Source organism: Alnus glutinosa, chromosome 13 (genome assembly GCF_958979055.1).
Source record: "Alnus glutinosa chromosome 13, dhAlnGlut1.1, whole genome shotgun sequence".
In the NCBI taxonomy this organism is placed as follows: Eukaryota; Viridiplantae; Streptophyta; class Magnoliopsida; order Fagales; family Betulaceae; genus Alnus; species Alnus glutinosa.
In genome coordinates this window covers 21,599,490-21,669,704 of record NC_084898.1, presented here as the reverse complement: position 1 = coordinate 21,669,704, position 70,215 = coordinate 21,599,490, and the positions used below count along the sequence as shown (strand labels likewise).

General features: G+C 36.0%; 7 protein-coding genes across 14 annotated transcripts; 5 read left to right on the top strand and 2 right to left on the bottom strand.

The window, feature by feature from the left end:
* Positions 1-7,884: 7,884 nt before the first annotated feature.
* LOC133853726 (uncharacterized) lies at positions 7,885-10,161 on the top strand. The gene has a single exon (XM_062289748.1). The coding sequence runs from the start codon at positions 7,993-7,995 to the stop codon at positions 9,967-9,969; it is 1,977 nt and encodes a 658-aa protein (XP_062145732.1). The 5' UTR covers positions 7,885-7,992; the 3' UTR covers positions 9,970-10,161.
* A 5,733-nt stretch (positions 10,162-15,894) lies between these two features.
* Positions 15,895-21,700, top strand: LOC133854263 (protein IWS1 homolog 1-like). Its single transcript, XM_062290370.1, has 11 exons — positions 15,895-16,092; positions 16,200-16,683; positions 17,707-17,823; positions 17,956-18,176; positions 18,285-18,414; positions 18,514-18,576; positions 18,669-18,746; positions 19,220-19,311; positions 19,396-19,461; positions 19,568-19,721; positions 21,121-21,700. Exons 1-11 carry the CDS (start codon positions 16,073-16,075, stop codon positions 21,217-21,219), a joined length of 1,524 nt encoding a protein of 507 aa, XP_062146354.1. The 5' UTR covers positions 15,895-16,072; the 3' UTR covers positions 21,220-21,700.
* Positions 21,701-22,668: 968 nt separating this feature from the next.
* On the top strand, positions 22,669-25,439 carry LOC133854398 (protein AE7-like). 4 transcript variants are annotated; one of them, XM_062290594.1, is made up of 6 exons: positions 22,669-22,822; positions 22,969-23,106; positions 23,906-24,009; positions 24,100-24,199; positions 24,786-24,831; positions 25,150-25,439. In XM_062290594.1, exons 2-6 carry the CDS (start codon positions 22,978-22,980, stop codon positions 25,248-25,250), a joined length of 480 nt encoding a protein of 159 aa, XP_062146578.1. In that variant the 5' UTR covers positions 22,669-22,822; positions 22,969-22,977; the 3' UTR covers positions 25,251-25,439. The 4 variants fall into 4 exon arrangements, with proteins under 4 accessions (XP_062146578.1, XP_062146577.1, XP_062146576.1 ...); XM_062290593.1 differs by having other exon boundaries at positions 22,670-22,822; positions 22,972-23,106; XM_062290592.1 differs by having other exon boundaries at positions 22,751-22,884; positions 22,972-23,106.
* A 229-nt stretch (positions 25,440-25,668) lies between these two features.
* LOC133853771 (vacuolar protein sorting-associated protein 25) lies at positions 25,669-33,212 on the bottom strand. 5 transcript variants are annotated; one of them, XM_062289794.1, is made up of 7 exons: positions 33,063-33,212; positions 30,926-31,028; positions 28,584-28,750; positions 26,823-26,876; positions 26,579-26,670; positions 26,404-26,479; positions 25,669-26,078 (listed from the first exon to the last, which is right to left on the bottom strand). In XM_062289794.1, the coding sequence occupies exons 2-7, from the start codon at positions 30,982-30,984 to the stop codon at positions 25,957-25,959; spliced, it is 570 nt and encodes a 189-aa protein (XP_062145778.1). In that variant the 5' UTR covers positions 30,985-31,028; positions 33,063-33,212; the 3' UTR covers positions 25,669-25,956. The 5 variants fall into 5 exon arrangements, with proteins under 5 accessions (XP_062145778.1, XP_062145779.1, XP_062145780.1 ...); XM_062289795.1 differs by having other exon boundaries at positions 26,579-26,667; XM_062289796.1 differs by having other exon boundaries at positions 28,584-28,723.
* A 4,193-nt stretch (positions 33,213-37,405) lies between these two features.
* On the top strand, positions 37,406-47,211 carry LOC133854379 (phosphomevalonate kinase, peroxisomal). Its single transcript, XM_062290564.1, has 11 exons — positions 37,406-37,539; positions 37,658-37,730; positions 38,134-38,284; positions 40,196-40,293; positions 40,671-40,780; positions 40,876-40,928; positions 41,301-41,684; positions 43,189-43,293; positions 44,376-44,603; positions 45,910-46,032; positions 46,689-47,211. Exons 2-11 carry the CDS (start codon positions 37,723-37,725, stop codon positions 46,950-46,952), a joined length of 1,524 nt encoding a protein of 507 aa, XP_062146548.1. The 5' UTR covers positions 37,406-37,539; positions 37,658-37,722; the 3' UTR covers positions 46,953-47,211.
* Positions 47,212-47,350: 139 nt separating this feature from the next.
* Positions 47,351-49,561, bottom strand: LOC133854378 (pentatricopeptide repeat-containing protein At1g31920). Its single transcript, XM_062290563.1, has one exon. It carries the CDS (start codon positions 49,168-49,170, stop codon positions 47,353-47,355), a length of 1,818 nt encoding a protein of 605 aa, XP_062146547.1. The 5' UTR covers positions 49,171-49,561; the 3' UTR covers positions 47,351-47,352.
* A 7,492-nt stretch (positions 49,562-57,053) lies between these two features.
* On the top strand, positions 57,054-67,401 carry LOC133854022 (extra-large guanine nucleotide-binding protein 3). Its single transcript, XM_062290043.1, has 8 exons — positions 57,054-58,592; positions 58,725-58,862; positions 61,663-61,767; positions 61,860-62,039; positions 63,736-63,913; positions 64,815-65,062; positions 66,038-66,210; positions 66,678-67,401. Exons 1-8 carry the CDS (start codon positions 57,636-57,638, stop codon positions 67,270-67,272), a joined length of 2,574 nt encoding a protein of 857 aa, XP_062146027.1. The 5' UTR covers positions 57,054-57,635; the 3' UTR covers positions 67,273-67,401.
* Positions 67,402-70,215: the final 2,814 nt, after the last annotated feature.

Sequence of the window (70,215 nt, the reverse complement as noted above, 5' to 3'; positions counted from 1 at the left end):
AAGTGTAATTTCAGGAGCAATTCACATTTTAATGCATAAAATATGTTAATTGAAATTAATGCATATATATATATATATATATATATATATATATATATATATATATATATATATATATATATATGGTCTAGCCTATATTTTAAGGGACAATTGCACCATTATGGTTTCTTGTGAGAATACCACTCATGCGAAGTCTAAGCATTCTATAGATAGAAGCCTACCTACATGTCATCATTATGGGAAGGTGGGACATATTAGACCAAATTATGGTCAGTTAAAATTCTCAAGAACTTGGAATAAGAAGAATGCTCATAAGAAGGAGAAAGATGTTGAAGAACATTCCAAGACAAAATATGTTCCTCCACATAGGAGACAACCCACTCAAAAGTTTGTCCCCATTTGCCATCACTGTGGATTGAGCGATCACATCCGACCCAAGTGCCCCCATGTACTTGTTCAGAGGTCTAAAGTGAAGAAGAAGTTGCCAAAGAAAGATTCTGTTAGCACCAGACCTCCTAGGAAGCATTAGGCTCAGAGGAAATTATCAAGGTATGCTCCACCAGTGCACAAAACTCTCATATGTCACCAATGTGGAGTTAATAGTCATGTCAGACCCAGGGGTCCTCAGCCTCAGAAATACCCACCTAGAAAGATTGGACCTCATACAAGATATCTTGCTCCAAAGCGTTAGCGACAACAACAGAGGTTTGTTCTTGTAAAACAGGCCTGATTGCCAAAGAAGAACAAATCTCAGCATCATGAAGAAAAGCCGCAAAAGCCTAAAAATGATCCATCCTATGAAGAATTACCCATTACTGGCAGCTTTATGAGGAGCTTGATCAGATATATGGAACTGCAGCGGAAGGATGGATAACAGGATAGGCACACTCACTTCCCTAGGGGGAGCAAACCCACCTAGTAGGTGAGGTCACACATGCCTAGGATTGTAGTTCCTAAATCTTAGTGCATGTCAGGTACACTTGCATTGCATCTTTCATATTGTCATATCATGTTCATGCTTTGCATATTTGTTATGGAACCATTTTTTTTATCCCTATAGTTTATCTTGTTATCTTGAGAAAATTCTGCAGGTATTTCATAGGGATGACAGAAAAACACGTTGGGCGGCTGGTTTTCTATCTTGGTATAGGTCCTCTCTCCCTGAGGTCAGGTTTGCCCTTACCTTACATGCTTGGACTAGATTTTTCTTTTCCTGTGTAGCATGTTTTTGTTTTTTTTTTTTCTACTTTTATTTTCAACAAAAAAAAAAAAAAAAAAGGGATTTGATGCAAGGGTTCTTCTAAAAGTTTTCAGCTGTCTCATGTATATTTATCTGTTTTGACAGTTCTCTATGCTGTGATAGAATATACATTCATATGGTTAAGATTCTAAATCTGATATGTGCTGAGTTTTCCTGCTGCATCTTTACTATATAGTTGCTTTTCTCATGCGATGAAAAATGTGCACTATCCAAGGCTTCCCTAAGGTTTTTTTTTTTTTTCCTCTCTGACTTTTAGCTTCTGGAAATTTTAATGAGAGAGATTTTTTTTAAGATAGTCAAATTGACCAACTCCCTAGTTGAACCTAGAACCCATAAATTCTTGTATTCTTTCTAGGTTGCAACACCAAGTGATAAAAGCGTTCAAAACTGAATACAAATGGATAAATAAAAAGATCCACTGCTTATGCTAAATTTGTTCTTGATCTTGTCCCTAAAGAAACAGTCAGTGATCACATCATTGTGGAAATAGACGGTCACTAAAGAACATAGTAAAAGAAAAGTGCTGCAGCTTAGGGGGAGCGTATCAGATGAAGGTAATTAGGCCCTAGCATAATAAGATTTGACTGATCTAACATTGATTTTCTCTCATGTTTAGAAAATTTGGGTGTTTTCCGTCATATCAGTGAACTTCACATCTTATTGAGAAAGCCTTCACACACACACGCATTGCATGAGTTAAGTTTACTGTTTAAAAAGTTTTGTCTGCAGAAAATTTTTGCTCATAGATTATTTAACTCTTTTCTATATGCTTGCATATTTTTCACCAGCTCTCTGACTGTTTTCACAGACTTAGATCCATGTGTGTGCTGATTTCTCGTTGACAACCTAACCTTGCTCCTTTCTCCTATTTTTGTTCTTGGTTATGGTTTTAATTTCATACTCTGTTTACCATTTGTCATTGTGTGACAAAAAGGGGGAGTATTTTTTGATTGTATTTGGTGTTTAGACCGGAAATGTATTTCCAAACTGGTCAAGTGTTTTTGTCTCATAATGGCCAAAGGAGGAGTTTGTTAGTATTTTTATTGGCTAGATTCTGGATAAAACAAAAACATTTTATGTAATGGTTGCGTTTTAACAGGACAGTCGGTTTTTCAATCTTCATGTATTCGGACAAACGGTTTTCAAATCAGAATCTTCATATATTCAAACATATATTGTTCACAAGCTTCTAGAAGATATCCATGAAGAGTCCATTACAAAAACCAAGACAAACCAGCCGGTTCCTGTGCAACCGTCCGGACGAGCCTTTGAAGGCGTCCGGACGCCCCGCAGTGTCTTACAGATAAACGTTGAAGACGTCCGGACGACAGAGCAACACCGTCCGGACGCTAGGTCAATCAACATTCAACAAGGAGTTGTATTTCAAAAGTTGACACTGTTTGGGAAGTCTCTGCAATCCGTCCGGACGACTCAGCAACACATTCGGACGATATCCAGTAATTCAGATAACTCCATATTTCCGTTCGAACGCGGAAAAGATTTTAGCGAAGACCGTCCGGACGCTCGGTCAAGCCGTCCGGACGCAAACTTGATAAGGATAGAATTGCGCTGTTTCTTAAAGATATCACAGAAATCCGTCCGGACGTGGCAAATTTCCGTCCGGACGCTCGACAGGCAGAGTCCGAATCCCAATAGTTTTTGAGGTCTCTTGAAGCCTATAAATTGGGGGTTCTAGGTCTGTGTTTTGTACAGAATTCGACAGTGAATTCCATAGTGCTTTGAGATGGTGTTTAGGGAGAATCGAAGATCTGCTAGCTCTCAAGCCGTTGTCAGTGTGTGCTCAAGTGTTTGTGTGAAGTATATCTTAGGGGTCAGCCATAAGGTAAAGGAATCCATCAAAAACCCCTTCAGGTAGAAGATCTGGTTGGGAAGCGTTCATATTGGGCTATACGTCAGAGTTAAAGGTATGACTACTGCATAGGGTTATGTGAGTACGAATGTCTTGTAACTAGCTTTGTTTTTGGATAGTAGATTTCTTGAGTTTGGCTGCCCCGGAGTGATTTTTTCTCTTCATAGAGTTTCCACTTCGTAACAAATATCTTGTCTCATTTAAATTCCGCATTTAAGATATTTGTTTGCACACAAACACACACTTGATTTAAATTAGAAGTCAATAAATTATTTTCACCATATTTTAATCCATTCTCAACATAGTTGGATATATATATATATATATATATATATATATATATATATATATATATATATATATATATATATATATATATATATATATTTATAATTTTCTTCATATGGTCGAGCCTATATTTTAATCCATTCTCAACAGAGTTGGAACTGTCTTGAGGAACTTGTAGTACAAGAACGATGCACTGAAGTTGTTGCATACCATCCATCAAAAGCAGCCTGAATAGGTCCGACCCCAAGTGATCCACACCACTAATGACGTCTGTCCGTAGTGACCACCATTCAAACTTGACTGTGCCAAATAAAGCATTGGACCAAGGTGACTCTGAAATGAACTAGACCATGGAATAAAGCGTATATACCGTACTGTTGCCCGCCATCCGTATATGACGATCCACCATATATTGTTCATTTATCCAAAATACAATTATAATTTGTAATCATTAACATTCGATAGAATTTTTAGGCTCATAACATATATCATTTAAAATCATCATGTAAGAAACAATTCATAATTTATAACTGAAGAGATTGCATTTGTATAATTTAAAGAGTTTATCCATTCCATTCCGTGAGCATTTATTTATCTCCATCGCTCAACCACATTCCCTAAAAGCTTTAATCCTACGTGTAAAATCCTTATCATGCGGATAACATCATATGTAACGCCCCCAAACCGCTAAGGGTTAGGTTCGTCCATTTTTATATACCAAACTGCAAAGATTCGTAAGGTCTGCCAACAACCTAGCTAATATGCTGAATTACATAAATTAATTAAAGAGAATAATAATAATTTTAAAATTCAGAACTTTAATAAATGCGGAAACGTTTATTTCGAAAAGAGTAATACTGTTTGATACCATAAATGAAAATGCAAAGGAAAACTGGATTTATTGTGCGAGTGCACTTATTAAGGTAACAGAAAAATAATATCCTACTACTAGCCTAGATCCCATCCCGGCCGCCTAGGTCTCTCTGTTCATAACCTGAAAACAAAACAAAAATAAGGGGTGAGCGAGAAATGCTCAGTAAGACAACCCTCAACCATAAAACGGTTGAGTTAACTTCATTTTCTTTAAAACAATTATTAAAATACATTTGAAATCTAAATTTCTAGAATACAATTCAAAATTCGGCATTTTACTTAACATATAAAATACCTGTTAACGATTAAGACTTCTCATATATAGGGCCCATGTACACTATTACGCCCTGTGTACTAGGGTTGCGCGGTCTACTGCGACCTCAGGCAGGTAAACTGTGGCCACATGCCCTGCCCCATCAGCTAATTAATTGAAGTGCACTTAGCATGACATAGGGATGGATTACCGCATTCTCTAAGTCCTTCAGCGGTTGCGCTTTCATCCAAGCAACGATACTGAGCTTAAACTCTGCAAATCTCCGTGAATATATCTAGGGCCAAAATAATAGTCTCCTCCACACACGTGCCTCATTTATAAAAATATAATTCTCATAAATTATTCTTATTCCTTTGATCACTCTTGAGGCAACGTGTGTGAGGGTTTTTACTCTCATTTTCTCATTAATTTCAAAAAGCTGTAACTTCCCGTATCGAGAACCAACTAAACAATTTACTAATAATTAGAAAATCCTTTATAACCAAAGCTTCTTTTAAAACAGTGATTTCAAGATTAACATTTATACCGACAATTTTCATCTCAAAACTATTTTTAAAACAGTCCTTCATGCATCAATATAATTTAAAAAGGGGTAGAGGATCCCTTACCTCTCTGATTGCAATAAGTCGCTGGACTATCTCAACCGCTAACTAATCACCTGGTACAGGTTTAAATAAATTAATACCTCGCACTAGTCATTAAACTACATACTAACACCACTAAGATTCATCTTGCTAACCTATCGATAATGGATTCCCTAGATATGTTTAAAGGTAATTGTCATCAGAAATATTCTCCTTCAATATAATAAAGTTTAATAAACTCCGATATCACGAACTATACTCTTAATAAAAATGGTTTATAAAAATGATCCATTATTTTTAAGAAATTTACGAGAAGGTTTGAAACAGTTGAACTAAAATAGTTTTGCTTCTCTGTGAAAAAGATTTAAAAGAAAAATAAAATAAAATAAAAATAAAAAGATAAACAGTAAGGCTAATCTGCTATGTTTACGGCTAGAAGAGTAAAAAAAAAAAATTATATATATATATATAACATGAATCACTTAGGCGTGGAGACCCTGCTGTCCAAAAAGAAGGAAATAATAAAAATAATAAAGGCCATGCCTCCTGTGATTTTGTTGCTAAGAAAGAAAAGAAATAAATAAATTAAGGAACCGAGAGAAGCACTCGGCGTGACGCTTCTTGAAGGAGTAAGAGTAATGATAAAATGAATTGTAAGTTTGGCATGTGGTACATAGGAGGATGACGTTGGTGCTAGAAAAGGAACATGCAAATAAGCCAAGAGCCTTGGCTGTATGCCAAGCAGAAAGTAAAATATCAAAGCCAAAAAGAAAAGTCAACAGCAAAGCTAAAGAAAAAAAAATAATCTAACTAGTCCTAGAGACTTGAGATGGTTGCAGTAGACTGAGAAGGACATGCCACCACACGTTAAGGCTGCTACGGCAGTTAGTAAGGAAAAGAAAGAAGAGAGGGGGAAAAAAAAGCCAAAGAACAAGAAAGACGTACATCACGTCGGTACAACAAAAAGAAGAAGAAAAGAGCATAAACATGAAAAATATACCTGCAGGTAGAAGAAGCTGAAAATCCTTGTGTGCAGTGCGAGGGAAAAGAGAGGGCTCGAAACTTTTCGGTGATGAGAGGAGAGAGTGACGGCTAAGAGATTTATTTATAGGAGTAGGGTTTTATTCTTTGATTGCTAGGGTTTTATGTAATAAAACAGGTATTTCAATAAGAATAAAATTGCATAAAAATATAAAATCTGGTTCTCATATTTTAATATAAATATAAAATATAAAAGTGGAACTTAAATTGATATAAATTTATTAAATTTAAAAGTAGGTGTTTTAATAAAATATAGGAGTGGTTATTTAATATCAAGAAATATGAATTAATATCAAGAAATAAAAATTCATATGTAAAATTAGGTGTTTATTAATCCCGTCTAGTTATCCATTCTCATAGGTGATAAAGACTATTCTACCATCGAAAGGGGGTCGGGGTTATTACATCATAATTAAACCATTAAAAAAACAGAGATCTTAAAACATAACATCTATCGTACTGTTCGTACATACATGCTTAAACCAAGCATAATCAATCATAACCCCCTCAATCATTGTTCCTAAAACATTAAAGATGATACATCTTGTTTTTCCAAAATAAAAGCCCATCGTAAATCAATCATGTAATATAAATTAAACTAGTTGTAATAGAGATATCTAGTTACTTTCTAGAAACAAGATCCATGATTTTAAAACCCATACAATAACCATTTTCCTTAAGATGAACTATAAACTTAACTCATATTGATGGAAATAGCTAAAGATGGTTAGATATGCTACGAAGGAAAACATAAGGTAAAAGGTTTGGATGATGATGATTACCTCTCAAGGTAAAAGCTCTCAAAATTTGAGAATCAATTCCACCAAGCAAAGGTCATCTCTCTCTCCTTTCCTTCCTCTCTCTCTCACTCTAGGATTTCCAAATGTTAGGGACGACCAAAATTTAAACCTGAGGTACCAAGTTAGGGCAACAACAATTTACTCAATCTGACAAAATAAAAAGGGTTAGATACACTTTAGCCCCCCAAACTAACAACAATTTTCAAAAAATCTACAAGAACTGATAGGTGTGGTACTTAGATATATCAAACTGTCATTGTGTTGTAACTAAGCCCCATCCATTAGTCTTGGCCGTTATGTTAGATGGAAAGTGGTCACGTGCAAGCCTTCCATATAATACACACTTTAAGAAGAAAAGAAAGAAAAAAAAGAATGGCACAACCCAAAGGGTGACGGAACCGCCCAATGACGGTGGATCAATCACCCAAAATCAACAAATTCCCTATCTTTCTCTTACAAACCCATAGATTCAACTCAATCATCAATTTCTTCTCTCATATGTGCTCAAACTAAACTAAAGGCAACTCTCAGACCCACTCAATCCTTGCCTGGGCTCTCATCAAATCCCACAAATTCTAAGAAGCAGGGCATTTTATGAAGATCAAAATGGCCAAAGCTTCAAAATTTTCCAAAACTTGCATGTGGGACTCTTTAATTCAAGACCTTTGTATTAAACAAAACAACCCATAAAGTTGTTATGTGTTCTTCTTTCACTTTTTGTTCATTGGTTCATAGATTCAGCTGTCAAGGAAATATGGGTAAGGCAATTAATTATAAAATAACAATTTTAATTTTAATTTTTATTGATTAATAATTAAAAATGGTAAATTTTGCTTTTCAGTGGTCAAAATAAAGATATTTACAAAATTCGGGGGATGTAAAACGGATTAGAGCATTTTCTCTTTCTCTTTACTGTTTTCTCCCGACCCAACCAAAAACCTCCCAAAACCCAGTACTCTTCCCTCTTCTCCATCGACTCCACTGTCTCTCTCTCTCGCAAAATGGCCTCCGAACCGGAGCAAGACAACGAACAAGAAGCCCTGCGACTGAAAGCCATGGCAGAGACCAAATACAACAACTCGAACCTCAAGTCCGCGGTCAAGTACGCTAAGCGAGCCCACCGCCTCGCCCCCAACCTTGACGGCCTGTCGGAAATGGTCACCTCCTTCAAGATCCTCCGCGTCGCGGCCACTGAATCCCCCGGCGCTGCCACCGCCACCCCCGACTGGTACAAGATCCTCCAGGTAGAGCCCTTCGCTCACATCAACACCATTAGGAAACAGTACAAGAAACTGGCACTAGTCCTTCACCCCGACAAGAACCCTTATGCCGGGTCCGAAGAGGCCTTTAAGCTGGTCAGCGAGGCGTTCCGGTTCTTGTCGGATAGGATTCGTAGGAAGGAGTATGATATGAAGCTTAGGATTAGGATTCAGGAGGAGAATGTGGTGGGTTTGGGGGGCCTGGACACGTTCTGGACGGCGTGTTCCACGTGCCGGTTGTTGCACAAATTTGAGAGGAAGTATTTGGAGCATAGTTTGGTGTGTCCCAGTTGTAAAAAGAGCTTTGAGGCTGTGGAGGTTGAGACCAATGATGGTGATGAAGCTGGTGGGGGAAAAGCTGAAGTTAGGTTTTGGAGTGAGAGGTTGAGGAAGAGAAGTGTAGGTGTTTTTGACAGATTTGGGGATTCGGGTTCGAAACAGAAAGTGGGTAGTGGTGAGAGTTTGAGAACTGTGAGTATGAAGGGGAAAATGGCTACTGGTAAGAAATTGAGAAGTGTCAATGTGAAGGGGAAAATGAGTGGTGGTGTAATGGATGGTGGGGTGAGAAGTGGGGATTTGGAGAGGGAAGAGGATGGTGGTGGTGGTGGTGGTGATAGTGATGGTATATGGAGTGGTGGAAGGCTGAGGACTTTGGGTTTGAAGAGGAGAACGAGGACTGTAGGGGAGGTGTTAGAGAGGTCGATACCGAAGAGGGCGAAAACCGGGGAGGAAATGATGACATTGGCAGAAATGCAGTCGGAAGCAAAGCGAAAGGCGCAGCAAGAGAGGATGAAGGTGAAGTTGAAGGAAAAGGAGAAGGATGAAAGAGAGAAGAGGAAGGAGGAGAGGGAGAGATGCACGGAATTGAAGAAGAGTAGGGAGGGTTTAGAGATTGGGAAACGGGGAATTTTGAAGAAGAGTGGGGATTTAGAAACTGAGAGGCGTAGGAGGAATAGTGTGGGTTTGGAAATGGAGAGGCGCAGGGAATCTAGAAGTGGGGATTTGGAGATTATGTCAGTGGAGGATTCGGACTTTTATGATTTTGATAAGGATAGAGTGGAGAGGAGTTTTAAGAAAGGGCAAGTGTGGGCTATCTATGATGATGATGATGGGATGCCAAGGCATTATGGTTTGATTGATGAAGTTGTCTCGGTGAATCCTTTTGAGGTGAAGATGAGTTGGTTGGATCTTCAAAATAATGGAGATGAGAGGTTGATATGTTTAGAGAAAACGGGGTTTCATATTTCTTGTGGGAGATTTAAGGTTGCTTGGAAGACGTCCATTAACTCACTGAATGTCTTTTCTCATATTATGGATTGTGAACGGGCAGCGCGGGAGGTTTATAGAATTTATCCAAAGAAGGGTTCGGTGTGGGCTCTTTATAATGATGCAGCTTTGGATGCTGAAGGAAGATATCTCTCTGTTAAAGATAAACGGTGCTATGACATTGTTTTGTTTTTGACTACTTACAGTGAGATGCATGGTTTAAGCATGGCGTATCTTGAGAAGGTTGATGGGTTCAAGACGATATTTAAGAGAAGGGAGATTGGGTGTCACGCTATTAGATGTCTCGAAAAAGATGATGTTTGGTTGTTTTCACATCAGATTCCTGCAAGGAAGCTTTCTGGGGATGAGGCTCCAGAGCTTTTGAAAGACTGTTGGGAACTTGATCCTGCTTCACTTCCTCCAGATTTGCTTGCCGTTGGTTGGCGGAGATAATTCCGGTTAGGAAACCTGACTGCTCTGTGTATAGATTCTCTTTAATTTAGGGGTTTGTGCAGCTTGTTAATGTACATCAAGCATCCTTGTGCGAGCCAATTATAATTCTTAGTCACTCTTTGTGATGTCTGTTGTAAATGACGGTACTTCTCGATAATCCAATCTAATTCTAACTACATTTTGTATTTGTTATCCTACTATACAAAATCCTGAGGTCAATGTGCTTCAGATACTTTTTAACGTTTTCTATAAGTTGCTATATCTTTGTTAGTTTTTAATGTTTTCAAATTACTATCGTTGTCTATTAGTTTTGATGTGTGTGTAGGGATGGGCGGAGGGTGGTGTGGTCTTGAGTGCATGTCAGGTGATGGGCACTTTGCACTTGCACTCTGCACTGCATTTGCTTACTGTCAATGCTATAAATTTTTCATATAATTCTGGACACTTCAAAACTTGTATAAGATTGTAAGAATTGGTATAAAGACTTCACTTTAAGCACTGGGTCTCTGATGGAGGAACAATGGGTACTTACCAATTGTATTAACTGAGGAGGAAAACAAGCATAAGTGAGAAAAATTGTGCATAATGTGTCTGATAGGCTTTTATTTGTAGAATGTCGTGAGAATTTAGTCTCATGATCATTATAACAGTATGGTGCAAGAACTTTAAATTCTTGCAATTTCAACAAGTGGATATGATGGAGACAGCAAAGAGCTCAAGAAAAAACAAGATCAAATACCAAAGATTCTAGAATTGTGGCTAGTTTCCGTGTGGGTCATAATTGGCCTATGAGTCTTCTTTTAAGTTCAAGTTTTGAAGTCTTTTCTATTCTGTTTGAGTAGATATCTTTTTGGTTTAGAAGTTCTCTTAATTACTGTTTTCTTTTTGTTATTCAGGAGTCCTAGTCTTTGTAGGAAAGAATTGGCAATAGCCTATAAAGGCCTTTATATTGTCTGTCAAAATTCAGAGAGATTGAGCTCGATAAAATCTCAGCAACTCTTCTCAAAGCTTCTAGGGTGTGATTACCTTATCCTTTCTTGGTGTGATTGCTTAGGAAACCTAGGTGTAGTTGCCTATGCTTTAAATTTTCGTTTTTCTCCTTTGTTTCACTACTTTAATACCAAACAACTGTCAAATTTCTTCAAGATTCAATCTTTTTATTCCCTAATCGTTCATAATTTCCATATACATAAAAACTCATCAAATAAACAATCAAGAACCTATCAAGAAATGAAAATCTAATCTAGTGTTGAATTTTTTAAGATCCTGTATCATATTGGTACCAGACTGCAACTGCCTCATGGTGCTATTATTTACATAATGTGAGCTTGAATTTGCACCTGCCAAAATCCAACCTTACTAAATTATGATGTCAGATGATTTTGGACCATATGGTTATGCCATTTTTTTTAGAGGAGAAAGTTTAAATTGGTGTGTGAGCAAGTTTCCTAATTATATTGTTACGCCAATGGTCCTTCACAAAAGATGGACCGCTACAATTATTTTTATTATCATTTATATTGCATGTACAATTTCCTAATTAAAATTCATCAAAAATAATTTCGTAATTAAGGTACACTCAGTGGTTGAGTTTGCGTTATTTCATGTCCAATACGTTTATTGCAATACTTGAAAAGCACTTGATTGAATGCGAAATGTATATGTGGCAAAAACTAGATGTACGGCCGCGAGTTTTCTTGTTTTGTGTTTCTCTTGGGGGTTGCATAGGCCTGCAGCCTGCTTATTTTTAACTTGTGCTTGCATAATGGACGCTAATGACAAAATTGACACTTGATTATGTCAACTGCCTGCTATTTGTTTTGTTACTCCCTTTTGAGAAAATTTTCTTTCAGTTTTTCATGTGATAAGCAGTTTCTTTCTCTTTTAATTGAATTTGCATAATATATTAGACTGTTGCAGGTTTGTGCCTGCCGTTATTGCCTACAGCATATGACATTTGTTTTTAATCTCACTGCATTTTGACCATTATTCATTTCTGATGCTATTTATTTGAATTTCTGTTCTGTTTGTTTCTGTCTTTACCCATTTTTTGGCTTTATTTTGGTCCATACAAGATGCTAATGATAAATACCTTAAGCAAGATGTTATAAATTATAAGAAATTATGAAATCCAGTTTCAAGGAAATTCTTGAAAACCTCCGGAACTTTTTTGAGAACCTCAGGCCTTGAAAGCTGATTTAAAAACCTGGAATCAGCAGGTGTTTAGCAACGTGATGTCCCATAAAAAAACTCTTATGGAGTTGTGTTCTCTACGGGTTGGAGGAAGTGAGAGCTTTAGGTCCTGGAGAGAAGTTGAGGAAAACTTTGGTTGTCAGTGAATTGGAAAAAGTCACCTTAATGGAGGAGATTAGCTGGAGGCAAAAGTTAAGGGCTCTTTGGCTAATAGAGGGTGATAAATGCACAAAGTTTTTTCATAGGGTGGCCAACTTGAATAAGAGAAACAAATCCATGTAAATGGCTCAGTCTCTTCTGATTAATATGCAATCAGGGAACACATTGTGCAATATTATGATAGTTTGTTTTCAAAACAGTGCAGTTGGTGGCCTAAGCTGTATGGCCTAACTTTTGACTCCATAGATGCGGTGGAAGCCTCTAGGTTAGAGTTCGTTTGAGGAGAGTGAGGTTCTCGAGGTGGTGAAAGGTATGAACAATGATAAGGCGCTTGAGCTTGATGGTTTTTCTATGGCCATTTTCCAAGCTTGCTGGGATGTGATCAAGGCAGACTTTATGTGGGTGCTCCATGATTTTCATGCTAGTAGTAAGTTTGAAAAAAAGTCTCAATGCTACCTTCATTGCTCTCATCCCGAAGAAATTAGAAGCTATTGATATTAAGGATTTCTGGTCTATTAGTTTTGTGAGTGGAGTTTATAAGATTATTGCCAAAGCCTTTGCCAAAGATTGAGAAGGGTTGTGGAGAGGATTATTTCAAAACTCCAAAATGCGTTTGTTCAAGGTAGGCAAATCCTTGATTCCGTTCCCATTGCAAATGAATGTCTGGATAGTAATATCAGATCTGGTGAACCTAGGGTGATTTGCAAACTAGATATTGAGAAGCCTTATGATCACGTCAATTAGTATTTCTTACTTGTTGAGGAGGTGTGGTTTTGGGGAGAAATTGTGTTCTTGGATAACGCATTGTGTTTCTTCAGTACGCTTTTCCGTTTTGGTGAATGACAATCCGTTTCGGTATGCCATGATTAGATTCTGACATGATGTGTGGTGTAGGGACAAGTTGAACGTTCAGTTTTCTATGGAGAATAAGAAAAACAGGGGAGAGGTCTTTATACTTTTGTTCCACAGTACTTGCACTATATATTTGAATTGTATATTAATGGAACAGTCCTACACGTTCTTTGATACAGTCCCTAAATCAGGTGGATCTAGCTTGTTTGAAAGGTTACCCAATTGAAAATCTGACTGCAATGAGTTGTTTGATAATCCAAGATCTTAACTGTTCAATTCTTGTCTGACAGAATAAGTTGTTTAAAGTGGCTTTTATGATTTAGAGCTTCTTCTTGGCCTCTTATTGATCACCAATGAGATTGCAATCTCCTCGGTGCAGTTGATGGCAGAGCAGGTAGAGGGTGAATACTTGAATTAACTGCCAAAATTTGAAGGCTGAAAGTTGCAGAATTCCTTGAACAAGAAGGAGAAGAAAAATGAGTAGGATTGAGAGAGAACATACAGTAGGCTTTGAAGGCTGAAAGTTGCAGAATTCCTTGAACAAGAAGAAGAAGAAAAATGGGAAGCATTGAGAGAGAACATACAGTAGGCTTTGAAGGCTGCAAGTTGCATTACTGTAAGAGACAAAGGGGTTTGGGTTTATGGTTTTTGTAGGAATAGAAGATTTAACAGTATATGGGATTTTTTTTTTTTTTTTTTTTTTTTTTTTTTTTTTTTTAAATTCATACGGTAAAACACCAATGAATTATTTTTATTGAACTAATAAAATTTTTTTCACTAAAAAAAATAAGTTTGCTTTTCTTCTTTCAATCTTATCCGTTCGTTGTAGGGGTGTAAGATGAGCTCGGCCACTTGTGAACTCGGCTCGGTTCGATTCGGTTAAACTCGATTCGGTCTCGGTTTGAATAATAAATGAACTGTTCGTGAACACAATAATATGTTCGAATATTAAACGAAACATATCCGTATAAACTCGGCTCGACTCGGACAAGCTTATATAAACTCGTATAACTTCATTTTTACAATTTTTTCTTAGTATTATTTTAATTTTGTAATAAGAACATCTTAAGTAAAAATGAATCATTTTCCTAATAAGATAAATATAGCTTGAATTATTGTTATGAGTTTAATTTTATAGATTTGTGTGTACATAAGTGTGTTTGTAAGTATGTGTGGTTATATGTGTTTGTGTGCACACATGTAATTTGTGTATGTGCATAATAAATTTATATACATACATATAAATTCGTGATTATATTATTTAAGATTCAAGTTAATTTATTTAATGAAATGAGATAATAAAATTTTAACAAGACTCAATTAATTAATTATTAGTATGGATTTATGAAAATATAAACAATCATGATATATACTTTATATAAGAAATGAATAAGTTAATTGAGCAGCTTGTGATAAGATCGAACTCGACTCGTGTTCGAAATAAAATTAAACGAGCCAAGCTTGAACATAATATTTTGTTCGATGATAAGTTCGAGTTCGACTCGTGTTCGAAATAAATTAAATGAGCCGAGCTTGAACATTCAATACTCAACTCGACTCGACTCGAATACAGCCCTAGTTCATTGTACGGATGAACCAAGACAAAGCAAGAGAGACTTTGCAGAGGAGTTGACGTTAACGTTAAAAATAATAATAATAAAATAAACTAATTGATGTCTGGTGATGATGATGTGGCTCCTTTTGAGCCTTTAGATAGTTTTTTGTATGCATGTCTCTCACGAATAGATAAAGGAAAATAAAAATAAAAATAGAAATTCATTTCTTTCGTAATTTTTATAATTAGTGTATTTATCTTTAAAATGTGTTAATTTAAGGTATTATCTTTCAATTTTTTTCAATTTCAATCTTTCGTTAAAATTTTTCGTTAAATGATATCAAAATTCTCAAAATACCCTAAAGTTTTTTTTTTTTTTTTTTTAATTATTTTAAAAAAATTAATAAAATTTTAAAAAATGTAAGGGTATTTTTGTAAATTTTGACTAACATCTAAATCTTTGTAATTTTTTTTTTCTTTTTTTCCTCTAAAAAATTAAGAGTATTTTAAAAATTTTGACAACATTTAATAAAAAATTCTAATAAAGAGTTGAAATTGAAAAAAAAATTAAAAGATTAATACTTTAAATTGACACTTTTTAAAGATGGATACCCTAATTGCAAAAGTAATGAAAAATCATGAGTTATAAGTGAAATTTTCCAAAAAAAATAAAAGTTTAAGTTTTCTTGGGACTTCAATTTATTTCTTACATTTTCAATTTTGACAACTAGACACTTAAGTATTCTTTTGAGTTTAAATAAGTCAATTCATCAACTTAATATCCAGTTAGTTAATAGTATGCAATCTCAAACCGATCAATTAATACTACATGACTTTCGTCCGACTCATCATGTAACTACAGTAAATTCCACGTGGCACGTATAGTAGATACATGACATGTCAAACGAGAATTACGTGCATTAATTGATCTGTTTAGCGTGGCCTATTATGTTAATTAATTGGACAATAGATTTATAGAGGGACCTATTTAAAATTAAAAATAAATAAATAAATAAATTGAAAACTTAAAACTTAAAACTAAATTACAATTACATAAAAATTTAACTCAAAAGAAATTTGATACAACTTGAAATCAGAGGGTTAAATAAGTAATTCGCTTTTATTATTATTATTATTTTTTATTGTTATTTTTTGTTTCAAGCTGAAGACGAGCTCTGAGGAGAGTCTCCCCTTCGGTACATATACCGATTGCAAGACGAGGTCTCGAACATTTCATCACAGCAACAAGCGATCTCTCTGTGTTTGGGTTTTGCTACATTGCAATCGGCAAGTGTTTCTCGCAAGCGAGTCTGTGAATTCTCCAATTCGCTATCATAATCGCCGATGGGTTACGAAAACGATCCGTACGTCTCCCTCTGTGTGTGTGTGTGTGAGAAAATTAGGGTTTGGATATCTCCATACCTTTCTCTTTTCACGCTATTGATTTGCAGGGTTTGGTTTGTTTTTTCAGGTTCCGTGACGAGGATGGGGAGCCGTTGATGGATTACGACGGCGTGCAGTCCGATCGGGAGCAGTCGCCGGAGCCGCGGCAGGGATTTTTGGACGACGATGATGAGGGCGAGTGGCAGCGAGAGCGGTCGGAGACGCCGGTGTACGACGCGGAGGCCTCGTCGATGAAGGCGAAGCCCAGGAAGCGGCTGATCAAGAAGAGCGATCCTGCCTCGGCGAAGGAGATCGTGACTCCGAACCTGGTGGATGAGGACGAGGACGAGGACGAGGACGAGGAGGATTTTGAGACAAATCCGAAGAAGTGGAAGGAGGGTAAGAGTGGTGGGAAGAAGGAGAAGAGGCATAAGGGGGAGAAGAGAGGGTTTTCTTCTTCGGGGAAGAGCGATTATGGTAGGTCCTCCAAGAGAGGAGGGTTTTCTTCTGGGAAGGATCGCGATGGTGAGGTCAAGGAGATGTGGGACACCATTGCCGGTAACGATTCCGAGGTATAATCAAAATTGATGGGCTTTCCTTTTTTCGTTTTCTTACTTTTTTTCAATTAAATTTGATGCTCTTGAACAAAGTGATGAATTCAACGCGGGTATTGAGGTTGTGTTTAGAAAAGAAAAGGCTACGTTTAATTGGTTGCTTATCCAAGAACAAATGGTTATGGAAGAAAAAACAAAAGAGGAAAACTTGATTGTTTGATGCTTGGACAACTTTTTGATGAATTTTGATACTAGTTTTTAGGTGAGCACACATGTTTAAAGTATCATTATCTTATGTTCTCATTGTGTTTGAGCTATCACATATCTTATGTACTCGTTTGATTTAGTGAACTTGGGAACTTGGGGTTAAATCTGCATATCTTTTTTGAAAGGTAATCTGCTATATCTGATTAGTTGTGAAGTCTTTCTTTATGAAAAGGGAGATTTGTCTTAACTAGCTGTAAATTCTCTATGTGTGTTTGTGAACAAAGATCCTATTTTGAGGTGAATAAATTGTTGGTGGAATTAAATTCTGTGTTATAGTAATGACATTTCTATTAAATACATAGATCTGAAGCTATCTAAGATTGTTGCATGTTTTATGTAATTTCAAAGCTTGTGCATCAATATAGTAGTTTCTATGTGATCAGGATGATTGAAATTTGAGTGATTGATAATGCTGAGAGCTCCGTTGTGACATATTTCCTGTATTATATTTTTTTCTAGGTCATTTTTTTTTTCCAAGTTTTAATTTCGTTTATAAAACTCTGTTGCTGTCCCTCGTATTCATATATATTTTGTGGTCTATATGAACATTTGTGGGTAGTTGTCTTTAGAATAAATAGAATATAGAAAGCCAAACCTTTTCTTATGTACTTTAGGGAATTTTCTTTATGACTAGTAGTGTCATGAATCTTGGGGCCTTGAAACTTGGTTCATCATAGATAACCATGAAACAGTTGATTCTATATCACTTATTATCTATGCTTTTGGTTTTCTAGTTCAAATTTTCTAATTTGTTCCCCCTCTTGAATGGATTAGGATGATCAAGAGGGTGTCAGGACTGTGGATGATGATAACTTCATAGATGACACTGGTGTGGACCCTGCTATTGGGTATGGAAATGACGAGGAGCCACGTTCTCCTGATGCTCCTCAGGTTAATATTTTATCTTTTAACATATATCATGTGAAGTGCTGATGATGTAAGGCTATTGTCTCCTATTGATTGCTTGATTTGTGTACGGATGGATCTTGATGCCATTATTGGTTATCGTTTGGATGTTTCTAGGCTGAGGAGGGTGATGAAGATGATGAAATTGACCAGCTCTTCAAGTCGGGTAAGAAAAAAAAGAAGAATGAGAGAAACCCAGCAGAAATAGCATTGCTAGTCGAGAACGTGATGGCTGAGCTTGAGGTCACAGCGGAAGAGGATGCAGACCTTAATAGACAGGGGAAGCCTGCTGTTAATAAACTCAAAAAACTGCCTCTTCTGACAGAGGTCCTTTCAAAGTAAGTTGCCTGCCGTCAGTTTTTATGGGCATTCTTGTCTTTTCATAGCATTCACAGTTCTTATCTTTTAGATTCTTATATTCTTTGTATCAACTGCTCTTGGTGCAGGAAGCAGCTTCAACAAGAATTTTTAGATCATGGAGTGTTAAATCTATTAAAGAATTGGCTTGAACCTCTTCCTGATGGAAGCTTACCAAACATTAATATCCGTGCGGCAATTTTGAAGATTTTGACTGATGTATAGTCAGAGTTCCCTGCATGTTAATCTATGATGATATATAGTAATAGTATTTTATGGACTATATATGACTCCTGAAATGCTGCTTCTATTATACAGTTTCCCATTGATCTAGAGCAGTATGATAGAAGAGAACAACTGAAGAAGAGTGGTATTGGAAAGGTTAGGAATCACCTTGTGAGAATCACTCCATAATTTTTGCAGCCTGGATATAGAAGGAATAAATTTGACTGATTTACTATTTTGTTGGGCAGGTCATTATGTTTCTATCAAAATCTGATGAGGAAACTACATCCAACAGAAAACTTGCAAAGGATTTAGTTGATAAATGGGTAACGTGACACATGTTTAAAAGTCTCTGTACATATATAAGATTCTTGCCTTGCCTGTATTTTTGTTGTCTGGGAAAGCAGTGGCACTCATTTGGTGGAAAATGGTAGTGTTGAAGGTGGAAATTGATGGTGGATATGCTTCTTCACTGTTCAAGAATCATGCTGTGGTCATACATTTCCCTTTAATCATGATAACATTTTACTTGAAATGTTCAAACAATTTCTTTTTCGCTATGCTTTACTGATATATGATCATACAATTGGTTGTTTACAAATGTTCCTGTTTCTATTGCAAAATACTGATTCTTAAGTCTTTGGCCGGTGACTGCATTTTTGTTTGACTTGTACAGTAATTTTTCTTGTAGCCATTTTCTTTTCTTTCTTGAATGATCCTCAAAGATCTGTACATGGGTTTCCTATTAAATTTAGCTTTCCTGAAATATTTTTTGGTCATTGTAAACTTTTGATTGCAGAGTCGACCGATATTTAATAAAAGTACAAGGTTTGAGGACATGAGAACCGCTGATGATGAAAGGGTTCCCTACCGAAGGCCATCTGTGAAAAAGTACTGCTTGTGACCTGTTCTGCATATTTGTCCAACTTGTTGCTGCCAAACTGTTATTTATTTATTTTTTTCAAATTTTGGTAGGCCAGCGAATAAAGCTGCGGGGATGGAATCCAGAGATGGTGATCTTGATTTGGATGAGTTTTCACGGTAGGATGTGATAATAGACATATGTTTGCTCCTGGGCGCCTTTATTTTCTGTGAACCTTTTTTCACACCATATCATATTGAATGTTAAGTGTTTACTATAATGCAGAGAACGAAAGTCTAGCCAATCATCCTCCAGACAGCATGCTACAAGGCCGGAAGCAACACCATTAGATTTCCTGGTGCGCCCACAATCTAAGATTGATCCAGATGAAATTAGAGCCCGTGCAAAACAAGTGGTACAAGATCAGCGTCGTTTGAAGGTTGGTTTTCCTTTGGTGAAAAGTTAGATATTATAATGAAGTGAAAATACAATATGGTGGAATAACTTATAACTCAGTTTAAGCAGAGTGAATATGATTCACTCCAATTTGGATGCATACGAGTTGCTTTTGTTCATTTACCTATCTGGAAGAAACAATAGTTTCAAATCTTAGGGGAAATTGCATTTATTTAGTACTTTTCCCTGCTCAATTGCCTATTTCTTTGAAATCTCAATGGTTAACTAATAAATGTCGTAAATTCTAAAGATGGTGAAACTATAAGGGGCAAGCCTCTTTTGTTTTTTTTTGGGGGGTTTGTAATACCCCAATACTTGAGGTTTATTTCTGGTATTTCTCCTATACTCTTCTGCTTGCCTCTTATTGGTTTTGCATGTTCTATAACATAATTTAAACTCAACATTTTTCCTCGAACTTAGAGCAAGAGAATTAGCATTTTGAACGCTTCCTGGGTATTGGCTTTTTGAGAGGTGGCATGAACTTAATGCTGCAAGGCACGTGATTGAGCAGACCCTCTTATAATTATTAGAGAGGTCATTTGATTGTGAAGTCTTCATATCTGTTCTTTCAATAATGATTATATGTGTTCTTCTTCTCCTCCCTAGTTGGGTGTTTCTCATGTCCTGCGCTTTCAATAAGGTTGATTTACTTATAAAAAAAAATGATGTTTGTATGTTTATTATAATCATGAGGCTTTTTCCTTATGCTTCTAGGAGAGGGAGAGGGGTTCATTCCTTTGTAAGTTCACTGTCGATTTGATGTCAAGCTCAAATGACCTTTTTTATTTAGATTTCCTTTCTTTTCCTACTTCAATTCTGTGAGAAGAAAATGAGGAAGGAGGGCTGTACCTTGGAGATGGTAACAATTTTTAGTTTTTTAGGTTACTTGCTGTCTACTAAAATCCTGTGACAGCTAGATAGTATCAGGTAAAATTTTCAAGTGATTGAGGTTGTACGATTCTCATTATCTGAAAAGAATGGTAAACATTTTTTGTGGGGCTCTTTGACCATCCCACATGTGTTGGACAGTTACCAGGATAAATCCTTTGGATGGCTGCCAAAGTGAGAACATTATCATTTTCATAAACAATAGAAGAAATATGCTTGTGCTACTCCTCAGGAACCTGGGACTTCTGACCTCACACTTTGCATTTCCCCTTGTTTAAATTATGCCTTAAATTGCCAAAAACATTAAGAAACCTTTAGATCTCAAGGTCAAGGCTCAACACCTTTTACTCTTTTGGAAGAATGGTTATAGTGAAGGACGACCTGAAGGTCTAAAACTTTCCTGTTATTAGCAATCGGAGGCAGTTTGCTTTTATGCAGTCTGGTTTTTTTTTTTTTTTTTTTTTAAAACCTAAATGTGACTTTGTTTATGGCAGATGAATAAGAAGTTGCAGCAGTTGAAGGCCCCAAAAAAGAAGCAGCTTCAAGCCACAAAGCTTAGTGTGGAGGGTCGTGGCATGGTCAAATATTTGTAATTGCAGAATTCACTGAATTGCCGGTGAAGGTTGCGAGGCCAATATCATGGCCATGTATTGCTATCTATCTCTCATGGGTCCAGAACAAGCCACAAAGATCCTTGGGAAGGAGGTTTAACTAGCAGCAGCAGCAGCTTCTTCAAATGCCTAAGGTCTCTCTGATTTCTTCATGGATTCAAAGCCCTATCCAGTTTATTGGTGTATATTTGATTGGCAAAGAGTGCAGCCTGACATGCTCATGGTCGTGCTCGTGCTCGTACTCGTGCTCGTGCTCAAGTGTAGTTTCTTTCAATAATTGTTAAACCAACCGGTGAGACTTTTGTATGCAATGTTTAGCTTCAACAATTTTTATATATATATTTTTTATCCAAGGAAAAAATTATATATCATTTGTGAACAAGATTTGTAACCGATGATGCACCATTTGATTTGGTTGATAATGGGACATGTAGTCCTGTGGATGGTAGACTTGTTCCTGAAAGACCTAGAGAGAATGTCACATTAAAGAAGCATGTAACTAAATTATGTTGCCCATGAAAAAAAAATAATCATCATGAGGAAATGAGGAATGAGAGATTTAGGTAAAATTGCAAAATAGATATTGTAGTTGACATAAATTACAAATTGCTCTTTATTGTTTCAACGTGAATTAAGAGGTCCTATAACGCGCAAAAAAAGAAAAAAAAGAAAAATTAGTCTTTGGACTTAAATTATGTTAAAACATTTGATGAATTATGTTTAGTGTTATGTCAACGCCAATGAAATGATGACACATGTCATTCTTAAAAAAAATATAAATATGTGTTTTTCGTTTTTTTTTGCAATGTCCGTTAGTGTTACATTATCGTTTTTGTCGCATCACCTTAAAATAATATTTTTTAATTATGTTATAAATGAAAATATAAAAAAAAATTAATTTAAAGTCAAAGCGGGTGCTTTATAATACATTTACCTTTTTTTAAAAAGAAAAAAGAAAAGTAAACGGGTGTTTGGCAGGCCACGCCCTACCCAAAATGGGTGGCTGCCCCACTCCTCCCAAGTCCTAAACCTTCATTTCTTTCTTTTTTTTTTTTTTTTTTTTTTTCCTTTTTTAAAAATAATGTTTTAAGTTTTTAATTTTTAATATATATTTTTTTTATTAAGAATGACATATGTCGTGTTTTTATTGAGACCGATATGACAATTTAATGGACTGTATTAAGTTTGTAAATGAAAAAACGACTTTACGGAGTAATTTAAAATTTTCGTTTACCACTAAGATCTTACAATTATTTTTTTATACCATTAAAAATAATTTATAATTTAGATCAACTATGTCCGGGACACACATGCAACTTTGCCTTTTAAAAAATATATATATATATTATTATTATTATTTCACCTGAAAAATTATAATTTGGCTGCAGTAGAAACGTCCAAGATTGGAGTACTTAAAAACGTTCAACGACTTCTCAAGGAAACCTAACCTCCAATTTTTCCCGCTTTCAAATCAGTGAAGGCCACGTGTAACAAGAATAAATATAAAAACGCTTCCCGACCGACAGAAACACAGAGAAACAAGGCACTCTGAGTCCAAGACGAGGAAGAACAATCGACCAAGTAGGTTAGTTTTGCATTTGGGCATACACCTTAAAGTTAACTACTTTTCGTCTCTGGAATTTCTGGGTACGTAATTTTAGTATCATATATATATATAGGAATTTATGAGAAGCAAGTTGAGTATATATTTTATTTTAATTTTAATTTTAGTAGGTAGAAATGGTTTCTGAATTAATAAATGCGAACCCAATCGTGTACGAGAAGAAAGAGCGTCGAGCTCGAAGCGCGCCGATTGATTGTCCGGATGAGTACGCCGTCGAACCCATTAACCAGCCTGAAGTTTTTGATATCCTTTCCCTTCAATTATCTTCGTTTTTTATTTTTTGGATTTCAATTAGGCATTCTCTTATTATTTCTTTGTTTTGGTTCATGTACTTTTACTACTTCATAGAGGAAACTTAGCATATTAAGGTTTTTTTTTTTTTTTTTTTTTTTTTTTTGGGGGGGGGGGGTGGTTGTTATTGCTGCTGCTGCTTTCAAGTTGTTTTGAGCTTATGTTTACTTTCTCCATTGTGAAGTTGCTTGTGCTGAATTTTATTTTTTCCGGCCGCTTTGGGTTGACTTGGGTTATGCCAACTTGCTTGTTTGTTGGTGGATGTATGGAAGATTGTGCCCCCTTGTCTCTTAGGAAAATGAATGACAGAAATTTTGAGAACCACGATAGGGCGGTGGAGGAGTTTGAGTCTTTTTTCTTCTATACTCTTTATCTTTAGACTGCTACTTTTGTTTCCCCTTTAAAGCTTAGTTATCGTTAAAGTATTGATTAAATGATTAAATTTACCTCTTCCTATAAGCTTAAGTTTTTGGAATAAGTGATAGTTTAACATGGTATTAGAGCAAATGTTCGAACTCTGTCTCCTTCATTTACTTTTCTATTTCAATTAAATATTTCACGTGTTGGATCTCACCTATTAGAAGAGAGTTTGAGCCCACACGCGAGGGGAGTATTAAGGTATTGATTAAATGTTTATGTTCCTTTTTGTTATATAGAAAAGAACTTGAAAGTTCTGTTCTGCACCTGATTATGAAGGCTATTACACTGGAAATTTTATTCTTCTATTTTTATTTTTTCTTAACATTCTTAAATCATATAAGAGATATAAAAGATCCAGAGCACCCATACTCTTTGGAGGAGCTCAAAGTTATAACAGAAGATGCAATCGAAGTAGATGACAAGCAAAGTTATGTTAGGTAAACACAGCTGTTCTGTCTCATTCTTATTCATGCAATTGTTTTCTCTTATTCTAACATGAGTAAAATGAAACTTTCATTCACCTTCAGGGTCACATTTACTCCCACAGTTGAACATTGTAGTATGGCAACGATTATCGGTCTTTGCTTGCGAGTGAAGCTTCTGAGGAGCTTGCCGTCTCGGTACAAGGTAATCGAATTTATTTCCTTATTATGAACTTTGTTGATGACATGTAGGATTCAGAAAACAAGCTTTCAATTCAATAAACATTACAGCACTAATAGAGAATTAGTACATTAGAGATACTAGAACTCCTTTCACTTGTAGGGGACTCGTTCACTATTTTAGAGTAGTATGATTCATGTAGGACCAAATAATTTCTTTTGTTATTATTTTCCTTTGAGGTGCGCTCTCCCCGGCGAGAGGGGGAGGTCGACAGGTTTCTACACTGCTCTAAACAGGTTGATTAATGCATAAGATTGATGGAAACTGCTCAGCCCCCGCATCGTTAAAATGCAATGAATCGTGCATAAAAAAGTCCGTGATGGCGGGGAGGGTTCACTTTTTTAGGCTGTATGATGCTTATACTGTCCAGTTACTATCTATCTGGTGATATGTAATTGTCACTTTATGGTTTCATATTGGAACATGATTTCTGTAATCCATGGCTCTGTTACTTCTTTTGTTTATATGGAATTTGAACCGAGCTTGGCAGCTACTATAGTGTGTACAAGTTGTACCTCCTTTCTTACAGCTCTTTCTTAATTTTGGTTAGGTTGATATAAGGGTAGCCCCTGGATCTCATGCATCTGAAGCTGCAGGTACTCTCTCTCTCTAAGAAAAATGTGCAAGTCTTCTGTGGAAGCATCATTGAAATCTGCAACCTTAATGATGATGATGAAATGATGTATTTTCAATTTTTTTTTTTAATTTTTTTAAAGTAATAAAACCAATCTCATTGAAAGCGTAATGCTTCCCTAAGTATCGAAAAAGTATACAAAATGAACTATCTAACTAAAAATGGCAAAACGAAAAAGAAAATCACTATAACTAATCAACAAAGGAGACACATACGCCGCCGTGCAAAGAAATTATGACCTGATTTTCATATTCTGTCGTATTTCTGTGTTTTTATGCAGTTAACAAACAACTGAATGATAAAGAACGGGTGGCAGCAGCACTGGAGAACCCAAATCTATTGGATATGGTTGATGAATGCCTGGCTCCATCTTTTGGTTGAATTATGTTGTACGTCCATGCAAAGCAGTTAGATGATTAGTCTGTTGCAGCCTTTCCTAGATATACAATTTTCTTTCCCCATCTCATAGGGGTACATTTTTGGCTATTTATGTTGTGTAATCTGGTATAGACATAATTTGAATATCCTATGAATTTTTATCCAGTCTTGTAATGTAGGTGATTATATTGATTCATAGAGTTTTCATGTATCTTAGATAGAAATGTGATAACATTGTATATTTATAGTATCTTTTGTTATCATTATTATTATTATAGAGGATATTTGAGGTGTGCAACATCATGATTCATGAGTGAAATTGTATTGATTGAAACTCATACTATGGTGGGAAAAGCTTGCATTATTTGTAGTTAATTTTTGATACGACCCGTAAATTTAACACGAAATTAAAGAGTTAGGGTTGCGGGATCTGGTCTATTTAATTAAATGGATCGGGTTAAAATTGACCTATATAGTTTTATACATATGCTTCAACATGACCCAACTCTGCCTCGTGACATAAAAGCTAACAATTTTTTACAAAGACCTGTAAAACCCAACTCGAGTCCAACACAAATAAATTCACAAAAGCCCAGAAAAGAATGGAAGAACCTCAACCTGACCAACAGGAACACTTGCAAACCCTACCAGAGCAGCAGTAACAGGCAGCATTGCTTGATAACATATGAAAAGGAACCAAGTGAAAGGGTTACATGGAGAATTTCACGCCTTCATCATCAGCCGAAGTTCCCTTGAATATAGCAAGCTTCCCCTTTTGTTCAAGTAGTCTCAAAGCTCGCATTAGTATTGTACGGTCAATCCCATGAAGCTCTGAAGTATTAACAGATGAAGAGAGAGATCTTAGTCAAAGTTTAAGAACATTCATGCAAAATTTATACAGAACCATAAGCCCAATATGAAGGAAAACATCTTCCTTTCTCACTTTTCATTTTCTTCCACATGGAAAATCCCTTTTAGATAAATAGAACAAGAAGATTTTCTCCCTCACTTTCCTCCAAAAAAGAAAAAAAAAAAAAATCCTCCTCTTTTTCTGCAACACTATAGTACCAACAGCAATATAATCATGAAAGAGTTGAGTTTCTGGAATCATTTCCAAAATTACTTTGTCTAGACACTATATGCAATCAAAGTTTACCTGTTCCTCGACATTCAATCCCTGAACGCATTTCCTCGACTGTTATAACGCTGTCCTCTAACCCATTATCTTTAACCTAATCAAATATGCAAGAAGATTTAAATCAAAGGAATTGATAAGTAATTACTAACTATAAATGTAAATTTTTATTCTCAAAATCACACTAAAAACTCACAAAACCTAAAATAATGTCAGCCCAATCCTGAATGCGGTGCCAGAGAATTAGACATTTCTTATGTCCTTTATCCAACCATTCTGCACGTCCTGCTACATCAGAATGGCAACTAATCAACAACCTATGCAATTATAAATGTTGTGGCACAGACTTTTAGCAGGCACAAAAAAAGGAAAACAAAAAACAAAAAAAAAGAAAAAGAAAAAAGAAAAGAAAAGAAGAAGCGATTGAGACCATATCAAACCTTCTGAAACTAATGCTGAGAGGAATGCTTCCCTGGCTTCATGAGTAAGAGATCCTACAACATCACAGTAGAATACTAAAGATATATCTGACGAAAAAAGCATGCAAAACATACTGCAGAAAAATCTGAACACAGGTAATCATTTGACTTGGAAATAACTAAGTTCCAATTTATATTCCAAATTTTCAATTAAGATTTCTTTGATGCTTCATCCACTGCAAGATCTATTTAACTGGTTATGAATTTATTATTTATCTGGCCTCCTTGAATCCTTTTAATTTTTATCTTCAAACAAATCATCTATCAGTTTCTACTACACTCTGGATCCATTGCACGACTCATTATCTCTTGCCACTCTAAAAATATCCAGAAGTTTAACCTGAACCAAGACCATCCAGCTCAAAAGAAGTTATAGATACATATAAATGTAGATTGTGACAAGTAGAAGATATTCTGTAAAAAGCCGAAACTTGACGAGTGGATTGCTGCATCTGTCGATAGTATGGTAAAATAATCAACTACAACTTTGCTGTCAACAACCATCAGTTTTTCTCCTCCATCTTATCTCCCCAGACACAACCAATATAATGGCTAAAGCTAGCTTGAGCATCTTAATCCATCCGATAAGATAGAATCCCTTGGAGAATTATAGGAAAGAAAGTCTGTAAGGATCACGGTATGCAAGAATGTGATGCGCATCATCCAATATGATTTTATGTTCAATTTGGAACACCTTTCAATAGCTTGTTAATAAGTGCAAGGTGGCCAAAAAAAAAAGTAGAGAAGAAAGCTCCAAAATGGATAAGAACAGTCTGCTCCAACCTTCCAATATACTAGACCACCAACATTGGCGCTTTTATAGAGGCATTGCACTTCTTTGGTAATATTGATGCAATGATATAATCGAACCAGGTCCTCCTCCGACTATTACTAACAAGTTCCCTATAAGGAAGGACATTCTTATGACATCCCAGGAAATAGAGTACTCCCTAGACACAAAAGACATGAATCGTTACTTCATCAAGAAAGTAGACTCACTTGAAAAACATTTGAGTTTGAACTTGTACCGTTTCCATAGTGTATGGAGACAAGGACAAGTTATTCTACTTTCTCGAGGGCCTCCCACATTGGGTGGGTGGATTGCAAAGGTGTTACATTGGTGCTAAGCTCCGTATTAATTATTTACTATGTGAGACTAGCTTTATAAATGATCTCAGGAAGCTCCAATTGTAACTTTGACTAGTCATTTTGAAATAATAATGCAAATATTCGCTAGTGTTTTCCTTAAATTATGAGAAATGGTATCAGAGTCAACTTAATAACACCATGTTACATTGGAATACTATAATGTGACGTAAACCTTCACAAGGACATTAGGTATTTTAGTGGGGGATGATGACACCACAAAAGTAAGTCCTATATTGGGTGGGTAGATTACAAATGTGTTACATGGGTTCTAAGTCCTACATTAATTCCTGACTAAGTGAAATTGAACTTTATAAGGGATTTCAGGGAGCTTAAATTGTAACTTTGACTAGTCATTGTGGAGCAATAGCACAGATGTGGCTAGGGTTTTCCCGGGGTTGTGATAATTCTTGCAATTAGAATATCAAAATATATCCCAACTTTTTCCTTTACACCACTTACAAAGGTCATGCACAATAGCAAAAGCTTATTGGCACCGACACAATTATGTCAAACAGTTTTAGGACCCCAAACTTCAATGACCAAATTAGAAACTAACAAGAATGATGAACTTACTTTCAATCACAGGATTTGAAAATAGTGGAAAATCTTCTTCCAGTCCAATCACAAATAATTTTTGTGTTCTACAGTAATCAATAATGAGTTCCTTCCAAAGTTGTACCTGCTTCTCACGGGTGTCCCTTACTGGCTGCAAACTGAGAAACATACACTGAAGTTGTGTTCTAAAACAAATCACAATGTTCCAAATGAAAAATAAGAATAAGGCAAAGTTGAAAAGATATGTGTTAGAATCAAAAATAAAAAAGTAAAAGACCACAAGAAAAAAGATATTTACAATGAAAGAGAATAAATATCCATAAACTATAATCTACATACTTTTTCATGAAACATTACATTTAAATAGAAGATTTTTCCTGCCGTCTTACTTTCAGTACAATTCAAACGCAAAAATCTGCCCTTACCCGACCACAACACCCCTTTAACACTTCATCCAAGGGTTAAGGCCTTATATCGCTATAGTCAGTGGGTATGTTCTATGCCATATCAACTGTATGACTGTTTCCAACAATTGTGATGGCCCAGCAGTTAGGTGCCAATTTTTTATTAAGGCACATCAACTTTTTTCCTTTTGGGGTCTGAACTCTACAAGAGGACAAAAGAAAAGGCAAAAAAAGGAACTAATGAACATCAGAAGGAGGGATGCAAACAACTAAGAGCTCAGCCAGCTCTATAGGAGTACAAGAAACCTAGTATTTAGGAAACAAATGCTTTGATGCTGTGACAGCAACCCAATGAGCCACTTTGTCAGTGGAACAATTTGCTCTTGAAAATTTGGAAGGAGCTAAAGATGGCAGCACCTCCTTTATGTCCATATAATGTGCTTATCTCTGATGTCTGATGGATATGATAAAAATGTTAAGGCCCCTATAAGTTCCTCACTATTTTAAAAATGACTCCTATATTAGTCAAAGACTGAAGAAGATAAACTGCTTCGCATATGGTCACATGTATGGCCAAAACTTCAACCTTCAAAGCTGAACTAGAGCAGAATTTGGAAACTGATCCTGCAACAAGTTTTCCCATAAGGTCTCAAACTATAATTCCAGTAGCTTCCACTCCAATATCAGCAAGAAAAGCACCATGCATAAACTTTTACCCAGTCCCTAGGAGCAAATGAAACTAGTAGAGATATTCAGATTTAAGGGCATTAGCTTTAGAAGTAGCCCACCCTGGGTGGGTCCACCTTATCAAAAGCTTTTCCATTTCTTGCTTGCCAACTCCTTTTGCCAAGAAGGGTTTCTGAAGCAACCACTCTTTTCAATTCAAGTTAGATGCTTCCTCTCTATCACAAATTGGATAGAAGATCCACTCCAAACAACTCTTGTCTATGGACATGATAATAGCACGCATTATATTGTCTGTGGCTCTTTCCTGCAAATTGGGCATAAAGGATCTCTAATGGTTCTTTTTGAACAGATTGCTTTTCACTGGAAGACCATTCCTTCAAACTTTCCATAAAAATGATTAACTGGGTGCTACATTAATGTTCCAAATCATCTTTCAAAGGTCTTTTGAATAAGTTAAGATGAGGAGCTTTGACTTTCAACTTGCTTCGGGACTTTGGTGGTGCACTTGAGTCCTGGGTTAAATTTTTGCTGGAATGAGTCCTTGCTGGAATGCGTGCTTCCATTTTATTTTCAGTACAATTCAAACACAAAAACCTGCCCTTACCCTACCACAACACCCCTTTAACACCCGATCCAAGGGTCAAGGCCTTATATCGATATAGTAAGTTGGTATGTTCTGTGCCACAAATGACTGTTTCCAACAATTGTGATGGCCCAACAGTTAGCCCCCCCCCCCCCCCCCCCCCCCCCACCCTTCCCCCTTTCCTGAGGTGCTGAATTGCAGCTCATGGTCAAATTCTTTAAATTTTGGTTTGGTTCCCGATTTTTTTCTCATCTATGAGCACCTCTACCATCAAAGTGAAAAATGGAACAGATTTGATGCAGTCTCCCATATCCAATCCAAAAGTCATGCTGCTTCAAAAGAGTGGTAACTCTGCAATTGGTGAAACCTTAGAAAGGTTTCAACATTCCGTTGACAAAGTAAAAAAGGCCAACAAAGTAAGATGGGATTGTCAATTCCCCCCTCCCCCCAAAAAAAAGGTCAAACCCTTCCGCATTACAATGGATTTTTTATTTTTTGTTAAAAAAAGTATGCATATCAACAAGAAAAGATGGATAGGAGATTGAGATTCTATAAGGGCCAAACAACTTATATTGACATAAAAATTAAAAAAAGGCAGCAATTTATATTACATAGTAAAAATTGAAAACGGAAACTCAAAACAAAATAAAAACCATAAAAAAAAATGCAGAGAAACTGAAGATTACGTGAAGTACGGTGGGTAATTGAAGAAGTGAGGTAGCTTGAAATCACCCAATTTCTGCATCTCTATGGAGCTTCCTCTACAAGAAGAGACCTATAATAGCATCTCTGTAATTGAAGAAATTAAAAGAGGACCAAAGTTCTAGCATCAAGATAAGATAAATAACCTATCTCAGAAAATAAGACCGGCAACCATTTTTAGTTCTCAAACTCCCATTACTTGTTTTAACCTTCAGGTCCATTATTGCATTAGTGGGCGGACAATCAAAGTTTAAAAATACAAGCACAACGCATCTTTTCCTGGAATGAAGAAGGAATCTTAACAGGAAAAAGCATGCAATGAATCTTAAATAGTTTGGTATTTTTAACACATTTAAGTTTGAAATGTTATAATTGACTGCAAAGGATGTGCCCTAGCAACGTTTTGAAAAAAAAAATGAACAGAATGTAGACAACAGAAACCCCAGTTAGTTCCCCCCTCCCATTTTTTGGCTTTACCTGACCAATCTCTTATTCTCATTTCCTAACTCAATTGTTCATATGCTTTAGCAACAACTAAGATTGCAGTCTCCGTTAGCAAGTTTCTTCTTTTTCGTTAAACTTTGCTTGACCCACCTCTTATGATGAGTCCTTAATAAACTGATCCTTTGCATTAGCAACAGCTAAAATTTTACTTGACAAAAACCAACAACTAGCCACTCCTCATGGACATCCGTTTCATCATAGTCTATAACCAAAGCCATGACCAATAGAGTAAAATCGTCACAACACAATTGTGACACCCCGGTTCCATATTGAGAAGATGAGCAGCTTACATAAAGATTTGGTGATTATAAAGACGCTCATGGGTGCTAAGTCCCACATTGCTTACTTAGTATATGAAACTGAACTTTATAAGTGATTTTAGGGAAGCTCCAAATTGACTAGTCATTTTGGGGTGATAGCACAAATGTGGCTAGCGCTTTTTCCTAGGTCGTTACAAATGGTATCAGAGTCACCTTGTAATGCCATGTGTTACTATCAACACCGCATGATGTAACCCTGACGAGGACAACAAAAGTTTAAGGGGGGAGGGAGATTGTGACACCCCGCACCCATTTTGAGAAGATGAGTAGCCTATAGAGATTTGGTGATTTATAAAGACACTCATGGGTGTTAAGTCTCACGTTGCTTATTTACTAAATGAAACTGAGCTTTATAAGTGATTCTATGGAAGCTCCAAATTGATTAGTCCTTTTGAAGTAATAGTACAAATGTGGCTAGCATTTTTCCTTGGGTCGTTACAACTATAATATATTATGTCATAAGCATTAACAGGTGCTTGGTAATCTTTTGAAATCATGGATTATCAATCTATGGAGTCATTAATTTTTTTAAAAAAATGTAGCTACACGTGTTAACTGTAAAAAGTTGGCAAGGTTGGTAAATTAAAACCAATGAGCTCTAGTTCAGATTACGCATCCTAGGATGAAGTTTTAGCTTCAACACCACGGGGTGTGTATGCAACTTACTATCCAAAGAAATGGTACATTAACTGGGAAAAGAGTAGGCATTCTATTTGCTCTCTGTAGTGCTAATGCAGTATGGATGTTGGCCACCAAGGTCATATCAAGCACCTTTACCTATATTTTTGGGTTATATTGGCATTGACTTAAACACATGCTAATCAAGCAACTCTTAAAACAAACAAAAGTTTCCAATGCACATAGACCCAATAATATACATAAACCAAAACCTTCCTTTTTCCCATGGGATCCACGAAAAAGAAAATAACTTGTACCAGAAAACTATTTGAGCTGGAAAATGTAACAAATCATAATTTCAACATCAAAATTTTATATGAAAAAAAAAAAACTGCAAATTTCAACTCACCTGAGCCTTCTTATTATATCAATTCAATTTAGTTTACTTATATTCAGGAAACTGAAACAACATAAAAATAAACATTTAAATTTCCATTCTCTTTCGATTTCCTTACCTTTTATGTCACCTTTCTCTCCTTCTTATGGGTTTTTTTTTTTTTTTTGGTTAGTTTTTATGGGTTTTCTTTGACACCAATTATGTCACACAGAGAATGAAAAAAACAAAAATTTAAAATAAGAAGAAGAAGAAGGATTAGTGAGCCTTGAAAGTGAATGATACCTGAGGATTCAATGCGGAGAGGGTAAGAGCGCTTTTGATTGGTTGAATCTGAGTATGGTTTTTTGGAACGTTCGGTTGATCAAGCTTGGAAGAATGTCCGTTTGGTTGATCGGAAGGAAAATGTAAGAAAATGTTATGGTTTCGAGCATTGGGCCCAATTGAAGCCCATGGAACCTATAAATTTGCAAGCCCAGATAGTCTCGTATCAAAAGCCAAAGAGCCTTTTACTGAGGCAGTGTTTCTTTTAAGGGTGTCAATTTGTGTTAACATGTTGAGTTCGAATTGTGTCGAGAAATGAGTATAAGACTATATAAATAAATCATAATCCGATTGATTTAATTAAACGAGTCAGACACCTTAACCCTAACTAACTTATTTCGTGGTGGGTTTTCAAGTCATGTCAAAAATTTCTTAAATGTCGCATATTGGGTTTGTAGGCCGTGTCAAAATTTGACAGCTCTAAATATCGCAATCGGGTTCAAATTGTGTTGAGACATATGTATAAGACTATATAGGGTAACCTTAACCTGACTTATTTAATTAAACGAGTCAAACCCTTAACTCTAATCCGCTAATTTTGTGTTGAGTTCGTGAGTCGTATAAACAATTATCAATTGTAGTTCTCCTTTTATCTTTTCCGATTATATTCGACAATGTCAAATCGAGCTTGATTTGATTATCACAATTATTTTGTAAGATAAATTACACTTACAATCATGAACTGTCAACTCAATTGTCACCTCAATTGCGATATCTCTCCAAACTAAAAATAAAAATTTGTAATTAACCTATTAATGTCAAATGACCAATGTTGTCAAGGTCGAGGACTTAAAGGGTAAGATGCCAAACCAACTAGATGAAATTGACATTGTAAGAAGAGGTATGGAGTTTCAATGGCAAATTGGTAATGCCTCAAAGGGGACTGTTATAATAGTAATTAAATGAGTAAATTCATTATTTCCTACTAGTTTAACTTTTTTTTTTTTTTTTTGAATAAATTGTGGTTTTATATAGTATTGAGCAAAAGTTTTGAATTCGAATATTTTGACATCACTTATTAAAGAGGTCTTTGAGCTCACGCGTGTGAAAGAGTACTATAGTATTAATTAAATAATTAAATTTACTCTTTCATATCAGATAAAGCTTTTTGAATAAGTGGTGATTTAACATAAACAAAATAATTTGTGATTATGTGGGTCATCATCTGGAGTGATAAATTTGAATGTTGGTGAGAAGGTTTGCTAGATGATTTTCCATGTTAGTTTAACTTTCCTGTACATTTTTGCTTTCTAGAAAGACTTCCACTCCTTATCAAGGTAGCTTAAGCTACACAAGGATGTCCTTGGAGACATATTGGAGAAGATTTTATGCAAAGGATGTCATTGCCTATACATTGGTAAAATATGATCATAATTTTACCTTTTATCTCATTGTTTGGGGAGAAGATTAATGAGATAGATGACCTAGTTTATGAAAAGTGGGGTTCTGAGATTCAGGATTAGGTTTATAGATTTTCATATTAGGAATCTAAGGGCATATGCAAATGAACCATGAGGGATGGTTGGCCGGCCGTGGGTTTTTGTGAGGGTGGTTGTGTAACTGCGTAAGCTTTACAGGAGCCAATCAACCTACCCTTCTGCTGGAGGAAGATGATGAGAAGACAAGATGGTTGGCGTCTTCAGTACATGTGCGGTCCGTGCAGAGGCAATAAACGGCAATGAACAAAAACACTGACGTGGAAGAAAGAGTTAAATCTACGTGATTGACGTGAGAATAGCCCTAACAACACTCTAAGAAAAATATTAATGAGATCGATGACCTAGTTTATGAAAAGTGGGGTTCTGAGATTCAGGATTAGGTTTATAGATTTTCATATTAGGAATCTAAGGGCATATGCAAATGAACCATGGGGGATGGTTGGCCGGCCGTGGGTTTTTGTGAGGGTGGTTGTGTAACTGCGTAAGCTTTACAGGAGCCAATCAACCTACCCTTCTGCTGGAGGAAGATGATGAGAAGACAAGATGGTTGGCGTCTTCAGTACATGTGCGGTCCGTGCAGAGGCAATAAACGGCAATGAACAAAAACACTGACGTGGAAGAAAGAGTTAAATCTACGTGATTGACGTGAGAATAGCCCTAACAACACTCTAAGAAAAATATTAATGAGATCGATGACCTAGTTTATGAAAAGTGGGGTTCTGAGATTCAAGATTAGGTTTATAGATTTTCATATTAGAAATCTAAGGGCATATGCAAATGAACCATGAGGGATGGTTGGCCGGCCGTGGGTTTTTGTGAGGGTGGTTGTGTAACTGCGTAAGCTTTACAGGAGCCAATCAACCTACCCTTCTGCTGGAGGAAGATGATGAGAAGACAAGATGGTTGGCGTCTTCAATACATGTGCGGTCCGTGCAGAGGCAATAAACGGCAATGAACAAAAACACTGACGCGGAAGAAGGAGTTAAATCTACGTGATTGACATGAGAATAACCCTAACCACACTCTAAGAAAAATTTGCCGTCCTAATTTGACAACGAGAGCTTTGTTAGTATCACATACTTGGAAAGAGGGAAATTCATAGCTCCACATATCGTACCTACCATGAGTGAAAAAGGATGAAGCTTGCAAGAAATGGGAAAGCTGTTAATTAATCACATGCATAATTAAGTGGAATGGGTTTGCATTCGTTGACTTCCCTGCGCATGCATGAAACACAAGCCATAGACTTTTTCCCTTTTGACCATCACGCCTTTGACTTTATTGACAATTAAAATCATAGCTACACTTCTGCCCCCAACAACTAATAGATATCAGATCTCACTACTTGAAAGTGAGGATTTTTATTATTAACCTACAAAATAATTGATTTTTTTTTTTTTTAACAAATAATATAATTTTTTATTTTTAGGCTATATATATATATATACATACAACAGGGGAGGAGGAGGCCAAAAATCAGCTTAGTGGTTGTTTGGGTCCATTTCTCCATTTGCTTAACTCAAACTTAATCATCATTAATTTTGTTAAAATTTTGTTATTTGTCTTTTATTTTACGCTCTTCGAACAAAAATATTAACAAACAATCTAAAACATAAAATATTCATAAAAATAAAAATAATTTTTATTTTTATATCACGTCAAAACACTTTTAACCAAAAAAAAAAAAAAAAAACAAAAGACACCCCCCATGAAATCTTAATGGTACAATGACTAATTAAAAGGCTATCATTACATGAAAATGAGGACTTATATTAGTGCTACCCACAAAATTGGATTATTATTTGTTTTTTTTTTTTTTTACAAATAGCAGAAATATTTTAATTTGGTTTCTAGCAGTACAAATCATTATATGAAAAATGAGGATTAGCATTATTAGGAAGATAAGCATTCTTATGAAATAAAGCCATAGCACATGGTTTTCTTTTTGATTTAATTCAAGCAATATAGTAACGGGAGGTGGTTGGTGCAATTGTTATGCAAGTTTATAGACACATGGGGTGAGATCCTGTTACGTACCAGATGGGGACAAAGGATGAGAACAAAAGAGTTCACAAGCAGCCATGTTTTTTTGTTATTTTGTTATTATTTATCTAGTAAAGTCTATCTTTAAGTAGGGATAAAGGGACAGTATGTTATCCTTAAGTAGTTGAGTATTATCTTTATTAATAGTTGTTAGTGATTGGATAGTCATAGGATATATCTCTATGGGAGTAGTTTATGTTTATCGCATTTCTTTGTATTTATATATAAACGTATTGGGTTGATAAATAAAGGTAAGCAAAGATTATTAATATTCAGCTCTTGAGTTGATTTTTGAGGTATTAGAGTTCCTCGAACTATCCTTACTTATTCGTTATGTGTTTGAGTAATTAGACACGTAACAGATTCATGGGGTGGGTCCCACCCCATATATCTATAAACTTAGACAACAGTTACACGACTGTTGTGTATGAGTCTTTTCTTTATAGTAACATGCGTCTTTTCTTTCTGAGATATGTTACATGCATATCACTTGTACATCACTTTTTTAAATCAATCATTGGATATATAGGACCCACATGTGAATTCTTGTAGGTCCTACAAATCTAATGATTGATTTAGAAAAATGATATACAAAAAATATATAAGTGATATGCAAGAATGATTTCTCTTTCTTTATAGTAACATGCCCTTTAAACTATTGATATGTTGTTTAAGGCATTTCTTATTACAACAAAACAATGAAGAAGAAGAAAGAAAGAACTTTATGAGGGCTATGGTATAAAATAATAATAATAATAATAATTATAATTCTTAAAAAAGAGAGTTTTGGTTGGTTGGTGGGGAAATACATATTTACATAGTCAAGTACTCAAGTTAACGAATAATACGGTTGAAGACTTGGACGTGGACACCAAAACCAGCGACATCGACAGAAAACAGTGAGTTTGTGTGTGTTGTCGTCTTCGCTGGAATTCGAGTCTGTGAATCTAAAAGAGGTGCATTGCAACTCCCCGGCGCTACCAATCTCCTCCTCCTTCTATAATATTTGTGCTATTTTTTGTTTCTTTGACAAATATTTCTGAAGTATAAGAAACTTGATGACTTTGAATGCAGCTAATCACAGTTGCATCTCAACCTTCAAGAACAAATAGTGACAACAAATCTAGAGAGAGAGAGCAATGGCCGTGTAAGTTCCTCTCCAAATTTTTCTCTGTTGGTTTTCCTTGAATTGGGTCTCAATTTTTTTTTCTTGTTTCTGTGTTTGGTAGCTGAGAAAGAATAAGATTGAGAAAAAAAGTAATGGGTTTAGTTTATTTATTTATTTTTTAATTATTATTCTTATCTGTTGGGGACCCAGTAGAACCAAAAAAAGTCTGATTCAGAAAACGATTTGGGTTAGTTCCAGATTGCTTTTCAGTATTTTCAGGAACCGATATAGCATACGAGATTTTTAGGATTTATTTTCTTTAGTTTTGCTTTTAGAGAAAACAAATGGAGGGTAAGTGTGTGTTTGGTGATTCCCAATTGTAATGTTCATGAAAAGAAGATATAGGAATTTCTGATTTGGGCAAATTTGGATGGTCAAACAGTGTTGCTTCGGCTCCTGGGAAGGTCTTGATGACTGGGGGTTACCTTATTCTGGAGAGGCCGAATCCAGGGCTCGTACTCAGTACCAATGCTCGGTTTTTCGCAATTGTGAAACCACTTCACGAGGAGATCAAGCCCGACAACTGGGCATGGGTGTGTAAATCTTCTACTTTGTCCCTTATAGTCTAAGTTTGTCATCATTGGCTTCATTTTCTTGTTGATTCTTGTTTGCCAATTTTCTTCTCTGCAATTTTGGAGTTGGCATATTGTGTAATCCTTCAAAATGTTCGATATTTTTGTTAATGGGAAAATAGTCATCCTATGTGAAGAGAGTAGAGTGGAAAATGGGAATAAGATGTTTAGTGTACAAGGTCTCTGTTATTAACATATATGGTTTACTTATCAAAAAAGTATACAAGGTCTCTGCTTGTTTGCTGAGAAAATTGGGGGAGAGAAAAGATATAGAATACAAATTTAATTAATTTTGAGAGTTACAGCCAAATGCTTTCACGTGATCTTATTCTCGTGTGTTATAGCATACATCATATCTACTCATTAAACCAGGAAAAAAGGTCTATCTCCTACTTGTCAAAAAAAGAAAAGAAATGATGTTAATTTCACGGGCAACTAAACTGAATTTAGTTGTAAATTAACAATATACATTTATATATTTATGTGATTAATTTGCTCCAATATAACCCTTACTTTCGAGCCATTGTTTGGATCATAAGGGGACCCCCAAAAAAAAAAAAAATGAAGAGATGGATTGTTGTTATGGCCAATCTTGGTTACGACTCTAAAGAAAGCTCTTTCATTATTCCCGAACAGCTAATCATGGACAGTATTTCTGAGATTCGGTTCTGTAATATCATGCTGATACCAGTAATTTTGTTCTCTACAGTTCTCTGAATGGGCAGGCATGCTGCACGTACATAGAGAGTTGTTGACCGTCAGCTTTACTTGAGTTTTGTCTCTGTTGGGGAAAAAAATTTCTGAAGAATTATTTTTATTAATTTTTTTTGCTCTCTTTTATAAACTGTCATGCTAATTGACAATATTAAGTTTTTCTCCTACCATAACAACCATAAAGATAAATGGTTGTGTCCCCTTTGTCACTTAGTTTTAGCGATTTTCTTTTTCGTTTTTTACTTTCTAGTTAGGTACTTTCTCTTGTATACTTCCGGTGTACTTAGGGGTGGCTTACGCTTTTAATAAGACAAGTATATTAATTATAAAAAAAAATGATTTAATTTTTCCAGCAAATAGTTTTTACCAACACGATACATTACCATCCTAGCCACTAGTGCATGCCAATAATAACTTAATAGAGTAGATGCTATAACAACAATTTTATGTGAACATAAGATACATGTCAAACACCAAAATTCATGTTTTGTAGACTAGTATTGATCTCTCTTAAGGATGTGGGTTTGGAGGGAGGTATCAAAGGTGGGAGGGGATCTGAGAAAGGACATAAATTTTAGTCGAGACATGGGCTGCAGAGCAGTTTCTTGGTGGCCTACTATAAAGCCAATTGTTGTCTGGCCATGAATGCCCTATTTAGTAGGGATGCACCTTGATAGGTGCAGGTTTACCTTAACATGCCCTTCTCCCGCTTCCCTTAGAATCAGTGCCTCCTTGGATATGCCTCTGAGTTATACTACTATTAGTTCTTTTGTTCTTTTCAATAAATTATCACTTATCCCAAAAGAAAAGTTTACCCTAAAATCGGTTGGTTTCCAGAGAGTTATAAGCATGACTGACCTTGGTTTATTTGATTCTCTATTGCAATTAACCCAACCAATGCAGGATAAGTTGCATATCTAGAAAATTCAGGCCAAATACAGCCTCTATGTGGTCTTTAGTGAAATGAGGCAATCTCTGAATACTCCTATTATAGAGTCATGTTTTTCACATGTGCCACTATCTGCATTTATTTCTCAATAGCTTTATTTGGTGCTTTGTGTTGACCAACAATATCGTTGAGTTGGTAACACAAGCCTTTTTTGGGAATGTTATTAGCATGGCGCTGAAGTTCTTGTGACTTTTTGTACCACTTTTCAGGCATGGTCAGATGTGAAATTAACATCTCCTCAGATGTCTAGAGAAAGCTTTTATAAATTGGCACTGAAAAACGTGACCCTTCAGTGTGTCTCTTCAAGGCAAGTTTTTATTTTTATTTTTTATTTTACTTGTGTGTGTTTTACAGTTGAAGATCTTCAATTCTCTTAATAGAGTTTAAGTTCTCGCAATTTTTTTTTTTTTTTTGGTTCTTCTTGCTGTCATCCTTTTGTATACTTGGTGTTTACTTCGCTTGTGCTCCCTATTGATGCTTTCAGTAACATAGTTAAGTATCTGAACAACAAATGCTTTTGTGTGACAAAAATGTTTATAGAGAAAGCTGGGTCTGCTCCAAAGATGCTTAATTTAAAGGTTCTTGTTTTTATTACTTTACAAATCATGTGCAAATGATAAGGAGGAGCACATGGTCAAATGAATTGTTTTAAGTGGTGCTTACTTCATTGGCTTAAAATTTCAGTGACTCAAGGAACCCTTTTGTGGAACAAGCAGTGCAATACGCTGTCGCAGCTGCACATGCAACATTCGATAAGAATAAGAAAGAGTTGTTACACAAACTACTTTTACAAGGTAAAGTTTGATACTCCCATCTTACTCTATCACAGTGAAGATAAAGCACTTCTACAGCTTCAAGTATCTAATGTTTAACTGGATTAGTCATGCAGGTCTTGATATCACAATTTTAGGTTCCAATGAGTTCTATTCGTATAGGAATCAGGTATTTTGATCCTTTTTGATACATCAGTATCTTTCCGTTATGATGGTGGCAACTTTTATTTTTTTAATTATTTTAAATTTTCATTTTTTTTTTTTTTTTTGTAAAATTTTCCCTTAAGAGTTCATCTTCATAGTACATGCTTTTGTAGACTGTATACCATAGTTGTTTGGGTTCTAGTGAGAAATGTATCCAACAACTTACAATCATTAAGGAGAGCCAACGACAATAATTTCTTTTAGCAAAGTGGGAAAAAGTGCTAATTAAGCTTGCCGTTCAAGTAGGAGTTGCTCCTTGTACTTTAAGTGCTTTAATTTACAAATGAATTCCAATTTTTTAGATCAAAATGTTTATCTCTTGTACCCTCTTGCGTAGATTGAAGCACGGGGACTCCCTTTGACCCCAGAAGCATTAGCTGCCCTTCCACCTTTTTCATCAATTACCTTCAACATTGAGGAATCAAATGCAGAAAATTGCAAGCCTGAAGTTGCAAAAACTGGTTTGGGTTCATCAGCAGCGATGACAACTGCCGTGGTTGCCGCTTTGCTTCATTACCTTGGAGTTGTTAATCTTTCTTCCTTGACGAAAGATCAAGACCAAGAAAAGGACACTACAGATCTTGATATAGTACACATGATAGCTCAAACTGCTCACTGTATTGCGCAAGGGAAAGTTGGCAGTGGTTTTGATGTCAGTTCTGCTGTTTATGGCAGTCAACGTTATGTTCGGTTTTCACCAGAAGTGATTTCTTCTGCTCAGGTCTCTCTCTCTCTCTCTCTCTCAATGTGCGCGCGCGAGCATCTGTTGTTTGTTTGTGTGTCTCATGGCTGGTTGTCTATTATGTATGGAGAGACCATGCCATGATCCTCATCTGTCCAAATTTCACTCAAACAGAATTGTCAAACCTATATCTAATTTAGGCTGACTTAACTAGTGTTACACGAACACTTGGTAGGTAAGCATTGGCTGCCCTATGGTTAATCATGCCAAATTTGTTTACTGTAAATTTGGATTTCATATCGAGTTTAATATTTTTGAATTTGTTTGATCTCTTAAGCGTGTCATAGTATTAATTAAATAATTAAATTCACAATTTCTTATGAGCTGAAACTTTTGGAATAAGTAGTGATTTAACATAGTATCAGAGTAAAGGTCTTAAGTTCGAACCTTGATTCTACAGTTTAGCTCCTATTAGGGGGTGTTTGAGCCCATATGTGAGGGAGAGTATTAGAATATTAGTTAAATGGTTAAATTTTTCATTTCCTACCAGATTAAGCTTTGAGATAAGTGATGATTAAACATGGTATCAAAGCATAAGTCCTCAGTTTGAATCACAGCTCCACAATTTACCCTCAATTTTAGTTAAATATTCCACGTGTCGGGTCTCACTATCAGTTTAAGCTTTTGGGATAATTGATGATTTAATAAAGCAGACAACATGCAATGTTTATGAAATTAGTCATTTTATTTTGTTCATGCGTTAGTCTCTACCAATCTCCTTTGCTGTTTTATAGGGTACAATATCTAAACTTTAAGTTCCTTTCACTTTACGACAGTGAATCTGGTAAGAGAGTGATGAACATATAGCTTCATTCATCTTCTGAAAAACATAGTGCTGAGAATAACATATGAATCCCTGAAGGCAAGGTTAAAGGAATTATGGATCTATGACATTACATTTGAGTTTATCTTGTGGTTGTCAACTTCAAAAGATTTCTGGAAGACTTTTTTGTTTCCTAATTTCCATCTAGTTTGTTTGCAAGGCTTTGTGAGGAAAATATGTTATCTTTTTGATGTGATACACCATACCTGACCTGATATTGATAGATTGAATAGACAAACATACCATCCTGAAAGTCACTCCATGTGATCAAGTTTAAAGTTAGGCAGCAGGGGCCTAAGTTTTCTATTGAATGGAGGTTATGAAGCTAATCAGAGAATTTTAGTTTTAGCAACTGCTCTTTGAGGAGCCGCGTGTTATGAAGGATCAAGGGTTATTCATTTAGTGCTTTCCTGTGCAGCTTGTGAGTCTCTAGCCCTTCTAGGGTCATTTCACGAGAGAGAGATGGGCTTGCTTAAGTTACCATACCTCTGTTTTGGATGAAACTCTCTCAGGATTAGGTTAATTTATGTCTAACTTTGATACAATGAAATGCATACAAGGCTCATATATGTTGTCTCATTTCATGTACAAAACGTTACATGCAAATTTTAGTAAATGTCTTTTGAACACTTCCATAACATTTGTTTTGAGACATTGCAGGTTGCAGCAAAAGGATTGCCCTTAGAAGAAGTCATTGTAGATATCCTAAAAGGGAAGTGGGACCATGAGAGGACTAAGTTTTCCTTGCCACCATTGATGACCCTTGTAAGAATTCTAAAATTTACAATTTCTTGCAAATTGTATGTGTTTGCAATGTCAATATGATTTTATGTTATGCTTGTGGATATTATCTGGACAGATAAATTAACAAGTGAAATGCCACTTTCCCTTGTTAGTTCGAATACCCAACTTGACATGAACGGTGTTTGCCTCTTTCAATTTTTCCCTTTCATTCCTCCCAACTGAACTTGCATGCTTGCATTTTGAACTTGCCATCTCTCCATGTTATCTTTTCTTGGGCTCTTTCCTGTGTCTCATGAAATCAAGTTCCCAGCTTTTATTAGACTCTTTCCACATTAGGGATATTGACTTTTTAAGGTGACTGTTTTGTTTCCGTTAATTTTGTTTGATAAAGCACAGTACCTGAGAAGAATGATAAATCTGTTTTAGTTACATGAAGCTTGGAGGAAACTGATGTAGCTACTGTACTAGCTTTATGATTGGTAGGATGGAACAACGTCATCACTAATTTTGCTATGTTGTTACAACAAAATCTCGAAAGCTGTTTACCAGAAAATCTTTAGAGCAACTGGACATTTTCATGTGCAGTGGGTTTAATTTTGTAATGTGTAGCATGTGTATAGTGGAATGGTTCTTTAAAAGAAGCTTTTGCTTCCATGTTAAGTACAAATATAGGAGTAAATATTTGTGAATAATAACAGCATGAGTATAGATTGGCAATGATAGGTGTTTTGAGGACCGCGAGAGATCTTTGGAGGAGTTGAAATCTTTTTTCTTAAACACTTTGTACCTTTAGACAGCTGCTTATGTTTCTCCTTTAGTGATTAGTTTTCAAGAATTCCTTGCTCTTTTTACCCCTACTACCTAGGCAGCTTCTCTTACATGGGAGCGCCTTACGTAGACAGTGCTTACGCTTTGATCCATGTAAGTAAGAAAGAAAGTTACAGAAAACTGGTGTGCGAAACAGCACTATCTCCAACCATGCCGTGTTTCTCTTTTCTTCTTTCATTTTCCCTAAAAATGTTGTGCTCCTATCAAACTTATCTTTGTTTCTAAAAAGACATAGAAGCACTGTCTACTCTTATCGATTAGTGTGCTTTCCGCAGCTACTAGGAGAACCAGGAACTGGAGGATCATCCACACCATCAATGGTAGGTGCTGTGAAAAAGTGGCAGAAGTCTGACCCTCAGAAATCCCTAGACACATGGAGAAAGTTGTTAGAGGCAAATTCTTCACTTGAAGTACAATTCAATATGTTAAGCAAACTTGCAGAAGAACACTGGGATGCATATAAATGCATAATTGACATCTGCAGCAGGCTTAGATCAGACAAGGTAATTCTTGAGCTCATTTTCTCACGTCTGCAGTGGAAATATTACTAATAATTACATTTCTTGTGGTTCTCTGGCAATGAAAAAAAAAAACTGATGAAAGTTTTTGTTTCTTTGGGAGTTTGAGATACATATAGACTGTCATTTTGTTGTCCACATCAAGTAAAATATCTTCAATTGTTTTTTGGTATCCACTATTTTATTTAAATGTTCATTTCCCTTTGCATTACCTGGTTTTCGTATGTTCATTGGCAAAGGAAAGATGAATACCCGAAGTCTGGAATTGTGTAGTTATCTTTTGTATCAGACTTGCTTCTATATTTTGTCCTTGTATGACTTGGAAAGTATTCCTTGTAATGTGAAGCATCAAGTAGTGTCTTATTTATCAAGTTCAGATATTTATTAAAAAGAAAAAGAATAGGTCATTGCCAAATATATGTCCTGCCAAAGAGCAATATTCTGGGTAGGATCGTAGGATCAGATCCGCAAGAAATGAGTCCTTAGGCTCCTGTATTGAATTTTTCAACAAGGTGCCATATTTTGTTAGATGTTAGTGAACATTAAAAAGTTGATATTTGCATATTGTTGGTAGATTTCGAAAAGTTAAGAGAAATAGAAAGAGGAAGTTCTTCCTTTCATTACAGAAGTATCAAAAATTGAGGATAATTTTAAACCTAAGAATTATGGGCTGCCAAATGCTCTGAGGGCACAAGGTTCTACCCTCAAAGTCGTCCAATGTGATGACTATAACTGTTAGAAATACTGCATTATCTCTGAATATCAAAGCTAATTTTCAAAATGATTTGCACATAATCTTCCATTATTACAATTAAATGTCATGATGAATTTTCAGGCTGTACTCGCTATTTGATTGGTAGATTTTTTTACCGTAGAAATTTTGTCATGGTAATTTTTTTTCTTCTTTTTTGGTTTTGAGCAAGTGACTCATCTGGAGCCTATGATCATGGGTTTTACATGTCTCACTGTGGAAAAACAAACTCATCGTATTTTAAATAGGATTCATGCATATAACATAAAACTATGTTTTAGACCAGGTTTATGCTTGTTTCTGAGCTTCATTTTCAAATTGTGAACTTCAAAAGTAGGTACAGTTTGATGAGTCATCCAAGTTGTTGAGATTGCCTAATCCATTTAAGCTGTAAATTTAATAGTTTGGTGTGTCATGTGCAAGTTATTGAGATTGCCTAGTCTATTTAAGCTGTAAATTTAATAGTTTTACCTTTCTACTTTTTACTTTGTTTTTATCTTTTCTAATTTTGATTTTTGACTTACAAATTTTCCTAAACAGTGGCTAGAGCAAGCTTCTGAACCGACACAAGAAGCAGTTGTTAAAGCATTGTTAGGAGCAAGAGATGCTATGCTTGGGATCAGATATCATATGCGCCAGATGGGTGAGGCTGCAGATGTTCCGGTAGGTTCTTTTCTCTTCAGTTTAAATATTTTTATATTCCATATAAAATGTTTGATAAGGTGGAGAATACAAATAACTAGAATGAAAACTAGTGATTTTTTCCCCCTTATATTAATGATGTGGACATGCAAGATTTTGCAATCAAAATGGCCATAGTCACTTGTTCAATGCAGTAATCTTCCTGGCGAAAAGATTGTAAAAGAATTCATCTCCTCTTGGGGACGTTCCAATTGATGCATGTAACTCGGTGTCTGTTTCATGTAATGGTTCGAGAAGATGGTTTCTTCAATAGGCCCCTATATATTACCCTTTGTAAATCTGTCATTAAGTGCAATTATAGAGTTTAGCATGAGATATTCCAACTTCTTATCCGAATGGATTCCAGTTCTAGTTTAGGGTCCATTTAGGCTTTTAAAATCATGCATTTTTAAAACGCTCCTCCTGCCATACAATTTGAAAATGCATATTTTTCTACGTTTTCAGACCACAATATTTTAAAGACACTCCCAAACAATACACTTTCTGCAATTTTGTTAAAAACACACTTTTGGCCTGCAAAATTGCAGTGCCAAACACACTCTTAGTCTTGTTCATTGTCAATTTGTCATCTGGCTGCCCTATATGTTCAACTACTAACAAGATTTCCGAATTCACAGATCGAACCTGAAACACAAACTCGGCTTTTGGATGCAACAATGAACATGGAAGGAATTTTGCTGGCTGGAGTTCCTGGGGCAGGTGGCTTTGATGCTATCTTTGCTGTTACCTTAGGGGATTCTGGGAGCAATGTCACCAAAGTGTGGAGTTCAGTCAATGTTTTGGCCTTGTTAGTTAGAGAAGATCCCCGTGGCGTTTCTTTGGAAAGTGGAGATCCACGGACCATTGGAATTACAGCAGCAGTTTCTTCAGTTCACATTTAATAAGCCCACAATTGTAAACTAGAAGAACAAGGACCTTTATTGAACGATGAAAGTAGGTCAAGATCTGTTGTAATTTCTATGAACATTGTACAATAAACAGTCACTCTTCCCGCAGACTGTCCAGGGAGTTTTTATTTGCCATCACATTTTGTGGCAAATTTCAGTGTTTCCCAATATATGTTTGTTCAAACTCATGGAAATGCCATTGTCATTAGCAAGAGAAAAATGCTCAAAGAATTCCCAAGATATGTTTATTCAATCTCCCTTCCTATAATTGTGTTGTTTTGTTATCATGGAATTTATATCTTGGGGAAATATCATTCAAGTTGGTGAGAAAAAAAAAAAAAAAAGGGAAGTTTCCCCATGAATCTTTGGGCTGGGGCAGAAAAGTTCGTCAATTTCACCAGTAATCACCACAAGTGCAAGTTCCATTTTTGAAATGGTGGAACCTAAAACGATCTCTTACAGTAATCTCTCGTTCATAAATCACTGAAATATATTTAGTGTATGCGTGACAGTCATTACACATCCTGACATTTCTAGCTATCCTTATGGGGGAACCCTGAGATGTATGTATGAGTGCAAAAGCAATTGCTAATTTTTGGCTATGAGCTTTCAATCTCTGCCTCTTCTCTTCTTCATCTACATCCAGCAATACCTGTGATGTGTCTGGGGAGTACCCTTCAAACTTCAACTGCCATTCCATCTGGTGGATCATCTCCTGAACACCATCACATTGAGGGTGAGACATGTCCTGTGAAACAAACTGATAGACTTCCCTTTTCACCTCGACTAGGCTACTCCCCGGCGTTTGCTTCAGGCCCTTTTTAACCATTTCTGTCCTAATCCTAGCCACATCCTCCCACCTTTGAGCTCCTGCATACATACTGGATAGCATCACATAATCACTAGGATTAAGTGAATTTAATTGGAAAAGCTTCTTTGCCGCAATCTCCCCTGTTTCCAAGTTTTGATGAACTTTACAGGCGCTAAGAAGGCTCCGCCACACGACATCATTCGGTGCAATGGGCATGCTATTGATAAGCTCAAGGGCTTCATTGAGCATCCCGGCTTGCCCCATGACGTCCACCAGACAACCATAATGATAAACTGTTGGTTGAATCCCATGCTCAAATTTCATCCTATTGAAACATTGGAGTCCCTCGTTGACAAGACCAGCATGACTACAAGCACTCAACACACCCACATAGACAACACTATCTGGTGCCATACCTTCTTCGAGCATGTCTGAGAAAACTCTCAGAGCTTCCCTACCATGTCCATGCATGGCGAGCCCCGATATCATTACAGTGTAGGAGAATTGGTTCTTCTTGCGCGTGTTTTGAAAGAGAAGCAACCCTTTCTCTAGGCACCCACATTTTACATACATGTCTATCAAAGAAGTTTGTACTATAACATTGAGTCCACTAATGTTTCTCAACAAGGATCCATGTGCGCACCTTCCCAAATCAAGAGCACCCAGATGAGTGCAAGCAGAAAGCACACTAACTAATGTGCTTTCTTCAGCTCTCCAACGTCCCTCACTACTCATGTCACCAAAAAGCATCAAGCACTCACACCACAACCCCATGCTAGCATGAGCTCCAATGATGGCACTCCAAGAGGCAACACTTTTTTGATCCATTTGCTCGAAAACAGTACAAGCAAGTGCCATCTTCCCACACTTTCCGTACATGCTGATCAAGCTGTTCTGCACAAAGACATCAACTTCTAGTCCAAGCTTGAAGACATGTCCATGAATTTGCATTCCTTCCTTGAGTGCCGGTAACCGGGCACACGCCTTGAGAAGAGCAGGGTAAGTGAAATTGTCAGGTTCGATCCCCCTCTCAATCATCTCATCATACAGAAGTAATGCTTCCTCAAAGCTTGCATCCTTGACATGCCCTCTAATCAAGGTGTTGAATACAAAAGAACCCGGTTCCTCGATTTGCCAGAAGATCGAGCAGGCATAGTCCATGCTGCCCCAATCTGAGAGAGCACAAGAGGCCACAAGATTGCTTGCACAGAAGGGATCCCAAAAGAGTCCCAACTTCAGCATTTGGACATGGACTTGGTTGAACTCTTTCATGCTTTTGCATCTCTTCAAACGGGACAAACATTCTTGCTCCTTCAACCTCAAATTGGATTCTTTGCTCTTTGATGAATCTTTTGCTGGCAACAACAAATGGGTTTGGTTAAGGACGGATGTCCTAATCATCCTGTCATACACACCATGATAAACCAATCTGGTGAATTGCTATACTTATATGGAAAATGACCATCAACTAGTAGTGGAAAATATGGACAAAAAATGAAAGAAAATGACCATATGAACGGAAAGTTTCTGATCTATGGTGGATAAAAGGAGATGGGTATCAATCAAATTTGCTACAAAGTAACAGTAAGTGTGAATGTTGGCATGTTCTAAGTATAGTATGGAAAAGCCAGCAAGGATTTTGAGTGAAATAGTAGAAAAGTGAGAAACATCTGAACATTGGCAGTAGTTTTTTTGTTTGTTGGGGGAGGGAACTGAGGAAGTAGTGTGAGGGGATTTGAATGTCATCCATGAGATTGGGAAAAAGAATTCCAGCCAGAGAAACTGTGTCAGATTATGGGACAAGTAGATTCTGGATAGGATAATGTTTGGGTCTTTTGGGAAACGGGTTGGCTTCGTAAGATTGCTCTTTTGATTGATTTAATCTACCGCGCCACCGTTAGATCCCCCGCATGGTTAACTAATGGTATTTTTTATTTTTATATTTTTTTTTAAAAAAAAAATACAAAATGGGCCTGTTGGCCTAATTTACAACTCGTTTTATGCTGTATAAAAAATAATTTAGAGGTCCTTATGGTAGGCGAAAACAACAATTTACTCCCTAGAGTCAATTTCCGTTCACAACTTAGCAGAATCAGTTTGGTTGCCACGTCAAACCAAATAAAAACGTGGAATAATTACACCACTGGTCCTTGGGATATTCCATAATTACGAATTACTCCCTATAGTTTAAAAAGTTCATAGGAGGTCCTTGTGATAAATTATAATTACAAATCGATCCCTAAAGTCAAATTCCGTTAAATTTTTTGACAAATTCTGTTAAATGTCATGTCAGCGCCACATCAAACCAATAAGATAGCGACACATGTTCATCTAAATAAAAAAATAAATTTATTAAAAAATAAATAAATAAACTTATTTTAAAAAAAAAGGACAAAAAAATGAAGGGGTGGCTGGCCACCCCTAGACCTTCTATTGGGCCACCCAGCCACCTCTAGGGGCGGTCGCGGCCTCCACAGAGGCTAGGGGTGGTCATCGGGCCACCCCTAGAAGGTCCAAGGGTGGCCCGAAGGCCACTCCCGGTGGCCACCCCTTCCCTTTTTTGCTTCTTTTTCTTTTTCTTTTTCTTTTTTTTAAAAAAAAAGTTTATTTATTTTATTCAGATGGACATGTATCGCCATTTTATTGGTTTGATGTAGCGCTGACGTGGTATTTAATAGAATTTGACTTCAGGGATCAATTTGTAATTATAGTTTACCATAAGGACCTTTCATAAACTTTTTAAACCATAGGGAGTGATTCGTAATTATGGCATACCCCAGAGACTAATAGTGCAATTATCCCTAAAAACGTCAAACATATCACTTTTTAGTAAAAAAATTATAAATATATAAAACTAAAAGAAAAAGAAAAAAAGGAAAGGGTTGGCTGCCCCAGCCCCTGGAGGTGGCCACGCGCCACGCCAGAGGTATCTGGGGTGGGTCACCCCCACCTCTAGCTGCCACTAGGACTATCCAATAACCACCATTTTATTATTTTATTTTTTGGAAAAATATTAGTTTTATATATTTTTATTTTTAATATATTTATAAATTTTATTAAAGAGTGACATATGTCGCGCTTTTATTAGGCCTAACGTGACAACTAAACAGATTCTATTAAGTTGTAAACGAAAATTGACTATAGGGAGTAAATTATCATTTTTGCCTATTACAATGACCTCTAAATTATTTTTTATACCACATGAAACGATTTGTAAATTATGCCAACCGCATATACTAATTTTACAAATTTTTTTTTCTTTTTTAAAGAAATGTTATATATAACATGTTTTTATTTACTTTGCTACGTGTCATTGACAATTAGCCTTCTTTTAACTAAAAATAATTTATTGACAGATTGGCAATGATAGATTAATAAATTGAGATAAAAATGTGGATTATAGTTGGAGGGCGGAACTCCAATTTTAAGTGATGAGGGCAAACAAAATGGAGAGTAAAAATTTTAATTTTAGAGTGTCCATATCATAAAAAACATAAAAATTTAAAAGATTTTTTAAGATTTTGGAGGCTTTTTTAAAATTTTGAAAGGCTAAGGACCCCCCAACCCAGAAACAGGATCCTCTCCAGTTCAGTTGAACTGGAGAGTATCCAGTTAGTTATAGGACAAGGGTATTTTTGATATTTCACATTTTTTTGGACAAATATACCCCTACCCTATAACTAACTGGATAGTTGAACTGGAGATGATCCAAATTCTCAACCCAAAGGGTGGTTCCACCCCTATATAACATTTATTACAGGGCGGACCTACCTTTTAGTGATTGGAACTTAGGGTTTCTTTGTCAATCCCAAAAATTTTTATAAAAATATTATTTTTTATACCATGGCCAGTCAAAGATGACTTTTTCACCCCTAGATGGCCAGATGATTTAATGTTCTACACTACTATCCTTTGTATTTATGTATTTATTTATTTACATAAATTTAGACCCGACAAAATGTTTTGGTTATGCTCCTAACATTATTCTCTTTTCTTTTTTTCTTTTTTTTTTTCTTTTTTTTTTTTTTATTTTTTTGTTTTTTGAGCAAATAAATTTAATAAACATAAACAAACAAACCAACAAATAATGAAAAAAACAACAACAACTACAAAGAAAAATAAATCTAGGAGTATTTAGGATTTAGAACCCGTTCAATGAGGTTTTATATTTAATCCCAAACCCTAACAGTAACAGGATAGGTGAGGTTGCAACAAAGTTAAAGTTGGATACACTAAATTGAGAGTTTTTAACTTGGAGAGATTGCAAAAAGCGATGAAAGTTCAAGTAGAGAATACCAAGAGGCGCGAAACAAATCAGGGGGTTAAATAAAGTTTTCCCAAAAAAATGAAAACTATATTTACCCTCTTCTAACTACCATTATATTTGCAATACCCCCCCCCCCCCCCCCCCCCTTCCCTTCAATTTTAATTGGGGTTGCAATGTCCCCATTTCGCCTCCAAAATGACAAAAATACTTTAAGAAAAAATAATAATAATAAGGAAAAAAAAATCTGAATATTATGCTTTTTTCGGTTTTCTAAAATTTTTGTCTTTTTTCTTTTTCTTTTTTTATTCTTTTAAATTTTTTATCTTAGGATATTTTGATCATTTTGGGAGCGAATGAGACCATTGCAACCCCAATGGTAGATTGGGGGAAACATTGCAAAAATTGAAATATTTAGGGGATATTGCAAAGAGAATGGTAGTTAGAGGGGGGGGGGGGGGGGGGGGGGGGGGGGTAAATGCAGTTTCTCCATTAAAAAAAATCTATAACGGTACCTAAATAGTATTTGACCGATTAACATTGTTAGAACGATGTTGACCATCGTCCGAACAATTTCATTCTAACCGTTCGAATAATGTTAGAATGATATACTATTCATCATCTCACACCTCCGAAAAATCACATGTGTACTTCCTACAAGGCATCCAAAGGTTTTAAAAGACTCACAATTTCCTTCATCTAACACTGTTAAAGGCCTCCCATTAAGATCTTTTTATAATCTAACCATAAAGTTCCTAACTTTTCATTCCTACCATTTTACTTTCACCAAAATACTCCTCATGATAGCGTAGATCTACTCATCATATAAAGTCTAAGGCTCGACTTTGGTCACATTTAACTAGAGAAGAATATCATCTACTAAAAAGTTAGGATTTTAATTAAAAAAGCTACATCTTTTCCATTCCTACACCCTTTTCAACAAAGAGCACACGCATACTTATATATTATCAACTCTACTAAAACGTAAAGTGCAGCAAGTTCATATACGAAATGGACTGAGTTAAGCATGAGAAATTACCTCTTTGTTGCCTTGAACTCCAAAGACACAAAGAAAACCCTCTCTCTCTCTCTCTCTCTCTCTCTCTCTCTCTCTCTCTCTCTCTCGTAGCTCCAAACGAGCGGCCAAACGGCGGCTTGAGTTTTTTAAGATGCCTTAAATAAGCCTTCTTCTGCTTTTGCAACTTTTGGACTTGTCTAAATCGCATGCAGTCTATCATCATTAGGGCAATGCTCGTGACGTTCAAACGCTAGGATTTTTCATTTTATCTTACGTGGCTTTAGCTATACCGTCAAATGGTTACTTTATACTGTCTTAACGATAGCTTTTCTTCTGCAACCCACGTGACTCCCCAACTAATTGTTCGAATGGTAATGTATATCATCTGAACGACAGGGTTTTGTTGACCCCATGTGACAAATCTTTCGAATGGTACCTCCTCACCATTAAAAAGATTCAAGACATGTTTCATTAAGCGTTCCTAAGACCCATTTTTATAATTTCCACCTTGACCGTTGTTTCTTATATTTATATCTTAACCATTGTTTTATAGCGGGACATTACTAACCTCTTCGGAGGTACATGGTCAATTGCTCAATATAATCTAAGGTTTATGACCAATTACTTTATATAATTTGATTGTCCAATCTAAGGTTTATGACCAATTACTTTATTCAACAGCACTCACATATATTGTGATTTGTTTAACATCCTGTGTGCAACAGTATCGCATTATTAATTAAGTGGTTGTCTTGGTGGGTCTAGACATTTAACAAGGACAAAGCCAATGGTTAGCTAGAACGAACACGTCAGTATTAATGTAAAATAATTGTGAGATAAAAAATATACCTTCTAACATTGCTCTTATAGTCCATTTGGGTTTGCGATTTCAAAATGTGCAATTTAAAAATAACGATTTTAAAAACGCAGTTAAATATTAAGTAAAATCGCAGTTTTAACCTTTAAAATCTTAGTTTAGCTTTTAAAATTATACATTTTCAAAAAATCCTCACATTAAATATATATATTTTTTCTGCGTTTTCAAATTGTAATTTTTTTGAAACGCAATTCCAAATTCAATTTTTGAAATTTTGTTTAAAATCAAATTTTTTATTTACGAAATAGCAATACCAAACACATCCTTAAAAGTAATAACAAAATACTTAAAATTCCAGTAGTTGTTTTTACCATAACAGTTTCCAAATTCTCTCTCTCTCTCTCTCTCCAAAACTCTTAAAATCTGTTCCTTCTATCTCACATAAGCATAATCCTACATTTTTTTATACAAAAAAAATAAATAAATAAATAAAAAATTATAAGGATAATATCTTTAATTTAGATTTTTGTTGATAGTATTTTAACATGAACCAAAGTGTATTTTCAATCTTACAAAAAAAAAAAAAAAGTATTTTCAAAAAATACAATATATATATATATATATATATTAAAAGTGGTTTTGTTATTATTATTGGAGTGATTTTGTTTTGTTTTTTGTGAGCAAAAGTGGTTTGCAGTTTGTAGACTGCAACGTCACATTACCAAATTCTTTGAAATGGTCAACCTTCATAGTTTGAACGTCTTCTCAGGCTTTTATCTGATGATTAAAGATGATAATCTGGACATGTCATAACTACTCCCACTGTGCCAACCAAAAGCGCGTGGCCAGCCTCCAAAAACCCAGATTTTTTTATTTTTTCAATAATCTCGTTAATTCAACTTTCTCATTATTTTGTTCTCGAATTATTTATTAGGTTCTTCCTTTCTCTCTCTTAATTTAATGTGTTTTTGATGATATTTTTTTATTTGTATTTTTAAAAAATATTTTGATGTGATGTAAATGTAAAAATTATTTTTGTATTTAGTTTATTTGTTAATATTTTTATTTAAAAAATAAATAAAAGTTTTATCAAACAAGAAATCATTAAATTATAGCAATCAATTGAAGAAATCATTAACATCTATTTGTTGACATTGATCAATAGCTTAGGAGTTAATTCTTTTATTAGATAAAATACAACTAGACTTGAACTCCACCGGGACCGAGAGATCCTAAGGTCCAAGAAAATCGTGTTTTTTTAATAGCATTTGCTTTTTACATATTTTTTTAATAGCATTAATAAGAAGATAAATTATATAAATATATTTCCTACATATCTCGATCATTTTTAAATTCAATGATGGATTTGAAACTTGGTAGAAAATATAGGAAAATGTTAGATTTACAATACCAATACAACAACTGCACAACAACCCCTCACATGAGGGTGTGTCTCACACACTGGGGCCCACCCTCATATGAGGGGTTATTGTACAGTTGTTGTGATGGTGTAGTACAAGAATCAAATCCCGAGAATATATGTGTATCACTTTTCTAATAAGAACACATGTCAATTTATTAGATTGATTTGTAAAAATTAACTACAAACCAGTCCCTCTACTAGCATCTTCAAGTTGTTCTTACAAATTGCCATAATCATTCCACCACTAAAAATATCGTCTTATTATTGAAATATAATCTTATTTCAGGGTTCAAATTAAATTTAACAATTTAATAATATATATTGTCGCATAAATACTCAATCAACTTTTAGAATAATTTTTTTTTTTTTTTTTTTTTTTAAGTATTTTAGATCGATCTTAATTTAAAAAATAAAAAATAAAAAATAAAAAATAAAAAATAAAACAAACATAAAAGACTATTGCATCATCATGGTATATTCCTTTTGAGTTGGAATTGTCAAACTTTGTTGCTTATATTTTGACATAAAATTGATTGGTTAGAAAATGTGCAACTTGATTTCTCCATGCCAAAATTCTTCCATCATCACAAGAAATGACAGTCAAACAAAGCCTTAAATGATAGGAATGAGTTTGGATAGATTTTCACCATACTTTTGAAATCCACAAGGACTAGTTTGGTTCAAGGCCAAACCGCCACATGCATGCACCAAAAATAAAATCATTTCCCTTATAATTATTTAATTCACAATTGTTATATTATGTTATTGGCCAACATAAGCCCATGAGTAGAATTACTAAAAGGTAAATGTTACTTAATTTTTTATTATTTCCTAATATTATTTTATTTTTACTTCGTCCCTCGCATCAAAATTCTTAATTCTGCCCCTATCTACTAGTAATTAACAATAAATTTAGAGAAAGATAGATCAACGTTTATCTTTATGTCTGTAACCTGCTCTCACAATTTATAGACATCGGCTTCTTCGCCCTTAAAAATGTTGACTACCCTTAGTACATACTGATTCGGTCCGGTTAATTGACAAAAAAAAAAAAAAAACCTCTATCATCTATCAAATTGATATCGAAAAGGTATTTTTAGCTTACCGGTCGGTAATGGTTGGTACGTGGTGGTCGGATTTTTTGCCCACCTCGACATTTGTACCAAAAATGATAAATTATTGAAAAAAAAAAAAAAAAAAACCGGTGATCACAGCCACCGTGAAGGTATTTATTTATTTATTTATTTATTTTTTGAGAAATTTGAAGGGTATTTTTGTCTTTTTACGGGACCATAAAAATAACGGATTGCAAATTTATGATAATTTGGAAGTACGTGTCCTTTTTTCACAATCTTAAAATATGGCCAATGCTTAACCCCCGCTCTCTAAAAGCGCGTCACTGGAACAGTATCACTAAAAAATTTACAAATATCTTGGTCGTGCGCGTGATTCAAGACACGTGGGTGGTGGGCGCGTGGAGTCTGGCTCACCTGTCTCCGTCACTATGCGACTGGAGAGACACGTGGGACGCACTTCTGTTTCTCTGTCCGACTCCGTAGACTGTAGAACACTTGGGGGTAATCTCACGGTGGATTGCGTAAACAAACGTGGCCATCAGTTGCCTTTTGCCCCTTCAAAGTTCTTCGATTTTACCCTCAGATTTGTCCCTTTCCCCCCAGGTACCTACTTAGCTTTGCTATATCTCTCCCTCTCTAAAAGTTGAATATTCTGAAAAAGTATTTTTTTTCCGTTTTTTTTATCTTTCTTTTGCTTTGAATTTGGAATCCTTCTATGTTCTACATTTCTTGGTCCGTGGTATTTTTTTTTTTTTTTTTTTAGAATTTGTTTGACTATGATTTTTTCAACACTTGCGGTTAGCGATTGTAATGGCTATGCCGACGGTTTGAAGCTGTCATAAATTGTGGGATGTCAAGTTGGGCGCCTCTGTTGTTGACCGCAAATAGATTCAAATCATACTCGTGGGTTATGCTTGTTTTTGTTTGATAGTTGATGCTCATGCTTGGGTTGGGCTCCAAATAGTTGAATTTTCGTTTTCGTTTCTTTCGAATTTTGGCTGAAATTTTTTGTGATTTCTCCTTTCAAGTTGAAGACCGGCTGATTCCGGCGGGTCGACGTCTATTGCCCGTTCCAAGTCGTAATTCCTCTTCGTTTAGCTCTGATTATTCTCTGTTCATCTTCGGGTGGTTGAAACGTTAATGCTTGTATTTGGTGCCAATTGTGCAATTAAGATGTTTGAGCTTTTGATTTGGATTATATAGGACGTAGTAGTGTGCTTGGTGATATTGAATTAGGGCTCTTGTTGAAGACTTGGTTATTTTGAGAAATGGAGGCCAAGCGGGGAGAGAGCTGGAGAGAATTGGTGAAAAAGATGCTCCCGCCGGGAACTTCTCTCCCTGAAGATGATACAGATCTTGATTACTCTATTGCTTTGGAGTACGAGGGCCCGCCGGTTTCTTATGAAGTGCCTAGAGTGGAACCCCTTGATGTAAATTCACGTTCAATCCCAACTGCAGAACTCCTGTCTGAATCGAAAAGATCCGCTGCTGTCCTTGTTGGTCCTCCTGTAGTTGAACCTATCCCTTTGCCGGTGTCCTGTATTGCTGGTGTCACAAGTTCGCCTACGCAAAGTCCGAGGGTGTCGGGCAGTTCAGAGTCTGTAGTGTCTGTCTTGCAAAACCGTGATTCTTCTTCTGCTTCGCCCTCAGCTTCACCGGGTTCAGTTCAGAATCCTCCTGAAAAGATTGCTAATGAAGTAAGGAGAGCACCAGTAGTCACTTTTAATACAGTTGACAGATCTGAGAGGAAAGAGGTTGATGTGGAGAAGCCAGATTTTATGTATGTTGGGGTTTCAAAAGAGAAGAAGAAGAAGAAAAGTAGAGTTTGTTATCGCTGTAAAAAAGGGAAGTGGGAAACAAAGGAGTCCTGCCTAGTATGTGATGCTAAGTATTGCAGCAATTGTGTGCTTAGGGCAATGGGATCAATGCCTGAAGGGCGCAAGTGTGTAACCTGCATTGGTCAGCCGATTGATGAATCAAAGCGGTTAAAATTGGGCAAACATTCAAGAGTATTAACTCGATTACTCAGTCCTTTGGAAGTCAAGCAGATTATGAGAGCAGAGAAAGAATGCTCAGCTAATCAGCTTCGGCCAGAACAGCTAATTGTCAATGGATTCCCTCTGAAGCCGGAAGAGATGTCAGAATTACTTGGGTGTCCTTTACCCCCACGAAAGTTGAAGCCCGGTAGATATTGGTATGACAAGGAATCTGGTCTCTGGGGAAAGGTGAGGCATTTTCAACATGACATTTTCAATGGGAGTCTTTAAGTTCAGTGTTCTGTTATTGCATGTTTTGGAGTTATTTTTTCCCTAGTGGGTTTGAATTGCTTTAAATATCTGTAGTTTTTGATTTGACAGGAGGGAGAAAAACCAGATAGAACCATAAGTTCAAACTTAAATTTCACTGGGAAACTAAGCCCTGATGCAAGCAATGGGAATACTGAAGTTTACATGAATGGCCGAGAAATTACAAAGCTCGAATTGAGGGTGCTACGGGTGAGCTCTTTGGCTTTTCAGCTGGACATATATCTTATTTCTTTTGTCATAAGCTGTGACTCATAGCGTGATGTTCTGGTACATATATTAGATGACAGCCGATGAATTCCAATATTGGATATATGATGTTTATTGTTTTCATTTTTCTAGTTTTTTAGCTTTTGAGAAACCATTTTTTAGTAGAAAACAATTATCAAGTAATAATTGTCTCTGGTTTTGACAGATTTTTCTGCCAATAACTTACCACATGTTGTCCCATAATTGCATCAATTTTCTTTTTGGTCCAATGAACCTGTGTTGCATGATGACCGTGAATTGGTACTGTTATGTGAGTAGATTTCATGGTTTAGTTACACCACTTGTGAGTATAAGGAAAGATGATCATTTATGAGGTTGGTAAACAATAGGGCAATGACTTGGGCTCTTCTTAGTATGACCCTTGAAGGTGAAAGAGGATTTATAAGCTGACTTATTATATTGGGACAAGGCTATTTTAGTATCACATTTTACTTAATTCTCATTAATTTATCGAATCAAACCTTTAGGATCAAATATCCCATTCACGATAGACAAGGGGTTTAAGGGATGGAAGAAGGCCACTTTTGGTTGTGTAGCTCATGTAGCCTCATTAGTGGACCAAAGGTAAAGAAGTTAATGACATCTATTTGCCAAATCTAACCTCAAGAGTACTTGAAGGAATTTAGATCCACAAATCTCTTACGAGAGAACCTCAAATGTCTAAGCAGAAATGTTGACTTACTCAGATTGTCCAATTGCATTGCCTTGCTAGAATCTATATTTTACATATGAAAGAGGTTGACCTCCTTGCTTTTCTCATGTTACAATCCTCTTTTGTTCTTCATGCTGAGTTTTTTTCTCTTTGTCTATAGAGATAAAATGTAAGACTGGTGCCAACATTAATTCTTCCTTTTTGTGAGTAATTTTTTTTTTCTTTAAAAAAAAAAACGATTCATCACAGAAGAAAAGACTCACTGAGTCAGAATAATTAAGTAATGCTAATACAATAGAAGATATTGATAGAAATAAAAAAATAATTGTCGTTTTTATATACTTTTCTAAGTTCTTTTACCTAATTGCTTAAGTTTAGTGGGTGGAGAGACTAAACCAGTACATAAACCTAAGTCAAGTACCAAACTTAATTGTTGCGGGGTTTCCTATCAGCTCTCTCATGTCCATTCCATTGGGATAATCTAACTACGAGATCTGGTAATTTTTTTTCTTAAGGATAAAAACATATTCTATTTATTTTTTTCATTGGTTGAAGAGGCTTCTGGCGCAATTAGTTAGTAGTTAGAGGCATACTACTTATGGGAGGAAATCTGACATATGTTTTTGCTTTCTTAGGTAATCTAACTTATATTGTATGGGAAAATTGGGTCTCTAATTTGTTTAGGTTTCCCTCAAGTATTTTATGAACCATCTGAAGTGGTTGGGATATGTTTGTGGGTGAATTGGCCCATTCATAGGTTTTGTAGACAATGAAACTTTAATATGATTCTCAAGCATATGAATTTTTCACATGCACGGCATGACCCAAACAGTCGAGGCAAGTTTGTTTTTCATGTCTTTGAGAGTAGCAGGGTATACTTTATTAGATACTAGCGCCTCTTGGAGCATGCTTACATGCATGTTAGAGACTCTCTTGCAAGAGAGAGTGAGAAAGAGGAGAGATGACATGGATAGAGGAGCAAAAAGTGGAAAAGTGGAAGTGGGAAAATTGATAGTTGAAAATGTTGATCTCATCTTAAGTTAAATTACTTTTTTGATTTTTTTTCATAGAATGTGTGATCGATCTTCTTACAAAATATTAAAGAATGAAGATATTTTTTGGGTTCATACACTGGAACTAAGGAATTATTTCATGGATTTAAGAGTTATCATTACTCACCTCTCTTTTTCATGCTCTTCTTATAAGCACTATATAGCTATATTTATCGATGTTCGATTTAAGATTCACCTATAGTTTCCTTTTTTTGTTATACTTCCAAGAATGGCCCATAGATTATCTATATTGTACTTTTGCTATCTATTAGAAGTCACAATCTCTCAGTATGCTTCTAAAGTTATAAACAATTTTCTTATCTTTCATAGGGGTATTTCCGTGTATTATAACCTGCATGTCTGATTGGTCAAGGTTGACACTCTCCTAAGGGCCATTATTTGTTATTTGTTCTTCAGCATACATGGATTTAGTTTAACTGATGGGTTGAAGTGCTTTAGTTGGAGCTTGTGTGGTCGTAGGCATATGCAAGTGCGACACACACCATGCCACTAGCTTATAAAGAGATATCATCCAATTATTGTATGATCAGAAGTCACTATTTCTCCTTAGTTTCGATTTGCTTCTAGAATACTTCTCCAAAAGCTTCCGCTGAGAATTTGATCATAGGGCCAATTTTATGTAATTAAATTAAAGTTATAGTCTATATAGCTGTAATTAAACACACATACCCAATGTATGGGCAGCTACATGATGAGGCTTCCATTTCCACTCCATTGGACATGTTGGCATAGATTTGTATTAAACACTGCCAACACAGAGGCCACAGTTCACATTATATTTGATCAATATGTCATACTAATATGGACTGTCACTATAAATTGGTTCTTAAAGAATGAAAATTTCTATGTTTTACATGATAATTGGCAAGTCCTGTTGATATGGAACCTTACTATACTAAGTTTGTAGTCAATATAGTTACCCACCACCACCACCACACAAAAAAAGGGTTTGTAGTCAATATGATATGTTTACTAACCTAGTTTTTAATACTTTCAGCTGGCAAAGGTGCAGTGTCCACGGGACACTCATTTTTGGGTGTATGAGGATGGTCGTTATGAAGAGGAAGGTCAGAACAATATTAGGGGAAACATTTGGGAGAAGGTATGTACTGAAAAACTTTTGATTTGAACCTTCTCTGTGTTGGATCCTGGGAACCTTTATGAAACAGCTTGGATTTGCTTTTTGCTAGTCAGGCATCAATACGGTTTGTTTGTACCATGTTCTCTTTGCCTGTGCCCCATACTCAACCTCTTGGAACAAGAGATGAGCCTAGCAATTATACAACGGTTCCGAATTATCTGGAGCAGAAAAAAGTTCAGAAGCTTCTTCTTCTTGGACTTCAAGGCTCTGGAACCAGCACTATCTTTAAGCAGGTACAGCACTCCAGCTCCATTGCAAACTGGTTATGCATTTCTGAATTAGCAAATGCAGTTTTCATGTTGTAGGACATATCATAATGTTGGGTAATATCATAACACAACCAAATTGAATTGAAATGCTGACTCCCGTGAATTGCACGGGAGTGGTTTGTTTCATTTGTAATACTTTACATCCTTATCAGCATATTATCTACAACTCAAATGATAACTATACATCAAGTGGTTGTTATTCATCAGGTCTTGTGTTTCTCAGAGTCCTGCATCTTCTTGATCATCTTGATAATCACTTGACTGTTGAGAAGTTTCCTTATCTTGTGAGAATTCTGTTCCAATAGGCAATCTGTGGCTTACTGGTTGCTATTTCTGTATAAGAATTATTGTAGATAAAGAAAAGTAAATGCAGTGAAATTTTAAAAAAAATGGTTGTGATACAATGGATGCCCTAAAGAACAACTCTTTATTCAACTTTTCAACTGTTGAAGTAAAAGGGGTGGCGTCTATGTTTTGAGAAAGTGAAATTTTCTTTACTTGAAAGGAAAACTTGTAGACTACATAAGCATTCGTTGATTACTGCTTCTGAAACTCTCCTTTAGGGGTGTGAACAAGCTGAGCCAAGTTTATGGATTCTTTGACTCAGCTTGGATGACCCCATGTAGTGCTAAAGCTATTGCCGAAAATATATCATATTACACTGGATCTTTACTCAACAAGGTGAATGAGCTTTAAGTGCATGGTTGGCTTTCAAAAGTAACATGATTTAGATTCTTAAAAGTGGTTTAAAGAAACCACAGTTGTTTTATACCTGGTACAAGAAACAGACACATACGAATCACATCTGAAGTCAAACCGACATATTGTGTAGTCAGAATCAATCACCTTTTGAGCTTCAATGTGGATTAGAAAAACTCATCATGTATATGAGCTGCCCATAAGAGATTGTCTAAGACAGGGGCACCCTCATCTCTCTGATGACGAACTCTCCTCATTTTTGCCATGTGTCAGTCATATTATGTCACAAGCGCAACATCAGCCACAAGAATCTGAATTTTCACTACACGTGAAGACCAAAGTATGCTTATTATGGTCAGATTTGCCAAAGCTTCATTGAGCAAAATAATCTTTTTTCAAGTTTGACCTATGTGTTACCACAAATTTTGAACTTCTTTTCCTAAAATTTTAGAGTTAAGAACTATATATTAATGGATATTGTATTGCGTGTACAGAAATCAATGACAAGTTTCCTAGAATTTAGGGAAGCTTGTGAATTCTCTGTGAGGGTGCCCTCATTTTACAAATATTTTCAATAAATAGGCCCTAAACACAATATGAGACTAATATTATGTGTTTATTTGAGTAAATATGTGGTCAGGGATGTTTGCTTTCAAGGTAAACTTTTAAGATATGAGGAATCTTAATCTTTGGGCTGACACACGCACACACCCACACATTCATTCATATTAGACTCCCTAAGCTGCATTTTGTGGTTCCAACTTGTTCTCAAAATAAGAAACTAGAGTCACAGAATTTTTTCTTGACGTTTGTTTCTGGTTTTACTGAATGCCATGTTCAATGGGGTCCTGTGGAGGCCTTTTGTTGATATGTCTCATTTCCATTGATGATCATCTTTTTACCCTGCATAATTCCTTGCTATTAATGCTCACTCTCACCTTGTACTTTAATGCCTGAGCAGGCCAAATTTTTGTACGGGAACAGGTTTACTATAGAAGAAATGCAGGATATTAAGCTGATGATCCAGAGTAACATGTACAGATATCTCAGCATTTTGCTTGATGGACGGGAGCGCTTTGAGGAGGAGGCCATGTCTAGAATGAGAGCACTAACCTCCAATGACCAGAACACTGAAGCAGGTAATATCCCTTTGTTTTTCGTATTAAGTAGTTGTACTTGCATAGTGGTTTTGGTCTCCACTTCTCACTACCATTCTTCATGAAAGTATTCAGTTGAAGTCCAGAAACTTCAAATCTTTAATGTAAGTGGTGGGGGACTAGACTATGCATATGATTTTTTCTTTAGTTCTGAGAAATTATATTGCCAACTAGTATCTTTTATGCATACTGCTCTATGAGGTTATATTATTCCCTTTGGCTGCCTATGCATCATACTGGTTGGAAATGATTGCATGTCTATAAGGTTAAAATTCATTGCCATAGTAAGTTGCTCTGGTACTTGTGTTGTGTTGAGCCTTGTAGCTTTAAGAAATTCCCATCTCTTTTCTTCTCAAGAGAACTCGAGTGTCTTATATTATTTCAATTGTAGTCAGTGGGCTGGAGTTTCTGAGATGGGGAATCACATTGGCCACATTCTTTTTGCTTAAGTTTCAACCTAAAGTGGAGTTCCCAGAAATAGTTTTTCTTGGAATAGACTTAATTGAAGGTAAACGTTCAATGAGAAGCCAGTGCTGTGATGGCACGGCAGTCAAGGCATTAAAGGGGTGGTGAGAATTCTTCATTTCAACTCTTATGATTTAGTTTTTAAGTCTAAAAGTAGCAAAGGAAGTATTCTATGAGAGGTTCCTGTTATATATTATCTTCACCAACTCAACTCAAAGAGAATAGATGTGTTACAGTGCCATGGAGTGTATGGCTTGTGTAATAAGCCCCTTTAACTTCTGTCAAGGGCAAATAAATTCTTTCTGGATGTCGATATAGTAATGTTGTTGACCAGACCGCTTGCAAACTGAAATAAGGTATTATTTAATTGAGTTACAGTGCTCCAAATATGTAACATCTGATTTCGATCTTGTTTCAGATGGAGAGGTTGATCCTAATGAAACAAGTCAATCTGTCTATTCCATCAACCCCAGGTTGAAGCATTTCTCTGACTGGCTCCTAGATATTATAGCAACTGGAGATTTGGATGCGTTCTTTCCTGCAGCAACTCGGGAGTATGCTCCATTAGTTGAAGAGGTGTGGAAGGATCCTGCTGTACAGGAAACATATAAAAGAAAAGATGAGCTTCACTTCCTTCCAGATGTTGCAGAGTACTTCTTGAGCAGGGTATTTTATTAACACCCCCAATGATATCTCATCTTAATTTGTTTTTTATAATACTGTATTTTATTGTTGCTAATCTTCCTGTGCCAGTGTTTACACGGTTACAACATGTTTTAACTGTTTCATAATTTATTTTTGGGAAAACTGAGTTCTCTGAAAATGGAAGGTGCCCCTTCTTCCTATCAGAATCTTGCCATTGTTAATCTAGTGTTGTATTTGTTTGTTTCATTGACTATGGATTACTGGACATTTATATCAGCTTCTCAATTTTATCTTTACCTGCACCATATCCAATATGCATTATTTTCCACTCTCAAGTGTGTAGCTACATACCAGGAAACTCAGCTTCTCCTACTTGAATGATTATGAACATTGATCCAGTCTCTGTAGGTCCAAGTGGCTGGTTTTACAACCCATGTCCATGCAATCATTGTGAGAATGGCTACCAAGGTTTTGAACAAAATATATGACCCTGATGTTGTTCTGTATGTCTGTGAATATATATTTGTATGCACTCAAATTCCTTTTTTTCCCCATCAAATTAGTGTTGTGGTTGTGGTGATGGATGCTACTAGAAACAAATGGCATCACTTTCTCTTGGGATTAATCTACTCGATACAGGACATGAACATTCTGTTTTAGGTTAATAGGTAATACAATACAATATTCTGGTCTAAATTATCAAGGAAGTAATGTTATTTTATTGATATTATTGATCTAATTTATGTTATTCAACTACTTTTGTTCATTAATGTTAACATAATATCATATGCCTGCGTAGAATGACCTATATGATACAAATGACATCTACACATGTATGATATCTTCTATCAATGTAGTGACTCAGCCTTTTGCAGTGGCTGCTGGACAGATTTGAAACAAATTGATATTTTTATCAGCAATCTTCCTGATTAAGAAAAAAGTGAATGAGGATTACTCATCTTGAATGGCTAAAGAAGTTAATGTTGTTTCTTTCAGGCTGTTGAGGTATCCAGCAATGAATATGAACCTTCAGAGAGAGACATACTATATGCAGAAGGGGTCACTCAAGGAAATGGTTTGGCTTTCATAGAATTCTCCCTTGATGATCGTAGCCCAATGTCTGAAACCTATACAGACAATGTAGAGACTCAACCCCCGCCTCTGACCAAGTAATTTTATTTCACATCTCACTATTCTGTGTAGTCATAGACAATCCCTGCCTAATCCTTCTATTTAGTCAGAAAATCTCTGCTGTGGTATCTGTGATTCTGTACTATAGCAATTTAGTGATTTCCATCAATATTGTAGAATTTTACGATGTTTGACATGTGGCCTGGTTGCACCTACCAAGAATCCTTCAATTTGTTATTACTAAAATTAGGACTGTCATTGTAATTAGTAGGACGTAGGAAAGCTAGAATTTTTTATCTTAAGATCTAGTCGAGCTCGTCCCACTTGGCCACCCTTCACTGCCTAGCCTATGGCCCCCCAATGTGAACAATATCAAAAAGATGATTTTAAGGAATATATATATGATATTTTCCGGAGCGTATTAATTTGAACTACTTCTTTTTTCTCCCTTTGGCATCTAATATGCAATCATAGAATTCTGAACTTCTTTATGGCGTTTTTACAGATATCAACTTATAAGGGTAAATGCGAAGGGGATGAACGAGGGATGTAAGTGGGTGGAAATGTTTGAAGATGTTCGTGTGGTTCTGTTCTGTGTTTCCCTTAGTGATTATGATCAGATGGGGCTTGCCTCAGAAAGTAATGGCAGTGGAGTCCTACTTCAAAACAAAATGATGCAAAGCAAGGAGCTGTTTGAGAGTTTGGTCAGACACCCTTGCTTTAGGGATACCCCATTTGTGTTAATATTAAACAAGTATGATCACTTCGAGGAGAAGGTCAATCGGGTGCATTTAAGCGCTTGCGAGTGGTTCAACGATTTTAGTCCGGTGCGGACGCACCACAACAACCAGTCATTGGCCCATCAGGCATACTTCTATGTTGCAATGAAGTTCAAAGACCTTTATGCTTCCATCGCAGGTCAAAAGCTTTTTGTGGCGCAAGTTAGGGCTAGGGACCGGGTGACCATCGATGAGGCGTTCAAGTATATAAGAGAGGTTCTCAAGTGGGAGGAAGAGAAGGATGATAACTATTATGGTGGAGTAGAGGATTCATTTTATAGTACAGACATGAGCTCCTCACCTTTTGTCAGGCAAGAGTGATGTGCTTCACAGATCTTATCTGTATTTGCTTAACTTTAATATGCTCGATCTGCTTCATTTTCTACTTTAATTTTTCCTTACAAGCCTAGGGATTGTCAGTTGAATGCAAAGTTTTTGAGTTCAATTTCAGTTTCTTGGTCATGATGACGATTGACGGGGGAGGTTCTACATGATATTTACTTTACATTCTCTAACTTTCTTTTCATGCAGAGTGCGTCATTGGAACTTCTTTTCTTTAGCTGCCATTTTTTTTAAAAAAAAAATAAAAAATTAGTCTTAGTTCCTTCAAACTAATTAATTAGTAATTAACTGAAATCACTATACAAAACTAATATATTAGAGTAAATTATAGCGGAAAGCGAAAAGAAATGATCTAAACAACTAAAATATCTCTTAAGAGCATCTTTTATCATCAATACAGACTTATAGCTTCCAAATAAACGCTACTAAAACATTAACAACTAACATCTAACTAAGCAAACCTGACAATGCCAGTCATTTGCTCGGCATCTTCATCCAAACGAATTTCTTACTCTACAAACCGACAACCTACTAATCTATAAAACAATTAGGTGTTTCACATGTTGAAAAGTAACTGCATAAGTCCACGACTTAGTAAGTAAATTATTCTTGTTTATGTAAAGAGCCCTTAATAACGTTTCGCATTCTCAAAATTGATAACTTGGAAACATCATGAGATTTTACAAAATAATCTGTGTTGCCTCTGTTATTATACCAGTATAAAAATTGGTTTTATTCAAAAGAGTAATATTTCCTACATAACAATTGTATGATGTGGAAAAGATTTTCACAATAATTGTACACATTTCTTCTTCTTTTTTTCACTTTCACAAAAAAAAAAAAAAATGAAAATCATTTCCAAATTGAATCCAAATTGAAACATTCGAAAGTCGCAGGTTTTTGATTTAATAATAAAAATGGATAATTTTTAATTAATTTTGAAAGGCAAATTATTTATTAGTGAATTTGTAAAATTCAAAATGTGCAAAAGGTTAAATAATAGGTTACCCGTCATTGTCCCTTTTTTATATTTATTAAAATATTGTTATTAATTATGTGGATCATTACAGTTTGAGCAAAAGGTTGAGAGAATTTTGGCCCACATAAGAAGAACCCAAGAATTCATTTTTATGGTTAAGTGGAAAGGTCTCCCAAAGTCAGAGGCTACATGGAAGAGAAACTAACAACCACAATCCTCAAACTGTGTCCATGTGGTGTGGTGACACTCCTCTACCTAAGTGATGTTGTTGTGCCTACCGTAATCATTGCCATGCAAGCCTTCTGCATATGCTGGGAGTGCAAAAGGGCTGTGATTGTGATTGAGTAGTAGTAGCCCTATTAGGGGCATTGTCTAATGTTGGGGAATTATTATCCCCATTCAGACTATGTACAGCGCTCGCACTACGCACAGGTCGTACAGTGCTAGGATCATGCGCAGGTCGGGTATACACAACGACGCTCGGATTGTATCCTCGGGTTATATACAGGTTAGACATGTCCCAGATCCTCAGCATTTAGTAGGATCTTCAGCACTTAATAACTTAGTCAAATCAAGTCAGGAATCATATCAGGTGTCAGTACGAAGCCCCGCGCCTAATATTTACACACCTCACTGCATAACTGATCATTGTTCACATTGTACAATTGTAAGACTTCCACTATGCATATTAGCAATGGGAAATGGCCTATATATAGGCATAACACTTGAGAGGTACGATAAATCATCTCACATGATTTTTCCTCTCTCTCACTCTCCCTACTGACTTGGGCGTCGGAGGAGGCTCCGCCCCCGGCGGGCCTTTGCTGTCTTGCAAATCACAAGTAAATGGACGAATTTGAAGCTGCCACGTTGCCGGACTGGAAAATTGCATCAACATCCAAGTTGCTGCATGAAGATAACGTGTGATAGTGGAAAAAGTCAGTTGTTGCATGCCTGCATAGAGGTAGCGTGTGACAATGGCCAAAGCTAGTTGTTGGCATGACACAGTGGAGAATGGCCTGTTGTTGGTGCTCTGCATGAAGGTTGCTTGACAATGGTCAATGGGCGTATGTCAGGTGGCTGCCCACTTTTCCAGAGCCTTAAGTCCCTTGGTGCTTTATAAATAGCTGTTGGGAGCCTCATTGGCATCAAGAGGGACTTGTGTCTTGTATTATGTTATTCCCTTAGCCTTGGTGGCTGGCTTGGGTGTATTTCGACTTAGGGCTCTATTCCCCTAATAATGTGTAAATGTGTAATGCTCCGATCCCACAACGGGTACATAAAGCATATATTTATGTAAATGTTATATAAAGAAATATATGCTTTATGTACCCCTTGTGGGATCGGGGCATTACACAATAACCCTAGTCGATTGAGTGTAAAGGTTAGGAATGTTGTTCCTGTAAAATATTTTGTACGTTTGCTGTGATTTTCCTTCTCCTAGCCTCCCTTAGTGCATTTGGCTTGTGTGGTCAATTTTCTTCGTGAAAAATTTGTCCCATACTCCCATGACAGTAAGACTATTCTCTACCGCAAATAAAGAATCGAGATAACTGATAATATTATCATAGTTAAAGCATACTTAATGAGTAACAAAATGGATTAAACTATTTTACATTTTATAACCTTCATGGTTTGGGTTGGTAGGCAAAGGATTGAGATTCTATGTTACTACGTTGTCTGAATTTCAAAGAAATTTAGATAGCCTAAGAGGATGGCCGTAGGATTCACCTGTCACGGGTAGGCGAGTCCTGCATCCTAAAGTGCCCGCGGCAATGTGAGCCTCGCAGGCCCCTCTCATAGGCTACCCGAATTTCTATGGGCAATTTGTCTATGAAATTTGGGCAGCCTAAAGACATGATATCTCATATGAATGAATCATATTTAGCTTATAGTAAATTTACCATAAAAGTTATAACTCACATTCAGACACTTTGAGAAGA

What these genes read in the sequence shown, in the direction of transcription:
- LOC133853726 (XM_062289748.1), top strand. Translation starts at nt 7,993, where the DNA reads ATGGCCTCCGAACCGGAGCAAGACAACGAACAAGAAGCCCTGCGACTG.
- LOC133854263 (XM_062290370.1), top strand. Translation starts at nt 16,073, where the DNA reads ATGGGTTACGAAAACGATCC. An exon ending in CTGACAGAGGTCCTTTCAAA is followed by an intron (nt 18,177 to 18,284) that starts GTAAGTTGCCTG and finishes CTCTTGGTGCAG; the next exon opens with GAAGCAGCTTCAACAAGAAT. An exon ending in AAGATCAGCGTCGTTTGAAG is followed by an intron (nt 19,722 to 21,120) that starts GTTGGTTTTCCT and finishes TGTTTATGGCAG; the next exon opens with ATGAATAAGAAGTTGCAGCA.
- LOC133854398 (XM_062290594.1), top strand. Translation starts at nt 22,978, where the DNA reads ATGGTTTCTGAATTAATAAATGCGAACCCAATCGTGTACGAGAAGAAA. An exon ending in ACCAGCCTGAAGTTTTTGAT is followed by an intron (nt 23,107 to 23,905) that starts ATCCTTTCCCTT and finishes ACATTCTTAAAT; the next exon opens with CATATAAGAGATATAAAAGA. An exon ending in TCATGCATCTGAAGCTGCAG is followed by an intron (nt 24,832 to 25,149) that starts GTACTCTCTCTC and finishes GTTTTTATGCAG; the next exon opens with TTAACAAACAACTGAATGAT.
- LOC133853771 (XM_062289794.1), bottom strand. Translation starts at nt 30,984, where the DNA reads ATGCAGAAATTGGGTGATTTCAAGCTACCTCACTTCTTCAATTACCCA. An exon ending in AATTACCCACCGTACTTCAC is followed by an intron (nt 28,751 to 30,925) that starts GTAATCTTCAGT and finishes GATTTGTTTTAG; the next exon opens with AACACAACTTCAGTGTATGT. An exon ending in CTCAGCATTAGTTTCAGAAG is followed by an intron (nt 26,671 to 26,822) that starts GTTTGATATGGT and finishes ATTCTGATGTAG; the next exon opens with CAGGACGTGCAGAATGGTTG.
- LOC133854379 (XM_062290564.1), top strand. An exon ending in TGCCACCATTGATGACCCTT is followed by an intron (nt 43,294 to 44,375) that starts GTAAGAATTCTA and finishes TGCTTTCCGCAG; the next exon opens with CTACTAGGAGAACCAGGAAC. An exon ending in GTGAGGCTGCAGATGTTCCG is followed by an intron (nt 46,033 to 46,688) that starts GTAGGTTCTTTT and finishes CCGAATTCACAG; the next exon opens with ATCGAACCTGAAACACAAAC.
- LOC133854378 (XM_062290563.1), bottom strand. Translation starts at nt 49,170, where the DNA reads ATGATTAGGACATCCGTCCTTAACCAAACCCATTTGTTGTTGCCAGCA.
- LOC133854022 (XM_062290043.1), top strand. Translation starts at nt 57,636, where the DNA reads ATGGAGGCCAAGCGGGGAGAGAGCTGGAGAGAATTGGTGAAAAAGATG. An exon ending in TCGAATTGAGGGTGCTACGG is followed by an intron (nt 58,863 to 61,662) that starts GTGAGCTCTTTG and finishes TAATACTTTCAG; the next exon opens with CTGGCAAAGGTGCAGTGTCC. An exon ending in CCAGCACTATCTTTAAGCAG is followed by an intron (nt 62,040 to 63,735) that starts GTACAGCACTCC and finishes ATGCCTGAGCAG; the next exon opens with GCCAAATTTTTGTACGGGAA.